Genomic DNA, 71118 nt, shown 5'->3' on the forward strand with positions numbered 1-71118 from the left:
GCTGGAGGTGGGTCATCACATCCTCTGCTGCCCCCTCTCTCACACCCACATCTGACGATGGCCAAATCCATTCTCAGCCTCTCCCCAGGTTTTTCTTCAAAGCCCTTCCCTCCATCCCGGCTGTTCCCGCCTCGGTCTAGGGGACCACTATGTCTGACCTGAATAAATGCAGCAGCCCCCTGCCTCCTACTGGCCCTGGCTCCGTGTCTCCTGCTCCAGCCCACCCTCCATGCAGCACCATCGTGATCTTTCCAGGATGCACATCCCACCGAGTCCCCAAGGCTTTCTGGCCCCCAGGGCTCCCCAGTGCACTCGAGATCAAGGTCAAACTCCTCCATGTAGCTCCCGAGGTCACTCGGGGTCCAGCCCCTGCTACCTCCCCTGTCTTTTCTTTCAATGGTCACCTCCCACCCCCCACTACCTGCCTGGGCCACACTGACGCTCCTGCCTACCCCACCACCTGCCTTTCACCTGACCGTGGTCTGTGTGGAAAAGCTGACAGTCGTGCCCCAGCCTCCAGCCCTGTCCCTCAGAGAGGAGTCTGCTCCTCTCCTCCGTGGAAGGACCAGCAGGCAAGCCCGTGACCCAAGGCCCTGGGAGCCATTCTGGGTCATGGTTCCTGCTCTTTCCTTGAATAACTTAAAATAATTATTACAAGGAAGCATTTGAACCCCCGGCCGTGGGGTGGGGAAGGATCACTGGTCCACAAATGAGAAGATGAGGCTCCAATCGCTGCTCTGCAGTGAGCTCTGTGTTCCCAGCTCTGGGCCTCTGTCTTCTCTTCTGTGACGGGGCCTTTGAGCTCAGTGACGCAGGAGTCCATCTAGCTCTAATGTTATGGATCCCACCCGGTGTTGGGGAGGCCTTATCGTCTCCTTGGACCACCATGAGGTCTCTGCTTGAAAGAGGATGGGCCTCACCATCTATTGAGTGTCTCCTGTCTGCCAGGACCGAAGCTTGGTGCTTACCAAATGCCGTCTCCATCAGCTCGCAGGAGAGTCCTGCCAGCATGTCACTATGACCTCATTTCCAGATGGGGGATGTGCGTCTCAGACAGAGACCTAGAGTCACCGGGCTGGTGTTTAAACAAGGTTGGAGTGCTCCGGAGCCCACACTTTGACCACATTCACCAGCTGTGAGGCTTTGAGTGGCCGCCCCTCCATGCCTCAGTTTCCCCATCTGTGAAATGGGGATGATGCAACAGCACTTACTTCCCTCAAGGGCTGATGTGAAGATCAAATGGGTTAATGTGTGTGATATCCAGGACTCAGCACTGGGCACCCAGCAAGAGCTCCATAAATGCTCACCAGTATCACACTCAGCTCTTCTGAGAAGCCCTGAGTGTGGCCAAGAGACGACACGTCGCAGCTGGAAGGAGGAGTCCTCCATGGCTCCTCCCCGCTCTCCAAGGACATGCTGCATGTTCCAAATCCTCTGTAATTTGCTTCCACTCACATGGAACACAGTCAGGATGCTCAAGTTTTGACTAGAGTTTGATTTCAGCAAGCGAGAAGAGGGCCCTTCTCCCAGAAACCACTTTGAGAAGTGTCTCAGCCGGCTGGGTTTGCACAGTTCACCCCTTCACCTGCTGTTGGCATTGGTGTGGACCCGGCCCGAGGAAGGTGCTCTCCATGTCGCCTGACACTCGCTCTGCTCTCCGTTTAGTTGTTCATTTAACAGCAGCTGCTGTGTGCTGGGCACGTGCTCAGTGGGGCTGATGGGCAAGGAAGACTAGACTTTGCCTTCTAGAACTCACACTCCATGCGCACGAACAAATGTGGGTTGGGAGGTGACACATTCCACGAAGGAGAGACCATGATGCTCTGGGGTCAAATGTGTGTGTGACAGTGATTCAGGCCAGCAGGTCAGGGTCCTCTCCCTCTCCCCCTCCCTCTCCCCCTCCCTCTCCCCCTCCCTCTCCCCCTCCTTCTCTCCCTCCTTCTCCCTCTCCCTCCATCTCCCTCTGTTGGAGGGCGCAGACCCATGCCGGCAGGTGAGATCAGAGAGAGTGAGATGGTGGTTGATTAAGGAAAGATCCTGTCCCCACTGGACAGGGGATGGGGTTGACTGTCTAGAAATACCCTTAACCTGCCACGACCATCCCTCCTGCTCCTCTCATCTCCTAGATCCTTCTGACTCCCCCTCAGGCCATCCGTAGGCGTGGAACGGACATTGAGGGTTTTGCTGTGTCCAGGTGGGGACGTGAGATGCCGATGGGTCAGTGCTCAGCCGCAGTGTACAGGGACGAGGCACGCGAGCAGGGGGTGGCCTCTCTTCCTTGTCCCTGGGGCCCCCAGCAGGCCTGCTCGGAGCCCAGGTTGTTTTCCTGTTCCAATTAACATCACTGAGAATTACACTCTGCACCCCTGACATGAGCTCGCTCCCCCGAGAGCGTTCAGGCTCAAATACTGATTAAATATGAAACGGTTCCATCTTCTGAGCTGAAGTCGGGAAGGCAGAAGCCAGAGATGGAAGCTGTAATTATCAGCTGATTATGTCGTGTGAGTTATTAAAAGATGAAATAAAATGAAAACCAACATCTTCCAAATAAAAACAATTAACAACACTCGCAGTTATTGCTGCTCTATTTAAAGGGATGTGGGCTTTTATTCCTTACTCCCTTCCAGATCTTAGAGTTACACATACCCATCCAAGTCATTGCCTAAGCACCTACTATGTGCCGGTAGATACTGGGGGCTGGGATGAGAAATAAACCAGTCAGGCCAGGTGCTATCCTCCTGGGGCTCACAGTCCAGAGGGGAACATGGCCTTTCAAGGAAAAGTTCTGACAGATACACAACTATACCTTGGGGTGTGGCCAAGCATGCTGTGTACAGGAGGAAACGTGGGGGGATAATGAGGGGGGCTCACTCAGACCAGGGAATCTTAGGAGCTGATATTTACGTTGAGACCTGCAGGAGCTGGTTACCTGAAGAGTGGGGGGCAGAGTGATTTAGGGAGCAAGAACAGCATGTGCAAAGGCCCTGGGGTGGGAGGGAGTGTTGGAGGAACTAAAGAAGGGCCCTGGGGCAGAGTGTGATGAGGAGGGAGCATGAGGAGGGGGCAGAGGCAGCAGCCAGACCTGTGGGGCCTTATGCCTTGGTCAGTAGGGCTGGGTTTTCTGAAGTTTCCCTGAGCAACACTGAAGGGTTTTAAGCAAGGGAGTGACCTTACCAGTTTGGGGATTTAAGAAGATCTCTGGCTCCTCCGTGGAGGCTGGAGTGGGAGCAGGGGTCCCAGCGAGGATGATGAAGGCGACATCCAGGCAGCTTGGATCCGACCGGTGCTGAGAGATTGGAGTGGACCCAGGAGGTATTCTGGAGGTAGAAACGCCCCACCTCGGGGCGGGGTGGGTGTGGGGGTGAGCGATTTGTTGAGACGACACCCATTCTCTGGCTGGGGGGCAGGTGGAAGGAGCTGCCATTTCCTGAGTGAGAAGGACCAGGGGTGGGCTGGGGGTGAGAGGCCGTGTGGGCCTGTGGAGTGTGTGGCTCCCAAGAGCTGCTTCCGGGGAGAAAGGGGTGGGAGGCAGCTGGGCGTCCAGGTGGGCGGGGGCTCAGGGGAGAGTCCTGCTGGAGACACTGTGGGGGCTCCATCAGGGGACAGCGGCAGGAGAGAGGGGCGGGGGGAGAGGCCAGGACAGAGACAGGAGGCCGTCCTCACCCCCGACCCCCCCAGTTATAGACTGAGCCCGCGGGCGGGAAGAGCCCCGGCTGCCCCAGAGGCCCCAGGAGGCTGTGGTGGGGCCCCGACTGTAGGGAGGACTTGGGGCAGCTGTGGTTTGTCTCCTGTTGGGTCCCCCCAGTCCTCCCACTTTGCAGACCAGCAGCCCACTGGCGGCTGTCCACAGCCCGGGCTCTGACGTCCACTCCTGCCCCTGCTTCCAGCGTGGCCGGGGCGGGCTGGCTCACACCCTCCCAGGCAGGTGGGGGAGGCGCAGAGCTACTGTGGAGGGGCCACCTGCTCCCGGCCACTCTGGGCAGAGATTCTCTGCCTCTCCTCACCGCCTTCCCCCAGGAGCAAAGCTGCCCTGAAACCTCCCTCCTGCCCCACGGTGTTGCTTCAATGTCATGAGCTTCTCCCGCAGGGCAGCGAGGGGCCTGGTCTATAGGTTCCACTTAATTTGTTATAATTGTTTATAAGCTTTCTATTTTTTTAATGTGAACGTTCCCCTCAAGTGGCTGGACTCCACTCTTCCTAGGGCTTTTAGGAGAAAAGAAAAGGCACGTGGCAAGGCTTGTTTCTACTTCTGGCCTGTCTGAGTCCCCGCTGCCACGGGTCCATCAGCTCCCTCACTCAGGCAGCACGCACTTGCTGGGTGTGCAGTGGGCTCAGACCTGCGCTGGGAGTTGGGGCGGAGACATGGCTGGCCTGGACCTCGTCCCCACACAGTGCACGGCCACAGTGTATCTGGGGAGGCTGGTGATGACAGCTCAATGTGATCAATGCTATTCAATCTTCATTCATTCTTCATTCAACAAACATGTTGATCACCTACTATGTGAAGGCGCTGTTCCAGGCACCAGGGATACAGCTGTGAACATAACAGACAAGACAATCGCTGCCCCCTGGAGCCCACAGTCTAGAGGGGAGACAGATGATCAACCAACAGACAAGACGGTCACCTGTCAGGTCGTGGTATGTGCTGTGAGGGAAAAGAAAGCAAGGGAAGGTGTGGAGAGGGATGGAGGGTCTGGAGGATCGCTCTGAGGAGGTGACATTTGAGCAGAGACATGAAGGAAGTGAGGACATGAGTCATGAGAATGTCAGAGACTTACAGGCAGAGGGAACAGCAAGTGCAAAGGCCCCGGGGTGGAAACATACTTGGGATGATCTGAGGGGCAGCAATTACCGGAGATTCTATGGTCTGCCTGACAGGAGGCTCAGGAGATCTGGGAGCACGGAGAAAGCTCCATCCCTGTCTGGGTGAGGGTGGAGGAGTGTGCAAGGAGGGCTCCCTGGAGGAGCACCCCTTGCCCTGAGACTTGCAGAATGAGTAGGAGTTGGCCACCAGGTACATCCCGCCACTTTACCGCCTGTTGCCCCCATTAGAAATTAAGCTCAATGAGGGCAGAGATTTCTGTCTCGTGCTCACTACCATTTCGCCACACCTACAATGACGTCTCACACTCAGTAGTGATGCAATAAATGTTTGTTAAATGAATGAATGAATGAATGAATGACCGAATGAACAAACAGCTTTGAAAGGTGTGCCAAGAGGCTTGGACTCTATCCTCAGGGCAGAAGGACTTTTGAAGAGGGAAGTGACAGGGCTCGATTTAGGAAGATCTTCTGTCCAAATTAAAGGAGACTAGAGGCTGGGGGGCAGAGAGGAGGCTGTCCTGCCCCTCGAGTGTGAGCTGACAGGTCGGGACCAGAGTGGGGGCCATGGAGAGACCAGAAGGAGACAGAATATGGCGACCTCGGGAGGTGCTGGCTTGGCTGTGGGCTGTGAGAGCTGGGGAGGGTGGAGGGCAAATGCCCGAGTTGCTGAGGTTGGGGGCTGATTGGGAGGCAGAGCAAACTCGAGGGGACAGAGGGGTCAGCGTTAGATGGGCTGTGCTGGAGGGGACAGCAGGCTTCCAGGTTCACACATGGGGACAGTCACACAGTGAAAGCTAAAGGAAGAGACTGAACTACAAAACGAAGCCGGGAATGAACGTGGGTGGTTGGACAGGGCTGTCTGCAGAGGGACGGTGGACGCAGGAGTGGTGCTGGTCCAGCTAACAAGCGGGGACAAGGGCTCTGACTCACGACATGCTGAGGGGTGAGTGCCACACTGGGTCCACCAGAGGAGGACAGGGTAGAGGTGCCAGAGGAGGGACAGGGGAACCCAAGGCCGTGTATGGGGGAACCGTGTCACTGGGAGGGGTCAAGGTGAAGGCTGGTAACAGGGTCCTATGCGGGGGTCCACACCCGAGCCCCAGACATGGTGGCTGGGCCAGGGCGGGTCGGTTTCTCCTACCCCTCCCTCTTCTAGTTGTGCCTTTGGTCACATCGGAGAGATCTGGGCGCAGGGGCTTCCCAGATGTTCTCAAGCCCTGCCAGGCTGGGGACCCACCTGTCCTCAGCAGGATGGGCCCTGCTCTCCCTTCCCCGTGGCCTGAGCAGGGAATGGCCCATAACCAGGTCCTCACCTGCCTTTTTGGGGCCTTCTCAGTCTCCGAGCTGCAGCCTGGTTTATTTCTGTGGCGCTTTCCCTCAGCTTACCAGGAGACTCCACTCTGAGGCTAGAAGTCCTCCGTGTCAAAGCAGACTTTCTGCCGTTGCTGCAGGAGCGGACCCACACAGAGAAGGCTGGAGACCTAGAGGAAATGGGCGAGAAGCTTCCCCACTTTGCTCAGCATCAGCCAGAGTGAGGCCCCTGAGGAGGACAGGGCTGAGCCCAGGACAGCGCTGTGAGCGGGGCACACGGCTCTTCTCAAGGGCTGAGCTTTGGGAGAGACAGGTGGCTCCTGCCTCTGCCCCTGCCTGCGCATCCTGGGGAGAAGCGCTGGCCCTCTCTGAGCCCCGGGTCCTCACCTGCACCACAGGATGCTAAGAGTGCGGGGTGATGCTGGGAAGCTCTGGGCACAGGGCCCGGTGCATTGTGGGAGCTCCACGAGTGGCAGCCCCTCCTGAGACGGGGCTGATTCTCCTGAGTCACTGCAGGCGCCCCGCCTCCCAGGCTGCTGCCCCAGGGTGGAGTTCCTTCCTGCAAAGAACTGAGGGCAGAGAGGGGCTCAGGACCCCTGGCCCAGGCCCGGGACCAGGACAGGGGCCTGGTGTCTGCCTGGCTGCCAGGTGGGGGACGGGGTGCGCAGTGGGGAGGCTGCTCCCGAGGGGGTATTTTCTGACACCTCCACAATGTGCATTTAGCCCTGCGACCTCCCTCCTGTCCCCATCACAGTGTCCCAGGCCATGTGTTCTGGGGGAGGGCTCCCCCTCAGACTCAGACACAGTGTCCTCATGTCCCCAGGACATGGGTGAGGTCACTGGTCTCACTCACAGATGAGGAAACAGAGAGGGGGAGTGACCTGCCTGAGGTCACACAGCAGGAAGGAGCAGCGCCAGGTGGCAGAGGCCCAGCAGCTATTGAGAGATGGTGTCCGGGGCGGGTCGTAGGGTCTGGCCCCAGAGCCTGTGCCTTGACTGTGTCCCCATCCTGCCCCTACAATGCTGTCCCCATGCCCTGTGTCACCCACTGTACCCACCGAGGCCCCACAGCCCCCCTGCAGTGTCAGCCTCATCATCCCCACTCTACAGATGAGGACACCAAGGCCGGAGGGAGGGGAAGAGGCTTGTGTAAGGTCTGGGCCTGGAACAGGGATCAAACCCATGTCTGCTGCCTCCACAGCCTGAGCCCCACCTGGGACCCTCTCAGGGACCCCCTGCCCCCTGGGAGGGGTCAGCAGGACACAGCGGGAGGAGCCAGGGCAGGGTCAGCCCGGAACGGAGTCAGGTTAGCCCAGGGAGGAGCCAGCCTCTGCCAGCTGCCCCGTCAGGTGCAGGACTCCCCTGGGGGCTCCCCTCTCAGGCCTCGTCCACCCCTCCAGCCTCCAGGCGCCCCCTGGTGCGCAGGCCTGACCCTGGAGCCCTGTTCTGACGTCCTGCGGGAGGACAGTGTGTTCACAGGCCAAGAAAGAGCAGGAGCATCTGCCTCCCTGTCCTGAAGCCTCGCTGATTTCTACCAAAACAAGCGGAGGCAGAGGTCGCCCAGATCTGTCATCCCCACAGGTCACCTGGCCGTGGATTTCACAGCCTGGCTGACATCCTCCTGGCCCGGCTCTAATGATCGTGTTCTCCCATAGGATCGTGTCCAATGACAGGGACACCTTCCCTTCCTGGTGGTGGCAGGGGTGGGGTGGGGCTGGGGCTCAGCCCCAGCCAGAGGGCTCTGGTTGCCATGGAAACGGGTGGCTGGGGAGGGCTGGCCCTGAGGCAGAGGCCCCTCAGCCGGGCTCCATCCTCCAGAGCCAGGTCCCCCTGAGCCCAGGCAGGGTCTGGGCCCTCGGTTCTGTCACAGTCCCTACTGTGCAGGTTGAAGCGACCCCTCCCACTTCAGAGGCCCAGGGGACATCACCCAGGCTCCTCCTGGAACAGCCTTCCCTGCCTCCAGGTCCTGCCATCGGAGATGGAACAAAGGCTGCGCTCAGCACCTCTGGGTCAAACCGCGGCTGCCGGGGCTGAAAACTGAGGCTGCGGTGAACCCGGGGAAGCAGGACTTCAGGCTTGGAGAGGCCCCTGGAGGCCTTTGGCTCAGTCTCCTCCTTTTCTGGATGGAGAGCTGAGGCCCTGGGGGTGCGCAGTCCTCACAACGCCCCAGCTCAGCACCCACCTCCCTGCAGACGCTCGTCCCTGACGTGCGCAGGTCTGAACCCCGGCCGCGCCTCCCGGGGCCTCGGCCATCTCCTGCCTCCTCCTCCACAGGGGGGCTCTGGGTTAGACATGTCACCATTGACACTGAGCAGCAGCTGAGAGGAGGCCCATCTGTCCTGCTGACCCACAGGGCACAACGGTGCTCAATCCCAGTTTCCGGAACCTCCTCCCACATGTCTGAAGCTGGTACTGGACCTTTACACCCACAGCCTCTAGCTGTTGGCCTGTTCTGTACAAGCTGATCTTCCAGAACCACGGTGCCCTGCCAACTTTCCCGGGCCATGTCTGGGGTCTGCAACCACTGACCTCAGATGACATGCCGAGGGCGTGGCTGTCCTCCTGCCCACCAACACCCATTCCTCCAAGGTGTCACGACCCCATCTTTCTTTGGGAACCATCTCTCCCAAACCCACTTAGCTCATGTGATGTTGTGGGGCCGCTCCAGGCACGGCCGGGCAGGGACCCCCATGCTCCTGATGCAGTGATTGGATCAGCGATGGGCACGTGACCCCAGCTCAATCAACGAAACTCATTTCTGAGACTTTTGCTGCAATGCTTAGGAACGAGGTCCTCTAAGTCTTTGAGGGGAGAGACACTGGTTAGGATGAGCTTGGAGGACCACAGCAGGGAGACTGGGGCGTCTGAGTCCTTGTGGGATCAATGGAGCACCGGGATCCAGCTGCAGCTGAAACTTCTTCTACCTCTAGAATTTTCCATTACAAGCCAGTAAGACAAGAATCAATCTCTTTCTCTCTCTTTCTCTGCCTCTCTCTCTCTCACACACACACACACACACACACACACACACACAGGCTCCTTTTAAGGAGCACTGGTTCTTAATAGGTGCTCAGCAAACACTTCCCAAGAGCCTGAATGGCACGTCCTGCTGGGAGCAGTGGGGGATTCAACAGTGAGTTCCTCACAGAGTCCCCTGAGCCAGCAGAGTGGGGGAGACACTGCTGACCCCCACACCGGCCTCACAAGTTATGCAGCCAAACGCTGGCCTTAGAGCAGTGACCTCGCCTGGCTGCACGTTAGAAGCACGTGGGAGATTTTGGATGGCACCAGTGGAGGGCCTGGCTCACACCAGGCTGGGATCACTTCGAAGCAGGACCACGTGTTTTTCTTTTTATTTTTTTTTACTCCAAATGTGATGGGTTTATTTTATTTCACTCTGATTCAAAACCAAAAATTCCACTCCAGCACAGAGACCAGGATATCAAAAGGTCTTGAAACAGTGGTGTGAGACATGCAGGACGTGATGTACGAACTGGAGGGTCGGGTCCTCTCCTTTACAACATGACACTACGTTGTCACCGAGGAACACGTTTAAAATAACACTGCAGAACTGAACTGAAACATGGTTCAAACATGACCACTTCCAGGTGTGCCTTCCAGCACCTCCGTTAGGGTGGTAGACTTCAGTGTGGGGATGATTATAATTCTTTAGATGAATGAAAAGTGCACACTTTTGAAATTTCACAGAAGAATTTTAAGGCCAAAACACAGTGGGTTCATTTCTCTTCACCTCCAGGGACAAATCCGATGCTTTACTCAAGATCACATTACGCTTTTAGTTCAAATCCCAACCCAACTTTGTGACCTGCTGTGTCGAAGTTCTTTCCGTGGATTAAATCTGAGAAGGTCAGTTTGACTGACAGGGCACTGGAGGCAGGGCCTATTTACAGGGTGTTGTGGGCACAGAGGGAAGCAGGGACAGGGGACCCGGTGCCTCCCCTCCTGCTCTGCTGGAAGATGGGAGCAGGCCCAGTCTCACACCTGGGGGCCAGCTGTGACGGGTCGTGGACACCTGGCTGCCCCTGGCCCCATTTGGGGGTCTGTTTAGGGGACACATGGGATCTCTAAACCTCCCGTGACCCCACGGGCTGCCTTCCGCTGCACCCCGCCCTCTCCCCCAGCACCCACAGCTTCTCAGGATGCTCCTCCCACTCCCGTCCCCAGAGCCGGGCCCACAGCCTCCGAGGCCGTCACAGCACAGGTGGGTCTTCTTCTCATTGGTCCATCTTTCTCATTACAGCAACATACACATGGCGGCATCAGAGATGAAGGCTTATATCTACTTTTGCCTCCTTAAAAGAGCTGTGTAGTATATAAACGCGCCCACACTGGATCCTCCCTCATGTCCCAGCGTGAGATAATCACAGACGCCGCCTCCCCAATAAACTACACACCGGCAGGGGACCTGAGCGGGATCTGGGTGCCATTAGACCAGCGGTTCTCACCCTGGAGGCACGCTGGAGTCACCCAGGAGCTTCTAAAACCCCCCATGCCCGCCCCTGCCCCACCAAGTTTGGATTTAATCCGTCTTGAGTGACACCAGGCCCCAACTCAGATGACTCAACGCCGAGACACGACTGAGAACCACAGGCTTGGACCGCAGCCCAGCCCCGGGAAAGCCTGGGTCTGAACTCCGCAGCTCCCGCTCCCAACCCTCTCCTCTCTCTCAGGGTCTCAGGGGAGCAGCTGTACCCCAAGGAGCAACTGCAGAGTGAAAATCAAGGACAACCCCGGGTGGCTTTGTGCTGTGTCCACCTAGTTACTTAGGGACCACGTTTCCCGAATTGTCTTCCCCGCGTGGCTGAGAGTCAGCACTGGCCACGAGAGACACACACGCAGTTTGGAAGGGGCAGAGAAGTGGCAGCCGTGCACTCACCCTCTGCTGGCTCACGGCGAGGGCGCGGGGCACCGCTGGATGTGCAGTTCCTCCGGTCCCGCCGGACCCCATCCTCCAGCGTCCCCGAGACCCAACTGAGTGCTCCCGGGGCTCCGAGGTGAGAGGCGCCAGCTTCTCTGCACGTTGTACCTCGGCAGCAAGGTTGGAGCCTGTGAGAGACAGACGGGGCCTCCAAGGTGTCCAGTTTGGGGGTTCCATTTCATCCTTGGGGTCCTGTTTGTCCTCACTCCCTCCGCAGTCTGCTTTCCCCTCTGACTTCCAGTCCAGCTGACCCGCAGCAGCTTCAGGCCTGGCACTAGATGGAGAGGCAGCAAACAGCCTTCCCGCACCGCTCCGCCAGCCCCGCGATCGCATGTGGTCTAACCCCTCCCAAAACAAAAAATGAGTAAAACCTATCTTTTTCTCTAGCACTTAGAGCGTTTCTGCTCCTTTGATTGAACCTTGACTGATAAAAATTTTATCAATAACTACACAAATACCTGGTGTGGCTGCCCCCCCTCTTCAGGAGCGTCTGGTAGAAGGGGGGCTGGAGAACGAAGCCCAGGCCTCGTGCGCATTAGTGGGCTGTTTGCTCTCAGACGTGTCTCTCTGCCTTTCCCTGCTCTGCATCTCCGGGAGCCACACTTCCCAGGTGCCCTGGGCCTCCGGCATCCTGTTGGGTTGCGTTACAGGAGATACGGGAGGAAGACTAGAGGTGGCAGAAGCCGGGGTATTTTGCTTCCTCGCTCTGCTTCCAGCGGCGTTCTCAGCAGCAGCTGCCTCCCCTCTGTGATTCCAGCTCCTGCTGGACAGCCCCTCACCCTGGTTCCAGAGCGTCGTGGGTGGCCTCCCCCATGGCTCTGACTCCCATCGGATAATCCCCGCTTCTGGGCTCCGGGAATGCCCCCTCGTCTCTGTGACCTTCCAGTCCTAGGGTGGCAGCTGCTTCCTGGGATTGCTGTGTTCTGGGCAGCCTCATCATCTCCCGTTTGTCTCCTCCGCTCTTCCAACACCCGCGTCACCAGGTCCCTGCACTGAGGTCATCGTCTGAATCTCTAGAGCGGATTGTTTGGCTGACCGCACCACGGCGGGCACAGGCCTGGAGGTCGAGGGGAGGCTTGAGTGAGACCTCCCTGCTTCCTCCCGCCCTGGCGTCCCGGTGGCTGGGTCTGCAGAGCTGACGGGCCTCCTGGCTGCAGGCAGCGGGACAGGAGGGGTGGACAGGAGAGAGCTGGTCCAACGCCATCGCCTTCCGTGCGCTGACCCTGCCCACTAGTGAGCATGGCCCGATCAGTGTCCCGCCTCTTACCTATCAGAGCCGCACAGCTTCCCTCCTTGGGGAGCTGGAGGGGCCTTGGAAGGACACCAGAGGCAGGTCTGCCATGGGGCGAAGGGGAGACGTTTCTCCTCAACAGTAACAATGAGTCAGACTGTGAGAGTTACCATATTAGTGATTTAAACAAAGTGCACGGGAAACACCAAGCAGGACATTGATGACTGATTTCAATTGGGAAGAGAACTAAGCCTCTGGGAAGTTCTACTTGCAACCTAGGCCCTGAAGGTGAGATTTCAATGGGCAGATATGGGGTTCAGTGTTTGGGGTGAGGAAGAGCAGGGGTGCAGGAGCGCTGACGGGTCTGGGGTGTCTGGGACAAAGGATCCAGCAGAGACTGAATTTAAGAAAATTGGACCCCACCAGAATAGAAAGGCTGGCGAGAATAAAGATGGGAGATTTGAAGTCAGGGAGAGACAAGGATGAACACTCCTTGTCCATCATACAGGCGTGGGGCTAAGAGAAGCATGGCTGATGGGGCGTGGGTTCAGAGTGTGATTCTCGGAAGCACACAGCCTCAGATTACAGTCATGCACCACATAACAATGTTTCCATCAACGACGGACCGCATATATGACGGTGGTCCCATAAGATTAGTACCATACAGCCTAGGTGTGTAATTGGCTGTACCATCTAGGTTGGTGTAAGTACACCCTATGATGTTTACACAACAACAAACTTGCCTAATGATGCATTTCTCAGAACGTATCCCCATCATTAAGCGACGCACGACTGTACTAATAAGCCTTAGATAAGTAAAATAGCAAAATCATAATTTCTTAAAGACTTAGAATCCTAGGGAGTCTTATAATCTTAGGATAATTGAGTTATTGACTCTCAGAATCTTAGATTTTTAAAACTACAGCAATTTGGACTTTTAGGTTGCTCAGGGTGTCACAACCCAGCCTCCACCTCCTTGTAGTGGTAATATGCACTCTGTGCTCAGCGCTCTGCACACATTATGTCATTTAATCCCCATGACAACCCTGGGAAGTGGGAACTACTATTTTTCCTGATTTTCCAGATGAAGAAACCGAGGCTCGATGAGTGTAAGTCATTGCTGAGGGTCAGACACCTTGTAGGCAGCATGGCCAGGAGCTGGCCCGGATCTCTCGGCCTCTGAAGCCCATGCTCTCAGCCTCTCTGCTATTTTGCCTCCTGCAAGCCTTCTCTGCTGAGTGCTCACCCGTCCTCTGTGTACACCTCCAGTGTCGGGGAGCTCATTACCCCTCCCCAGGGCCATCCATCCATCCCAACTGTGGACACATCTCTCCTTCTCAGGACATCCACCAAGCAGCCCCAGATCTGCCTTGGGAGACCCACAGAAGACAAACCTTCACCTGGGACTCCCACAGGGAGAGGGGGCAGCTACCGGAGGTGGGAAAGTGATGGCACAGGAGAGGAGGGTCTCGGGTAAGGAAAGCCCTGGTGAAAGAGAGGGGAGTTTATCCTGAGGGAGGGAGTCAGCGGAGACGTTGGGAGCAGGCCCACTGAGAGACAAATGAGAACAAGGCCCAGAACACTAGGCGTGAGGCGACGGATGAATTTATAACACAGAAGCACGTTCTCCAACGACCAGAGTCATGGGGCCTCATAAGATTGGATCCGAGATGCTGTGCCTTTAATTTCCTGGCTCTTCTGAAAACTTCTCCTGCAAAATGTGCCTTGTGCCATTTAAAAAGCCAGATGGCTTTTTAAGTGAAGCTGTTTGTTAAGTGGGAGAAGGAAAGGGAGAGGGAGGAGTGGGTGGAGCCACTGCAGCCCCCGGGAGGAGACGCAGCAGGAACAGCAGGGCACAGCTGGCTGAGGAGTGGGTTTTCCAGAACAAAGACCCCCAGGCCCAGCCAAGCCCACAATGGGCCAGAGTCCCAATTATAACTGCTGTTGTTTTTTGAGCTCTCATTCTCCTGTTCAAGGTACTTTGGATACATTCGCCCAATAAAGCCTTACAACAAACTTAAGACCAACCAATTTATTGTACAGATGGAGAAACTGAGGTCCTGAAGGGGCAGGAATTTGGACACGGTCACACAGCAAATTACTAGAGAGGGGTGAGAAAATGGCCATTGCTGTTCAGCGAGTCTGCGATGGGTTCCATTCCTGTCTCTGCGTTTCGTGGGCTCTTGTTTTCCTTCCCCCTCAGCAGCAGTCAAACACCCCCAGAACTCGGTGACTCTACCAGTCAGACCTACGGTCTGCTTTTCCGCCAAGCCTGGTCTTCCACTGCAGGAGATAAGGGTCTCTGTGAGCCACCGTGCTGGCTCTTTGGCTCTCACGTTTAGCCACGAAGGGCTTGTTAAGAGTCCCCGTCTCTCACTACCCCTCTGCAGTGCGTGGACGCCCTCAGTTCTCAACAAGGTGAAAACGTCTGTGCTGCCTGGATAGCTGGTGGAGGAAGTGCCCGGCCAACTCTGCTGTCTTTGTAGAGCTCTGGCCGCACTCACTAATGACTGGTCACCTACCTGGGCCCCTTTGTAGACACTCCCCCGCTCCCGGCACCTTTCAAATGCTGACACCATCACACCTGCCACAGGATGCTCCCGAACACCCAGGAGTCTGATTGGTTGACCGTGGAGCTGGGGAGCAGGCGCCGCAGACCAGGGCTCTGGGTGCTGAGACGGGGCCCTCATGGCTGCGGGGGGTTGTCCTTCAGGGGGGCTTCCAGGAAAGCGATCGGGTGGTGAAGACCCTGAGCCTGAGACGCGTCGCTGCTCCCGATGCGAGGACTCCACCTGCAGGGACCTGTCCTGAGGACAGTCAGGGACTCAGCACACGGTGCCCGAGACGTCCCCCACAGCCTGCTGTGTAGGAGAGACGGCCTGCGATGCTCTGGGTGCCTGGCGGTCGGGTGGTGAGGTAAACTATGGCGCATCCACATGAGGTACAGTTACGAAGCTGTTAATATCACGCTTTGGAGGAATGTTCAGCGATGTGGGAAAATGCTGATGATGTGTGGTGAGTAAAAAAAAAACCTGAATAGCTGAAAATTGTATGATCCCAATGACATAAAATTCAATACGTGCAGAGTGAAAGATAAGAAGGCTGGGGGAGGAGGAGAAGGAGAAAAAGGGGAAGGAAAGGAGGGAAGCGGGAGGGGAAGCTGGAGATGAAGTTGTTTTGGCTGAGCAGTTGCCAGGCTCCTGTGCTGTGCTTCCCAGCACCCCTGCAGGGCGGTGCCACTGTCTTCATTTTACAGATGAGGAAAGCGAGGCACAGAGAGGTGGAGTGATATGTCCAATGGCACAGAGCTAAGACCCTGAGCCAAGATTTGGACCCAGGTCTGGCTGACTCAAGCCCTTCATATTTGCCGAACTGGGGGAACTGAGGCAGAGCTGAAGTGCTGGGCACTTAGTCTCTGAGTCCAGGGTTATTCAGCTGGTTGTGAAAGGAGTCCCAAGAGCCTTACGGGGGATGTGGTAGTTAGAGATCATGTCACTTCTCTGAGGCTGGTATCACCATCGACCCCATTGTACAGACAAGAAGGTTGAGGCAATGTCTCGGTGTTCAAGGTAAACAGTGGAGGGGAGCTTGGGCCCAGGTCTGTCAGCTCTCTACCCCACACTCTGACCCCTACTGTGAGCTGCTGGATGGGGCTGGGGAGAGGAGCAGGCACAGACATAGGTCGTCGACAGCCGCCCTGGAAAATTCCTTTCCCAAGGCCCCTGGGGATTCCATACACCTGCTTCTGGGGAGGGGAATAGACTCCTCGCCCCATTGGAGGGCCCCAGGAGGTGTTTCCCACATTCATGGGGAAGCCCCAGGGACTCCAGTTGGCTGGGTCTGCCCCAGTGAGAATCCCCCCAGTTCATCCATGTGTCTCCCTAAAGCTGGGGCTGCTTACAGAGGGGAGGGATGGACAGTGAGTAGCTGCCTGGGTACCCAGGCTGCGGCTCATTTGAGTGCTCTGCATCCAGCATCTTCTGGGAACAGCAAACACCAGGCAGGAGGAACCGTTACTCAAGGGCCCCTCTCATGCAGGGCCTTCCCTGACTCACCCGGCCTCTCCTCTCACGCCGCCAGCCCCTCCCCCTGTCCTCCAGAGGCCCACCAGCCATGACCCGGGAGGAGTGTCCGTGCCCCCACTGCCCCCTGGGCTTCCTCCTCTCCCCTTCCTCCCCTCCAGGCTGGTGCTGATGGAGCAAGACGTTCTCAACTGAAACGTGTGGCAGCATCTCAAGCAGGGGAGTGAGGAAGGGGGGAATCCAACACTTGCCCCGCCCCACCCCACCCATCCCCTCCCCAGCCCCCCTCTGCCTCCTACTCGCCCCCTTGGGTGACTTGGGCGGGCAGCTTTTGAGGGGGCCGTGCTGTGCTTTGGCCATTGCAATCTGGCTGCCCAGCTCTTTCCCAGCAGAGTCTCTGATGCAGCCCATCCCACGTGTGTTCTGGAGGATGGGGAGCTGGGAGAATTTTACTTATCTGTGTGTGTGTGTGTGCGCGCGCACGCGTGTGCACGTGTGTATGTGTAATCCTTTACAACACACTTCTTCCTGTCCACGTTCCATGGCCCACAGAGGCTGAAGGGATTATGAGTCCCATTTCACAGATGAACAGATGACAGCTGAGACACAGAGAGGCAAGCAGTTTGCTCCCAGAGTTCCCAGCTAGTTAGTGGTGGCAGGTGGACTTGAACTCGGGTAAGACTGATAAAATAATCACTGCCTCCCTCAGAAAAAGGAGTCCAGGGTCTCTGGGGAAAGGAGGAGGAGAAGTGTCGTGAGCGGGGAAAGCCAAAGGTCATAAGTACAAACATATTCCCCCCATCAATGCCCAAATCTTTTCCCCCTAATCTCCTTGGATAGATCCCCCAGCGTCCTTCAAAACACTCCCAATGACAGAGCGAAGTCCCCCACCTCCTGAGGCTGCCTCCACCGAGATCAGCTTGGCTGCAAGAATTCTTCCTTCCAATACGCTGAAATCCCTTCCTCCACCCCTTCATTTATCCATCATTCATGTTGACGCCTATTACGTGCCAGGTGCCAGGCCCAGGGATACAGCAGTGGACAAGGCAGATACGCCTTAATGGAGCCAACTTTGTTCAAAGAAATATAGATAGAGTCAGACGAGGAAAGAGCCAGGGGTCTTAGGGACAAGGGAGTTGATGTTGGGCCACTTCTGGTCACTGCTGGGGCGTGTCTACTCCTTTGGCTGATCCACGGCTGCTCAGCCCACCGGCTCCAGCCCAGGCTTCCCTGCCAGCTCTGGGGGGTATGGCCCCACCCTAGGCTCCCCTGAGTCTCAGAGGGTCCTCCAGCCCTGTGGATGGGGGCTGCCGCCCTCCATGGCCATGAGCCTTAACCTCCTGCTGTGATCACCATAAAAGGCAGCGTTTGCAAAGCCAATCAGAGCTCTGCCTTGCCTTCCCTTTGCCAACAAGCTAATTGGTTTTACAATTAAAAAATGCAGAGAGCAGGCGATGCAATCAATTTTAGGAAAACTTGTTCAGTAATGAAGTGTTTACTTCTAACCGGGGCGCCTTCTCAGCACATCAATCTGGGCCTCTCACACAGTGTGACGTGATGAAGACAATCCTCTCCTGCCTTACTTCTCAGTCTCTGTCCTGAGTTTCACATGCTGGGTCCTGGAAGGACTTTGCGGCAGCATTTAGATCTGGCCCTCTGGTTCTCCTTCAGGGGCAAGTATAATATTCTCTGTTTTATAGACGAGGAGACAGAGGGTCAGAGAGGGGCAGTGACACACCTGAGGTGCACAGCGAGGCCGGGCAGAGGAGAGAGTCCAGTCACGGGCTCCCCTGTCTTCTGGCCTCACTGCCCTTTCTGTCCCACTGCACAACCAGAAGTCAGAAAAGTCTCTGGGCTCTAAGACAGAACAGCAGTCCTGCCTCCAAATAAAGCAGCTGGCGTATTTACTGTCCACTCTATGCCGGCTCCACACTTGGCCCTCGACTTAACATCACCGCATTCAACCCTCACGACAGCCTTCTAAGAGGGCATCACGTTCCTGTTCTACAGATGAGGAAACTCACCTGAGAAGCTCAGAGAAGCTCACTAGCCTGACTGAGCCTGCACAGCACGGGCCTCCCGGCCAGCCTCTTGGGGCAGATATGTTGCCATTTGGGTGGCGAGGGGTTCACGTATACTTGTGGGAAGAGAATAGGCTTTGGCTGAAGTGCTGGGCACTTAGTCTCTGAGTCCAGGGTTATTCAGCTGGTTGTGAAAGGAGTCCCAAGAGCCTTACGGGGGGTGTGGTAGTTAGAGATCACGTCACCTCTCTGAAGCTGGTATCGCCATCCATCTATCCGTCCATCTATCCATCTGCCCGTCCATCCGTTCACTCAAATCATTCATTAATTTAGTCATTCATTAGACAGATATTGATTGAGCATCTGCTATGTGCCAGGCCCTGTGTTAGGGATCCAGTGATGAGCAAATCAGACCAAACTCACCCCCATGGGGCTCACAGTCTGGGAAACAGGGGAGACAAACTCATATATAATCATGAACACAAATGTACAATGGTACCTATGGCTGGGCTGACAAGGCAACGCACTTGGAGCCATGTGAGCCTGTGATGGGGGCTCTGATCTGGTCAGGGAGAGCTTCCTGGAGGAGGTGACACTGGAGCAAAATCTGAGGCCTGAAGGATCCAGGAACAATGTTGGAATATCATGGAGGGAACTTGCCTAGGGATTGGGCATCTGAGCAAGCTGATGAGTACAGTCTTGGAAATCCTAAGATTCTGTGATCTGACATGAGGTTCAGATTCTATGATTCTGACCCAGTATTTTGTGGTTTTAAGATCTATTAAAGTAAAAAGTTTAAGATGAGAATCTAAGATCCTGGAATTCTGACACAAGCTTTTATAGTTTTAAGATTCTATTAAGTGAAGACCCGGGAATTCAAGACTCTGGGATTTGAAGGCTGTCAGTCAGGACCTCAGAGGCTGCGCTTCCAGTGCGGTGGCCTCTGCAGCTCGAGAAGCACCTGCCAGAACCTCCCATCCACTGGGTGTGAGGTTTCCCCAGCTTACAAACTGTTGTATATGCAGCTCCTGGTGTCACGGAGAATGCAAATGTACTCTGCAGCGGAGGCTGAGGTGGGACGAGGCAGGAGAGAGAGCAACCCCCAGCGGTCTGGGCCGTGTGTGCGGACGGGTTCCTTTTCCACCGAGCGTCTGGAGGTCTCTGTGTGAACCCCTGCATCTGGGCTCACACGGGGCCGGGGCTATAGGAGCCTCCCCAGAGGGGTGGGAGAGCAGGGCAGCCCCCACCACTGGTCAGACACAGCACTGGGCCCTGGGGGGGCTCCGAGGTCAGGCAGATGGGAGCAGATCTCAGCTCCCCCCGTCACCAGCTGAGTGCTGCAACCTTGAAGAAGCCATTTCAACCTCCCTGGGATTCAGTTTCTTCACTGGGACCCATGGTCCTATCCTCTCACCCCCCACCCACTTGGTGGTTTTGAGGATCAGAGGAAACCCCTGGGGTGGGGGAGGCGGCACATGATGAGCATCACTCCAGCAAACGCTCTCATAACGCCTGCTGGGGGCGAGGTACACAGGTTCAGTCCTCACCCCAGCCCAGTGAGGGGGCGCCGTCATTATCCCCACTCCACACATGAGGAAACTGAGGCACAGGGAGGTTAAGTAACTTGCCCAACGTCAGACAGTTGGCTCCAAAAACCTGTGAACAGGTTTACAAATATTTAAGTTCTTCCCACACCCCTCCCAGCTGGGTGCCCGGGATTTGGCCACATTTCAGCACGGGCACCCCAGGATCCGGCCCTCGCTCCTCTGCTGTGACGGACGCTCAGGTTACAGCCAGGCAACAGTGAAATGCGGTTGATGCCTCCAGGCCTTTGCTCACACTGTGCCCTCTCCCTGAAAGACCCTTCCCCGCCTCGTCTATCCAGGGAACTCCTACTCACGCTTCAAGGCCCAGGCCAGGCATGGTGTCCTCTGTGGGCAGCCCCCACCCCACCCACCCCACACCTCTGCATCCTCCTTTATCGCACGTAGTGGGCTGGGGTGCAGGTTCCGTCCTCAGGACCTGCCGCTCTCTCCGTTCACTCGTCCCTTCCTTGCAGCAACTTTCACTGAGTCCGACCCCTGTCCTAGGACTCACATTCCAGGAGGGAAGATCAACCCCGTGATGTGGGTGTTATTACCCCATTTTAGAAAAACTCCTGCTCACAACAGTTTTGTACTTTCCTGAGGCCACAGGCCCCCAGCAGGCAGCAGTCTGGGAACCCCGACCCCGCTCCAAGCTGCCGAGATCTCCTGGTGGGGTTAACGGAGAAGCTGTTCCCGTTCAGAGGCTGTACGGTGCCCCCTCCCCCATCCACATCAGTCTCTCCTTCCTACAGCCCCGAGTGCGGGAACCGCCTCCTGCACACCCCACACCCCTGCCATCGGGTCTTGGTGATTGACCGTGGATGGGCGGTAAGAGCGTCACTTGATGTTCACAGAGATGCATTCAGGCACCAGGAAATCAACTCAAGACAACAGGCGGTGAACGTGGCCCGTGTTAACACACTAACCCGCAGGCGTTTCAGCTCTTCTCACCCTCCGCTTTGAGATGCACCAGCAGCGGCTGCCCAGCTCCTATCAGTTAGCAAACCATGAAAAATTTATGAGAAGTTGAGGTTAATTGGCCGCAGCGAGGGGTGAGTTTGACCCAGGCCAATGTTCCGTGGCCCGGCCGAGTAAGACCGGAATGGGGAAAAGTCTGTAAAGGAAGCACCAGCCACAGGGCCACCTGGGGTCATTGTCCCTCCAGTGCTCTCACAGGGTCCATCCCGGCCGGGGTTCAGGCCGTCCTCACTCACCTGCACCGTGGCCCCGGCCTCCCATCTTGCTGGCTGCAACCCACCCTCCTCCCCTCAGTGGCAAACCTGGCTGGAAACCTGCTGTGGCTCCCTGTCTCCCCAGACGGACGGCCTTAGCCTGGCCTTCGAGGCCCTTCATGATGCATGCAGCCTCTCCATCCCGTCTCCCTCCACACACCGCCCAGTGCTGGGCCACGCTGCATTATTCCCGCATTTTCCTGAGCTGGGTTCTTTCGGGGCTCTGGGCCTTTGCACATGCTGGCTCTCTCGCCCTCCTCTCTTGTTCCTCTGGCCAGTTCTCACCACCCTTGACAGTCATCTTGCTTTGTCCCACCAAAGCGGGGCAACTCGCTGCCCCGGGTCTTCCCTGTTCCCCAACCCCACCCCCAGACGGCTCTGGGACTCTGAGCTGCTCCCCGGTCAGCAGTCCCCGAGGAACAGGAGCAGAGAGAGGCCCAGGCACTTGGCAAAGGCCAGAGGCCAGGCTGCCGGGCTGCAGGAAGGAAGCTCATGCGAGGCCTGCAGCCCTGACCCCAGGCCCTTCCAGTAACAACAACTGGGCTGCTGGATGCAGAGGACAGCCCTGCAGACCCGCAACCCTCCCGGCGCCCCCTCCTTCACTCAGAGAGACACAGAGACCAGGAGAGGCTGTGGCCTGGCCCGAGAGACAGCGTCAGACAGAAGAGCCAGGCAGGCTGAGGAGAGAGGGCTGGAGCAGAGCAGGGTGGTGGCGGAAAGTGAGGTTGGACCCTAGGGACAAGGGTTCCTGGGGCAGTTGTGCTTCCCCCTCCCGGTGACGTGGGCGGCCACAGGAACAGGCTTCAGTCAGACACACCGGGATTCAAGCCCTGTTTCTGCCCCTCACTCACTGGGTGATCTTGGGTAAGTCACTCAGCCTCTCTGTGCCTCAGTTTCCTCATCTGCTTGGAGATGGTGACCGCGCCTGCCTCTTAGCACTGTGGTGTGGATTAGTTAAGGGCTAGGCCAGGGCCTGACGCCCGTGTTAGCTCCATCTCTCAATGTGCACTTTCTCAGGGGTGACTAGAGTTGGGAGGGAGGGGCGGGGCCACCGAGGGGCTGACAACAGCAGCACGTGTGACATTCAGGGCCCACAGACACCTTCACAGACGTGTTCTTGTCTGATCCCCACCAAGCCCATTTTAAAGATTAGGAAAACCGAGGCTCGGGGAGATGAAGAGCTTTGTCCTGCAGCACGCACGTGGACCAGATTGAGGTGCTCTGGGCTCCCCCTCCAAGGCACCTTCTCAGATCCAGTAACAACAACAACTATTGTGTGTGTTTTACACACACCTTCCCCCGTGCATGACAGCCTATACAAGAGAAGCATTCTTAGTCACCTCTGTCGGATGAGAAACTGGGGCACAGAGTGTCAAGTGTCCTGTCCGTGGCAGGAGGAAGCCCCATCAGAGGGACTCTGGAGCCTGTGCTCCCAGCCCAGCAGGGAGGTTGTCCCGACACAGTAACTGACCCGGGGCTGTGCGCCCTCGCGCCCGGGCATTTGTGGGGGCCCTCCTCCTGGAGCGGCAGCTTGTCAGTGTTCCAGGAGCTGAGTTCATTGTCCTCCAGGGGAAACGGCCTGACCTCTGCTCAGCCTCAGACGACTTTCATGTCACATTGTCCCCATTGGTGACATTTCTTGTGTTTAGTTAAGTGTCCAAAGTGCAGACCCAGGCGGGGAACTAGGCGTTCCCGGGGTAGGAGGAGGCTCCTGCGGCGCCATTCCCCATGGTCAGAGGGAGGGACAGCGGCCAGGGGTGCCAGGACAGCTTCAGAGCATGGATCCCATGTGGGGTTGGAGGCCTGAGGAGAGAGAACTGAGGGACCAAAAGTGGCTCCCTGGAGACCCCCGGGTCGTAGGCGCTGAGGCAAGGCTCAGAGATGGGACGAGGAGCAGCTCCCCACTCATGCCCAGTCCCTGCCGCCACCCCACGGACATTGAGGGGTGCTCGGGGAGGGGCCAGATCGCCTCAGTCTTCCCCCTGCCTGAGCCCGGGCTCCTGGGGCCTCCTCTGACGGCAGCCCCCACAATCTCCACCCCCAGCACGGGGCCTGGCAAATTCTCAGTAATTATTTTTAAAAGAATATTCAAGAATGAATCCTTCCATGAAAAATCAGGTTAATAGTCACGCAGAGAAGGAATTCCTCTTTCCAGGAGGACTGTGTGTTCTCTCAGCCAGTGACTCCAGGTTTATGGCGCCAGCCCTGACTTCTCTGAGCCGCCTGGGGATCCAGCTGCCTGCTCCGCGTTTCCGCTCGGAGGCCTGACCCCCGTCTTCAACCTTAGCGGCCAAAACAGGACTCGGCGTTCCTCCCCCAGGCTGCTCCTCCCCAGCTGGCCCAGCTCAGCACAGGGCTCTCCCAGGCCCGCTGTGGACTCAGGGATCACCCCCCATCTGCTGCATCAGCAAGTCCCAGAGGTGTGGATGTGTATATACAGACCTCCGTCTCAAGTCCGCCGCTCCCCTTTATTCCCGTGGACACTGCTCTGGTCCAGGCCTCTCATCTGGCCTGGCCATTGCTACAGCCCCCTGCCCACCCCGCGCCTCCACCCCTGCCCGGTTCCAAGCCGTTCTCCGCACAGACAAGCCAGATCGCACCCATATGGACCGCCTCACCGGCTCCTTCACCATCCGGGTTCCAGAGGCTTTTGGTCAATAGGGAGCCCGGCAGGGGATGGAGAGGGAGGGGAGGGACACTAGGGTTTAGTCCCTCCCACTTCAATCCTTCTGAGTCTGAGTTGGGGCACACCCTGTGGCTCACTGCTGTGTCTCCAGCACCTAGAGGAGCCCCTGGCATAGCGCGGGTGCTCAGGTGACTTTGAAGAAGCCTTCAGTGAGCCTCTTGCAGTCCCCGCCCCTCTGCCTTCACTCCCGCTCTTCTCTCTGCCTGTACAATTCCATCCCAGGCCGCCATGACCCCAGGCTCAGGTCTGTCCGCTGGCTCCATCGGGACCGGGGAGACGCTCCTGCACTGTTCCCTCCAGAGCCCGAGGGGCCCCAGTGTCAGGCGTTCACCCCATGGGCTTAATTCCACACCTCCACCCAGGTCCACACTTCCTTGCCCTTCCCTCGTCTGTTCCAGGCCTGGGATTCCGGCCCAGCCAGCCCCAGGACTGGATCCATGTGGCTAAGGCAGAGCTGAGAGCATCAGCCACAGGTCAGGAGAGCAAGTCCTGGTCCCTGTTCTGCCACCTACTCACTGAGTGACCTCGGGCAGGTCGCATCTCCACTGTGGACCTCAGTTTCCCCAACTGTACCACGAAAGGTTGGACTGCATGATCTCCTTGTTCCCTCTGCTTCTGGTGGTCCAAGAATCTGTGATTCTGTGCAGGAAGGTCTTGCTCAGATATTTATGAGAAAATGGCCGAGTTCTGCTCCGAGAGTCTCTCCTCGGAAGGGGAGAAAGGAGGACAAACGCCGGCCTGACGATGAGCCGTGAACGCCACGACCAGAGACCAGAGACGCAGCCTCACGCCAGTCACTGTGGGCCTGGCTGCAGGGAGCGTTCGTTCCCAGAGTGAGCTGAGCAGGGTGAAGCCCTGAGCCCAAGACATGCGCCCTCCTCTGAGATGTGGGCTTGGGGATTAACTAAGCCAGCGAGAAGGAGTGAAGCCCCTCCCGGGAGACAGAGCCTCGGGGGAGATGGACCAGCGAGGAGGGGGCAGCCCCTGATGGCAGGAGAGGGGCATGGGAACAGGGGAGGGCGTGTCACCACCACCATCATCAGAATAACAGCTCAGGATTATCATGAGCCCACTATGTGCCAGCCCCCTCCTCAGTGCTCTGTAAAGGTGCAGGCCCAGGCCCAGCACACAGTAGGGGTCCATGCGGCTGGACTGGTTAACCCAGTGGCCCCCAGCTATGTCTATTTTTTTTTTTTTTTTTTGTGAGGAGATCAGCCCTGTGCTAACATCTGCCAATCCTCTTTTTTTGTTGAGGAAGACTGCCCTGGGCTAACATCTGTGCCCATCTTCCTCCACTTTATATGGGACGCCGCCACAGCATGGCTTGCCAAGCAGTGCGTCCGTGCGCGCCCGGGATCCGAACCAGCGAACCCTGGGCCGCCGCAGCGGAGCGCGCACACTTAACCGCTTGCGCCACCGGGCCTGCCCCCCAGCTATGTCTATTTTTGATCCTTTTGAAACCACATCTCCTCACAGTTCTGATGTCTCAGACCAGCTGTCGGGGGACGACTAAGACTGAGATTGAAAGGGAAAGTGGGCAGCTCTCTGAATTAGAAAGTGTTGGTTTGATCCAGGAAATGCAGTCCCCATCACGGAGCGCCTCACCATCCCATGAAGGAGGCTGACCTGGAAACAGAGGGGGCACAGCACGGCAGCTGTCCCTGTTATTACTGCCCCCGTTTTTCATGGAGGAGATGGAGTCCCAGAGAAGTCAAGTGATTCGCCCAAAGTCACACAGCTCAGGAGGGTAGAGCAGGTCCACAGCCCAGCCTTCTGCCGCCAAGGCCCGTGTTCCTTCCTCCATCCCACCATGCCCTGCAGAACATGGGGGAGGAGGTAGGGAAGGAAAAGGCTTACATGGGCTGGGGGCATCAGGAAGGGCTTCCTGGAGGAGGGGAGCCCAAGCTGGGCCCTGAAGGACAGACTAGAGGAGAAGAACATGCAAGGAGGGAGGAGTAGCCCGCAGCTCGCTGCTGCCACATCTTTAGGCCTCCGGGTCTGGAATTCTCCAGGAGGAGGTTCAAGGTCTTCCTCGGGCAGGTGCCCAGGAACCTCTCCCCAGAGCAGGTGGAGCTGGGCCCCATCCTGGGTGGAGGCGGCTCCCAGGGAGGGGGTGGTGGGCAGGGCGGGGCAGGAGCTCCCGGGACATTCTGTTCACCTGGTTTCTGTCCCGGGTGCTCCTGGCGGGAGCGAGGACGGCAGTGTCCTTGCCCGTCTGCCGGGAGGGGACAGTGGTCCCCCAGGCGCTCTGAGGAGGCCATTAGACCACATGCCATCAGCCAGTCGGCCCCACCGGACACCAGCCCGCAGAGTGTCCCGTCGGCCGAGAACTGCCCTGCCCGCGCCCTGTGAGCCCCTGCAGATCCCGGGGCAGCTCCCTGCGGAGGGAGACCCCATCACGTCCCACACGCTGGGACGCCCGCCCGCGCCTCCCGGCCCCTCCTGAGCCCGCGGCGGCACCTGAGCACCAGCGCGGGGCGAGAAAACACCCTCAGCTCAGCCGCGGGGGGCTCCCCGGGTGCGGGCGGGGCCGGCAAGGCCGCCACTGTCCCCTGAGCCAGACGCCCGCGAGGGCGGGGGACACGTCCCTCTCTCACAGGCCGGCTCTCCAGCCCGCCCGGAGCTGCGCCGGCGCCTCTTCTCGTCTCAGGTCCCCTTCGCCTCCGGGCCCCCGCCCCCCCTTCCTTCCACAGATACTGACTGACGCCACTTAGGGGCAGACCCCGAGGTGGGCACCAGGCTACGGGGACGGCTGAGGCAGATCCCGGCCCTTGGTGGACGGCCGTCTGGGCACCAGTGCAGGAACAGAGGGACACCCGCAGTGACCATGCTCAGTTATTTATTCAGCACGTTTGTTGAGCACCTGCCTGGTGACAGGCACTGTGTTAGGGGAGTGACAGGAAGGGAAACCGCCATGGGCCCTGCGCCGGGGAGCTCACATCTAGAGGGGGAGACAGAGACTAATCTAGAATCACACAATTAAACGTACAGTGATATGGGCTGTAAAGAAGAGGCTCTGGGGGCTATGAGAGCATATAATGGGGGGTGGTGGCAAGGGAGAGTGGAGAATGCTTTCCTGAGGATGAGATAAGCTGGTGTCTGAGGGATGAACAGGAATGATCTGTCACAGAAACAGCATGTGCAAAGGCCCTGTGGCTGGAGGGTTCTTGGTGACCATGAAGGTCTCCAAGACCTGTGTGGTTGAAGGGCAGGGTGTGGGTGGGAGCCTGGAGAAGTGGGCACAGGCCAGACCATGTGTGGCCTCAAATTCCACATTAAGGATTTGAGTCTTTACCCCAAGAATAGTGAAGGCATTTGGAGTGTCTTAGGTGGTGGTGCCAAAAAGGAGAATTTGGGTTAGGTTCATTCATTCACTCACTCATCCGTTGAACAAATATGACCTTGGAACGAGTCCTTTGACAATGAGTACCTCTGCCCTGGGATCTGTCCACTTTCTTCCCAGTGGTCACATCCATTGGTCCTTTAACGCTCAGCTCGATGTGTTCTCCCCCAGGAAGTCTCTCTGATCCCCAGGAAGAGTCACCCCTATTTTGTGCTTGCACAGTACCCTGGGAGCATCCCTGGACTGTCATTGATGATTCAGGTACCAGGCCTCCAGCACCCCGTCCTGGGGCCCCACGAGGAAGACAGAGTCAGGAGGGCGGGGAGGGGTATCTCATTGTATTTCCTTCCTGTCATTCTCCACCCAGACTGGAAGCTCCAGGAGGATAGGCCTCTGTCCATCTCACACACTGTTGTCTCCTGGGGCCTGGGGGGCTTTGGGACACATGGCAGGACCAAAAATACTGGATGGAGGGAGGAGGGAGGAGGGGGGAAGACACAAAGGGATTTGCTTCGCAAGCAGAGGGAGGACAGGAGGCCAAGAAGAAAACTGGAAATTAATAGGTTGTGAGAAGTAAGGGAGGCAGAAAAGACGAAAGACTCAGAATGGTCACTCTGTGGCCTGTAGTGTTTTGCTTAATCGAGTACGAATCGCTCTGTGTCTGGGTAGATGTGAGAACTAGTCAGAGTTTGCGTCTCAGAAGAGTCTCCTGGAGTCACACGCTCCTCATGGGGGTCGTTTCGCACTCAGCGGGGTACGTCCCCGACGCCAGGGGCAGGAAAGAGCGGAAGCCCTGACCGAGGCTGGGTTCCGGTGTCTGGTCCAGCCCTGCTGAGGCAGCAGGCTTGGGCTGAGGTCCCAGAAGCAGAGGGACCCCCGGCCATGCCCTCCTCATCACCCTGTCCTCAGGGCCAGGGTCTCCCGGGACCCCCAAGTGACCTCTGCTTGTCCCTCCCAGACCCACTTTGCCCATCTGAGGGTGAGCGCCGAGCCAGGGCTGGCAGCGAAGTCCCAGGAAATGCCGCCCAGAGGTTTCCCCAGCATGTGACACCCAAGCCTCACCTGAGGGTCCCTTCCAAAGCACCCGAGAAACACTCGCCGAGGCGTCGTGGTGGATTTGTAGCCCTCCGTACGTGGATAAATCTTCGCTGCCCTGACTGCCAGCTGTCGGCTTCCTTGTCTATAAAACAGGAATATTTCATTCATTCAACAAACATGTATCGGGAGCCTGGAGCATCCCAGACAGTGTCCTAGGTGCCAGGGACAGAGTGATGGGGACAGACGGGGTCCCTGCTTCCATGGGGTTCCATTTAGTGGACAGTCCTCCTGTGTCCCAGGCTTGGGGACCAGGGTGATGGACGCAGGGGCTGGTGGGACACGGCCTGTGTGCTGTGGGAGCTTGGGAAACCTCTGTGGGACGAAGGACAACAGAGAGACAGCTCTGGGCTCTGAGGTTTTGGAGGCGCTGCCTCCCCTCCCCTCCCCACTCCTCACCCCAGCCCTGAGGGTTGGTGCTGCTCCCCGCAGACATGAGGCAACTGGCTCAGAGAGGTCAAGTGCGTGGCCCAAGGGCACACAGCTAGCCCGAAGGGCCCTGGGTCAGATCCCAGCCATGCTCTTCCCCTGACCCCAGGCTGCGTTTCTGGCCCCACAGACGCCATATGTCATATCCTCGGGGGTCAGAGGGGACTCCCAGGCCATTCCACAGGACCTTGGAGCTCGAACCAGCCGGGCCCCCAAGCTCTTCTTCCTCCCCGGCCCTGACCCATCCCTGCTCCATGAGAGCAGATTGATCCCTGCCAGGCCCTTCCTGGCTGTGTGACTTGGCCCCTTCCCTCCACCTCCCTGGGGCTGCAGGCCCCTCCCCTGTAAAATGGGACAGTAACAGCCCCCCCCAGGGTTGTTGTGAGGAGGGAGGGAAGTGATTTGCATAAAACTGGGGGGCACGTGGCCACATGGGGGGGGCTGCACCTGCTGCTCTCTCTGCAGGGAGCTCCTCCCACCCTGCCCCCCGCCCTCAGGCACTTCCCAACCTCCCTCCCGAGGTCCTCCACGGCCTCCCCAAGTCTGGCATTTGATGTCTTACCACCCTATATTTTTCCTTCACAACAGTTTTCAGTCTAGGTGACAATTTTATGTATTTATTCTTTTATTTAATCTTTTTTTGGCTGCTTCACCAGCTGCTTCTGAGACCTCCTGTCGGTCTCATTCACGGCTGTTCCGATGCTCAGCTCTGAGCCTGGCACAGAGGAGCCCGGTAAACACTTGCTGGTGAAGGTTGGACGAGGAGTGGGACTAGGTTGTATGATTCAGAACAGGTCACGTAACAAATAGCCCCACATCCGGTGGCCTCACTCAATAAGAGTTGTTTTCTCTCCTGTGCAAAGTCCCTGCAGAGGTTCCTGGTCGGGTTCTCCTGGTAGACACATCTCCCACCAGTGATGGAGGACCCCGGCTCCTTCCATCCGGGTTGTCGCCACCTTCTTTCATGGCCTCTGAGCTCATGGAGAGGAAGGCTCCCTGAGCACCCAGAGTCTCTCTGGGCTCCCGGGACCCCTTCTCCAAGTCTGCTGCAGAGACTGACCCCTCCACCGCTGGCTGCACTGAGAGCTCCTGGCTTACAGCAGCTCAGCCTGGGACAGGATCCTGGCTCTGCCCTTCTGGCCGTGCGGCCTTGGGAAGTTCCGGTAATCTGTCTTCTGTCCACTGAACTGTTATGATTTCTCTTGCTGTCCGCTCTGCCTGGAGCACCCTTTCCACCTTTCTTTGCCTGGCTAGATCCTGCTCCTCAGATCTCAGCTTAGAAGGTCCTCAGGGAAAACTTCGCAGACCCCCTCCCCGGGTTATGCTCACCTTCCCTCGTCCCTGTGCCTGTTAGCAAGAATCGTCCCATGTCGTCTTCGTCCATAGGCGTCCGCCTCCCGCCTCTGGCTTCCCCAGTGCGGGGCTAACTGTACGTGGGTCACAACCACATGCCCAGTGCCAGTCAGGGCCCAGCATACCATGGTGCCCAATCGAGAGGGAAGGAACAAAAGAATGAGCAAATGGAATTCTCTCAGCCTCAGTTTCCCCATCTGACAAATGGAGTTAATGACTCCTCCCTCACAGAATGGCTTCGCGGATTCGATGCTATAATAGGAGTGAGGTAGGTTATTTGCAAAGGGGTCTGCAATTTCCTGCCCCCCGCCCCCAATCTGGCCCTTTGCAATGTGACCGCATCTCCTCCCATGGAGACGTGGCGTCTTTTTCCATCCCTTAAGTCTGGCCTGGTCTTGTGACTTGCTCTGGCCAAGAGAATGTGCAAAAAGAGCATTGTGCCAATTCTGCACCTGGATCTCACATCTCCCCTCCCCTCATTCTCCCTGTCTCCCCTGGACCCCACGAGCTCCGTGTGGGTAAGGCCAGCCCGGCCACGTGGACCAGAGCCGCATCAGCCGGTCAGCAGCAGTGGAGGCCCTGGGCTCAGGAGAGAGCCCAGCCGAGCCAGGGAAGCCGCCTGTGCTGAGCGCCCGCTGACTGCGGACACAAGAGCTGGGCGGTCCTGGGCCGGCAGCCCCATCTGGTCCCCAGGCTCGTGAGCCGTTTCAGTGCTTCCTGTGTGAGGTGTCTACACCGTGTGGCGGGGGTTAACTGATAGAACAGTTAACTGATCGAAGAGGCAAAATGCCTGGATGTCATTAGCTTTCAGCAGTGTCCTTCCTTCACTCTTTCCCACGAGAGGCCACAAGAAACAATCCATCGCGAGCATTCCAGGGCATTGCCCCTAATAGAGCAGGACAGGTGTCCCGAGTCCTGTTTGTGTGGAATCGCTGCCATCTCAGGATGGATGAGGGGTTGGAGACTGTCTTGCAATCTGAATAGCAGGGAGTCGGAGCGGGTAGGAACGAAGCCCTCTTTCTGCGCAGAGACACTTCGGGAAGATAAAGGAATCTCAACCCATCAGCTGCATTCGCGACGTTGGCGGCAAGCGAAGATGAATTTTTAACAATTCAGCCTTGCAGACGCTCACAATTCATCTCAATAAATGCCAGGGTGACTTTTTTCTTTCCCTTTCCGCTTGCTATAAAATGCTCAGGGAGTAGCACAGTGAGAAGATGAAGGGTTGATGTGCAGGAAAAACTCATGTTTAGATGTTTTGATAAAGTTCCGTCAGCCGTGTTCCACGCTGAGCAGAGCCGAGCCGACCGCTGGGCTGAGACGAGTCGAGCTGAGCGAGGCAGGGTGGGTGGAGATGGGTGACCCTCGAAGCCCTGGGATGAGGCGGACGGCGAACGGGAGAGGGAGGGGACGACTATTTAAGGCAGCCCACCCTCAGCCCGGTGCAAGGGGCCCCTGCCCCGGGTCCCCATGTTGGTGGGCCCTGCTCTGGCCATCCTCTGGCTGCTTACGGCCCCACAGATCCACAGCCAGGTACAGATCCTCCAGAGCCCAGAGGACGGGCCCACTGGAGCCTGCACCTCCCCTCCTACACCGTCTCTGCCTGTCCAGGCCCCTGGAATTCCTGTCCTGAGTGCCCCAAGCCCACTTTGGATCCTGAGGAGGCCTCTTCCCCTGGTCCCCTAGCAAAAGCAGCCCACGCTGCCTATGTGAGGACCCCTCAGCCCACGGGGGCCAGAGGGCAGCTGTCGGGAGAGGGTGGAAGGGACAGGCGGCTCTTGGATTTGCAGGTTATGGCGTCCCACGCAAGTCAGGCCTCAGGGGGTGGGCGGAGGAGGGGGACAGGGATGAGGTCCCCATACATACCGTTACCCTACAAGTGACAGGGTGAGGTGCAACTCCAGGGTCCCCACCATGCATCGGCCCTCTCTCACCCTCCCCGACCGAGTCCTCCTGCAGCCATGGGTGGGCAGCGTTACTCCCGCCTTGTCGATGGAGAAAGTGGGGCTCAATCGACGAAGTGCCGGCCGGAGAGCACACTCAGCTGGCGAGGGGCAGAGCCGGGATTGGAACCCCATCTGTCTACACCCGGACCTAGTGGGTGCTAGGGAGGGAGTTCAGCACAGGGTTTGGAACGTGGACGTGCACCAGGCTGCTTGATGAGGACCCCGTCTCTCCTCACCAGCTGGGCGGCCTCAGTCGGTTACTTACCCTCGTGGTGCCTCAGCCTCCTTGGTGGCACGATGGCCAATGATTCAGATTCACAATCTGCCTTAGTCGGCTTGGCTGTTATAACAAAATACTGTCACCTGGGTGGCTTAGACAACAGACAATTATTTCTCACAGTTCTGGAGGCTGGAAGCTCAAGGTCAAGGTGCTGGCAGATTGGTTCTTGGTGAAAGCTCGCTTCCTGGTTGTAGACGGCACCATCTCGCTGTGTGCCCACGTGACCTCTTATTTATGTGAGCAGGAGAGTGAGCTCTGGCCTCTTGTAAGGACACTAATCCCATTATGGGGGCTCTACCCCACGGCCTCACCTCAACCTAATCACCTCCCAGAGGCCCCACCTCCTAATGCCATCACACTGGGGGTCGGGCTTCAACAGATGAATTTGGGGGGGTACACATTCAGTCCGTCACATAGCCCCTTACCCGAAATACCCAAATGCCCAAAGGTCCCAAAAGAGAAAGTTTTTTTTTTTAAATTTGATGTCAAAACTAAATTTATGGCAAAACCTGATGGACACCACCGTGAGGTTATTTATAGCCTAAATTGTAAGCCCTTGATAGAGAGGAAGTGTCTCTGGGTTTGATGACTGGGGTCTGCCCCAGGGCGGGGGGATTGCGGGCCCACAGTAGCTGCCCCAGAGGTTCTGGGGATGACAGGACAAACAGCACAGCTTCTTCAACAAGCAAAGTGTAAGAACGCTGAGGAGAAACTATTGATTGAAAGAGACATAAAAGGCGTACACCAATCACAATGTATCAGCTTTATTTGAATCCTGAGTCAAACAAACAAACTATGAAACAAAGACCAAAAAAAACCATCTATGAGGCCATCAGAAAAATTCAATATTGTCTGGATATTTGATGAAATTAAGGGCTTACTGTTAATTTGGGAGGGTTTGGTAATGGTATAGCAGTTACGTTAAAAAAATTAATAAATAAAACAGGCTTGGGAGGAAAAATAGCTTTGTGTCCCTAAGATAACAAGTGAATTGAAGCCATCTCTTTCTGCGTGGATTTTTGGCACTCAAGGACCATGATTTTGTTTTTCTTTCCCTCTGTGACAAATAGGGTGTCTGGAACCAGGTAAGAATTCAATGAGTGTTTGCTCAAAGGTGATTCAGTGAGAGCCGGCGACAGCCGGAGGAGTACACATCCACACAGTGGGGGACCGGGGGCTGGGACCCGGTGTCCAGATCTGCCGGCTCAGTGCTCCAGCCACAGGTGGCTCCATCATCAAAGAACCTCTAGTGGCTCAGGAGCTGGGAGAGACACACTGGTGTCATCAACAGTCGATCCATTAAAAAAAAAGGATCTATGGGGCTGGCCCTGTGGCGTAGTGGTTAAGTGCGCGTGCTCCGATGCTGGTGGCCCGGGTTCCGATCCCGGGCGCGCACCGACGCACCGCTTGTCAGGCCAGGCTGTGGCGGTGTCCCACATAAAGTGGAGGAAGATGGGCACAGATGTTAGTCCAGGCCTGGTGTTCCCCAGCAAAAAGAGGAGGATTGGCATGGATGTTAGCTCAGGGCTGATCTTCCTCACACACACAAAAAAAGGCTCTAAACAGTGTTGCCAGTGGACTCCTTGGGTGTGACAAGGACAAAACTGACCATCATAGCTGGAGTTCCCCCATCAACAGGCAGAGGCCATCCCTCCGACCCGGAGTACAGGCTGGCCTGGTTGCTTGCTTTGGTCAATAGAATGCAGTGAATCTCACATCATACAGGCGTGGAAAAGGGCCAAGAAATCTGTGAGCAAAGTCTAGAAAAAATAGCAAGCAAATTGTGAGAGGAGGTGAGAAAGACAGAGCGGAAACTGCTGCAGCAGGTTTGAAAAATGACAACTCTTGTTATGTCGTCGCAGATCAACTGACAGTAACTTGGAAGATGGCGAAGGTACCTAAGGAACCCTCGGCAAAATGTTTTCCAGGCAGAATGGGGAAAGCGTCTGTTGGTTCTTGATGATAAAGCATGGGAAGACAGAGAGGAGCTGAAGAAAGACGGTTCAATTCGCAAGCCAAAGTTAGGGAAAATAAAGCTGATTTTTATCCTCAGTCTCCCCAACCTATAAAAAATTTTCAATGAAACAAGGCCTGTTGGCAAAGACTAAATTTAGGCTGAGGCTATAAGATCGTTAAGACCAAAGACTTAAGGCAGTAACTCAGAGAGCCTCTCAGCTGGAGAAAAGACTTTCTAAGACTCTCAAGGACGTGAACCCGAGGCAGCCAGAAACGGCAAGTGCAGAGGCTCGTCTTGAGACAATGTTGTCTGGGCCTCTTGTCCGATGGAGTGGAGTACAATCAGATGCATAGAAAGCCCACACAGTGACAAAATGTGTTGTACCAGCAAAAGGGACTCCACCTTGGACTGAAAGGCCTGGGCCTCTGATGCCCCAAGGGTGGGAAGCGGGCTGAGAAAGACCCCCAGCTGCAAACCCAGGCTGCTTCTTACAGAACAGGAGGACTCAGAGGGTGGAGCCAGGAGCCCAAGGGTGAGTCAGGACCTTGGAGGACAATGTCCTGGGAAGCCACTCCCAGGGGCAGAAGTCCAGGACCATCTCTGGCTCTGCGGGGGCAGCAGCTGACAGCATGCGCCCACCAGGACGTCAGGATTGTATGGACCAGTGCCTGCTGTGTCCCTCTGATCTTCCGCTCTATTGAGGGGAGGGGTTATTACAGTTGTCCTGTCTGTGCCTGGCAGTTTTGTGATGGGTGTGTGCAGGGGGGAGAAGGTGAAATAAGTCATCATTTTAGCTTCAGGGTCTTTTGATCGAGAGCGCTGTACTCAGAGAGCGTCAGCCACATCTGATTTGATCGCGAGATCCAGGACGTCCTTACTTATGCTGAATTGGATGAGATTTGGGGCATCCCAGGATAGGGGGAGAATGTTTCCCACGTGAGACTAATGTAAGTAATCATGGCCAGAGGGAGGGTGGTGGGAGACAGCAAAAATGGCCACAGTGTTCTGCACACCATTAGACCAAGTTCATTACCGCACCCCCTCCATCAGCATGAACAAGTTTGTCTCATCATTTTCCTTCCCAGCCTCTTACCTGAAGGGATGGCTGGTGTCAACCCATTTGACCTTCACAGCATCCCATGACAGTGGGGACCGTTATTGCTCCCATTTCACAGATGGTGACACTGAAGGCTGAGAGGTGGAGTTACTGCCCCAAGGCCACACAACTGGTAAATAAACGTCAGGCCAGGATCCACACCCGACAGGCTGCCCATAGCCTGCCCCCTCTGCCCCGCCCAGCACTTCCAGGCCCTGGTGCCCTCACGTGTCCTCACACGTGGACAGAGATATCACTCCGCTTGGCCCTGGGCTTGGAGCAGCCAGACACCCAGCTCAGAGTTCCAGCACAGGGAGCATGTTGTTCCCCCCTCCACGGAGCTGGGCAAATGTGTCATCTTCCAGGCGGGCCCTGATGATGGAGAAAAGGCTGCCCAGCGTGGCTCTGCTCTGTGCTGTGCATCCTCTCACAGCCGGCATTTAAAGAAGGCAGTCATCGCTGTCAGTGTGGCTGGTGTTGTCACAGTCACTGGTCCACGTGGCTCCTCAGTACGTCTGTGCACACGGCAATTCCAGGGAAACGCTCATCTTCTAGGAGGACGCCGCCACGGGCCTGTTGGGCCTCCTGCTCTGGAGAAGTGGGCCAGGCCGTCTGAGCCTCTGGCCTCTTATGCTTTAGTCCAGACCAGAGGGGTCCTACAGCCTGCTGCATGCCCAGGGCTCCCCTGGGCCCTCAAGGGATGAGTCTTCCTTCTTGTTGTCACCACAAGCCTGGCTCCGACTCCCAGTAAGACCAAATGTATGAGAGAAGGGGCATCAGTTATAAAGACTCGATAAGGAGAGGTCATCACAGCCCCTGATTCCCACTTCACTCACCTCAGCCCCTCCTAGGGACACTCACTCCCCCACATCGGCGGCAGAAGTCCAGGACCTTTCTTAGGTCCCTAAGACAGGCCACCCCCAGGCCCACCATCCTGGGAGGATCCGGGCGAAGATGAAGGGTCCCCACGCCCCTGTCTCAGAGCAGACCAGGCGGCCCAGTACTGGAGTTGGCTCGGAGCTTTACGACCTTCTCATAGAGCCACACGCTGTCGTAGAGACACTGGTGTCGTCTCTAATTTCTCTGGTGCTCCGTTTAAACGCAGCCGTTACCCAAAGGTTCCAGGTGTTTAGAGAAACAGCTAACAATATGGCTCCTGCCTCGTGTGCACGTGGAATTATGCTCTCCCTGGAGCCTGTGCGTGCTGCACATGTTTATTTGTAAACCAGGGGCGTCTCAGCTCTACGAGGGAGAGGACACTGCCCTCTGCGGACAGTTGGATGGGCCTGGGTGGGCTGAGGGGCCAGGATCATGAATTTCTTTAGACCCACAGGGTTGCCTGCCAGGTAGGGCGACCAGCGGTCCCAGTTTATCTGGGGCTACTGAGGGGTCTCCTGGGCCATGGGACTTTGAGTGCAAAAATCAAGACAGTCCCAGGCACACTGGGATGGCTGGTCACCCTACGGGCCAGGTCAGGGTCTCCTCAGTGAAGACTGGGGGCTGAGTCAGCTGACGGGGGCCCGAGCTCCAGGGTGCAAGTCACACTACGAGCTTGATGATGAGGAGCCAGCCCGTCCTGGGCACTCTCGATGTGCCAGGAAATGTCCCCGCACACGGTCTTATTTAGGCGTGCAGTCCTCTCACTGTGCTTTGAAGTGTCATCGTCCCCATGCAGCGTCTGAGGACACGGAGGCACAGAAAGGTGAAGGGCACTGCCCAGGGTCCCACAGAGGATAGATGGCACAGCCAGGACCTGACTGTGTCTCAGGGTTGACCCTCCCAGTCCCGGCGATAAACCCCAGACTCCCCAGCCAGACGCAGAGGCCCTCCTTCCTCTCGTGTACCAGCTAGCATTCACCGCCTGACAAACCATCCCCAAACGCAGCCGCTTAGAACAGCAAACGTGTTATTTCTCACGATCCTGTGGGTTGGTCGATCGGTTCTTCCCGTCTGGACAGTCTCCGACGGTGGCCTCGCTCGCCTGTCCGGGTTCCAGCTGGCACAGCTGGGATGACTTGGGTGTCTGGGGCCTCTCTCCACATGGTCTCTCGCCCTCCGAGAGGCCAGCTCCGGCTCACCCATGTGGTGGCGCCTCCAGGGTTCCCAGCAGGAGGAAGGGGCCAGCTGTGTGCACAGGGCTTTCAAGCCTCTGCTTGTGTTTGTTGATGCCCCCGAGCCCACCTTAGGGTTCAGAGAACCAGACCAAGAGCAGCCACGTCACTGACAAAGGGTACACGTTCAGGGGGAGGAATGTGTGGGCCCGTCACAGTCCACCACACCGCATCTCCACTTCACCTCCCTCTACCCTCTCTCCACCCACTTGCTGCTGTGGCTCCCAGAATGTACCCACTTCTCTCTCACTCCCGGCGCACACTGCACGTGCTGCTCCCCTGCCAGGAATGCCTCTCCCTGACTTCCCTGGGCAGCTCTTTTATATACTTCGAAACTCAGCTTGGGGACACCTCCCCCAGGAAGCCTTCCCTGACTACTGCCCCAGACACCCAGCAGGCTGGTTGGGGCCTCCCCTGCTTCCCCTTGCACCCCCTCTCTCCCTCTCACAGCTTATCACCCCGTGGTGTGAGTCCCCTCTGGGAAGCTCGGACCCCGGAGGTCAGGGGCAGTGTCTTGAACCCCAGTGCCCGGCCAGAGGAGCAGCTCAGTATGTGTTCCAGGGAAGGAGGAAGGGAGGGGCTGAGCCTTGGGAGGAAAGGCCAGGGGATGGACGCCAGGCCCCAGCCCAGGCTGGGTTACCAGTTGTGAGGAAGCACCTTGACCCTGAGCCAGAGGTCTCCTGAGAGGCCTCTGCCCAGAGACCTTGACGCCCACTCGCGGACGGGCCTGACCCGCCGGGATAGCCGAACCTACACACCTGGCTGCGGGGAGCGAGGGGCATGGAGGCACTCGTGGGGTGGGGGTTCCACTATTTATCAAACATCAAAACAAACTAGACACTGGGAATATGATAGAGAATTAGACACATCGATCCTGGCAGGCAAGTGAACATTTTCTGGTTAATCACAGTAAAATGAGTTCCCCAGCAGGGAGTGCTGCCTCAGGGAGGGGATAACAGGGCTTGACCTGGGCCCAGTGAAATCAGGGAGGCTTCCTGGAGGAGGTGCTGTTTGCGCTGAGAAGGCATCCGTAGATGAGGAGAGAGGAGGGAAGCGCTGGCAGGAACGGTGTGTGCTCCCCTCTGAGGCAGGAGAGGGCAGGGCACATCCGAAGGGCTGAAGGAGGGAAGACTGCCAGGGCTGGTGTGCGAGGAAGGGGTCTGCTAGGGAGCCCGGGCTCGGGAGAGAAGCGGCTGCTCAGCCACCAGGGAGCAAAGCAGGGAGCAGCTCCCGGGGGCTCGGTGCTCCCTGAAATCAACAACAAGGGGAGTAGGAAACGCTCTTCAGTGCCTGCCGTGAGCCGGTGTGGAAACGGCTCACCAGGGTGTTCTCACTTCACTCGCAGACAGCCCCCTGTGGGAGGTGGTTCTCGGCCCCATTTAACAGAAGAGGACGCTGAGGCCCGCAGAGGCTGAGTCAGCTGCCCATGAAGCTCCGTGACGCTGGCCTTCGTCCTCAGATGGTGCTGCTGCAGAGGCTGGGCTCCTAACCATGACACTCGCTGCCGTGGGATCAGACAGTCATTCCACAAACACTAAATAAACAGCTATGTGTGCTCTTGGTGCTGAGGGCACTGCAGGGAATAATCAAGACACAGTCCCCCCCCGGGAGTGGGGGGAGGCTAATGTTCCAACCTGGACAAAGAAGGAAACAGCGCACGTCAATGATGTGAGCTACGATGACAGTAAAGCAAGGTAAAGTGACAGAAAGTGATAGTGGGGTAGAGCGTGGGGACAAAATTGGGTGGGTATTTCCATGGTCCCTAGGAGGAGGTGACACTTGTGCTGAGACCTCAATGCCATGAAAGGATTAGAAGGAAGAGCCCCCATGCCAAATACACAGGGGGTGCAAAGGCCCTGAGGCAGGAATAAGTTTGTGTATTTGAGAAACTGAACAAGGGTCAGTGTGGTGGAAACAGAGTGAGTGAGGGGCAAAGGGCAGGGGATGACATCTGAGGGGCAAATCTGGTTGAGCCTTGGAGGCCAGATGTGCTGTCGTCTCCCTGTGCCCTCTAGACCCACCCTCCCTGTCTTCCCTGCTCTCTGCCTGGGAGATGGACCTGCAGGGGCGACATTGACAGGCCCTGTGCCCTCCTGGGACCCCGGCTTCTGTTGGGACCTGGAGGCAACAGACGAGACCCAGGGGGGTGTGGAGAGGTCACGTGTTCATTCCCCAGCTCCTCTCGCTGAGCCACGGGCGGCAATGGCTACATCTCCCTCCCGTGGCCCCAGCAGGTGGCCCCTCTCCCGTGACTGCAGCTCTCTCCGGGGTCTGGTAACCGCTCCCTCCTTTGGCCCCTGCAGGACTCAGGCCATGATGGACACGGCTCCCCACTGTTGCTCGCCCCCAGTGCCCCTCCGTCCCCTGTGCGTCCCTCATCCCTCCACACCTTGGCGATGGTTCCTCCACTAAAAGCTTCTCAAATACTCCCTCTTCTGACGGTCTGTTCCTGCCAGCACGTTTACTGTCATTCTGTGATGAGGAGTTTGGGGTTTATTTTAAGATGTTCTAAGCATGGGCAGAACTTCATTTTTGATTCAACATTTTGCTAAGATCAACCAGCCTGCCGTGGGGGAGGATGTGAAGAGGGGCGAGAATGGATGGGGACACGCTGGTGCTCACTGCAGGTCGAGTGCGATGGGGTTTGGTGCAAGGTGGAGGCAGCGGGGACGGGGCCCAGGTCGGGCAAGACAGCTCTGCAGGGTCCTGAAGCCCCAGACGAGGGCGACTGGAAGACGAGGGGCAGGCCCCGGGCTGGGCCAGGGAGGGGATTACAGGAGACCAGCTGCGGAGGGAGGGCTGCACTGGGCAGAACCTTCCAGGGTGTGGGGAGGAAGGACAGGGGTGAGGTCACGAGTGGGAGCCAGGAGCCCCGTCCTTTAGCCCGGACGTTGGGAAGCCGCACAGTCCCGCAGGTCCCCCAGCCTGCAGCTCTAAAAGGAGCCAGTAAGGAAATAACTGAGCCCCATAATCGCCCTTTCCAGCCTTCCAATTGCTTTGTTGCCTCTCCCCTATTAGTGTGGGGCAGGGGACAGGGCAGTGAGGTCGCTGGTCCTCTGTCACCTCCTAATGAGCAAGGTCTGGACACCCAAGCCTGTCAGACCCCACAGCTCGCACTCTCTCCTCCGCGCCCGCCCCAGACCAGCGCTGGGTGACCAGGGGCGAGTGGGAGGGGGAGATCCCGCAGGCGTGGCAGGGACCTCATGGTGGAGAAGAGGCACGTCAGCGGGAGGGAGGCAGGAACCACGAGGACGGGCACTGGACACGCCAGGCTGCCCCGGGAGCAGGACGCTGACCTGGGAGACCCAGGTATAGACACCATGGGTGCACATGTGAGCTCTGAGTGGGTGGCAGGTCTCGGCTCTTCAGCCTGTCAGCACCGGGGAATAACTAGAATCCTAAAAAAGCCCTCGTTACTTCTCCCAGGACCGTGGTGCCCTTTGGAAAAAGGACGTTTCTTGCCAGATCGTCCCCTGAAGATGCGTTTGTCACAGGCTGTTGTGTAAATCCATGTTTGGCCCATTTTAAAAGATGTGATTTATCCACTCGACTGGCCTTAACGCTCCTTCTCCAAACTCTCAAACGTGGCTGTTATTAGGAGCCTGAGAGGAGCCATGAAACATGCAGGGCGAGGCCTGGCTGGTTCACGCCTGAGGCTCTGAGCTCCCTCTGCTGCAGGGGAGTCAGAGGGGAGGGGCCGGGGGGCACGCTGCCCAGGAGCTGCAGACGCTTCGGGATACTGGTCAGTCCTCAAGGAGAAAACGTGCGATGGCAGAGGAAGGCCAACGTCGGGTTCGCCCATCCCCCAGGCTCACTGAGGCCCTACCATGCGCCGGCCCGTGGGGCCTGGGGGTGCAGCAGTGAGCAGAGGTGGTCCCTGCCCCAGAGCCCACGTCTGGAGGGGGCGGCAGGAGGAACAGGAGGACACGGCATCGACAAGAGCAACCCAGTGGGAGAGGGGCTGGGGGGAAAGTGAAACAGGGGATGTCACAGTCTGGCTCTGGGCAGTGTCGGGCAGTGACAACCCTCGACTGTGGGACAGGATGGTCTCTCCGAGAAGGGGACCTTTGAGCTGATACCTGAAGGATGAGGAGGAGCAGATATTTGAATAGCAGAGGGATGACCCGCCAGGCGGAGGGCATGGGCCCTGGGCCAGGAGCCCAGCAGACATGGGGTGAGGGGCAGGGAGGAGTAGGGACACAGACCACCCCCCAGGCCCCCTCACCTGGCTCTCCTCCTCATCCCTCAGGGCTCAGTTGAAACATCCCTTCCCCAGAGGCCTTCCCTGACCCCTAGACTGGTTTGGCGGGGTGAGAGGTGTATTCACAGTCTAGCATCTTGCCCTTTTCTGAGACATTCAAGATAAATGTCTCCATCGACTTTGCTTCCTGCGAGACACTAATATTCATGAGGTGAGACAAGGGTCTGTCTTTGGCACAGCAGCAGCCCCAGCACCCAGAACGGTGCCAGCCCACAATGGGCACTTGGTAAATGTTTGTTGAATGAATAAATGAATCCCTCCAGCCCCACAGGATTTCCTCCTGCAAACTCCTAAATCCTCCGTTGCTAATCTTTGTTCTTTGAGGCTGCAGAAGATGCAGTGTCACTGCTCTGTGACGTTGAGCTGTTGGTAAATCCTTGCACCAGGCAGCCTTTTAGATGGCCCCTGAGGACCCTCATGTCTCAGTATTCACACTTTTGTGTCATTCACTGCCCTCGAGTCTGGGCTGAACTTACTGCCTCACTTCTGTCAGATAGAACATGCCAGAAGGATGGGATTCATTTCTAATTCTAGGTTTGGGGGCTCTCTCTCACTCTCTCTTGGGTTGCTGGTCTCGGGGGAGCCAGCTGCCATGTCGTAGGGCAGCCCAGGGGAGAGGTGTGTATAAGTGAGCACGAAGCCAGTCTGCCGAGGCTGCCGAGAGCCACGTGAGTGGGTTTGGAATCAGATCCTCGCTGGCTGTGGGCTGACCGCAGGCCTGGCCGATGCCGTGACTACAGCCATGGGAGGGGCCTGGAGCTGGAGGCCTCCAGCTGAGCAGAGCCCAGATCGTGGAACCACAGAAACCATGAGATAATAAATGTTTGCTGTTTTCACTTGATAAGTTTGGGGTCATTTGTTACACAGCAAAAGATAACCAATACAGTCATTCACCTGCTTAAGATTCCCTTCTGGCTCCTCGCTGCCGTCAGGGTAATTTTCAAAGTCTCTTTAAGTGGGATTGTCAACAGCTTGAGGTCACAATCTCGCCCTAATCTTATATGTGCCTTCAACACCTAGCACAGACCCTGACTTAGAACAGCTGTGTATTATTTGTTTGTGGGACGAAGGGAGGAAAGATGGAAAACTGAATTTCATGTTTTAAAATACCCCATCTTGTACGGCCGTGTAGACTATGTGAGGCTGACTCTCCTGAGAAACTGAGGTGGGGCATGATTGGTCTAAGCCACTCAGGAATCACATTCACTTTGCCACAGCAGTTGGTTCAGGGGTAGTTAAATCAGTGCAAATCTTAGTTTTGCTGAGAATTATGGGACATGGATAGTCTGTCTTTTTTAATGGTTTGTGTGAGGACATGAAACTGAAACCAGATATAGCCACTTTGTCACCATGAACAAAGCCAGGCCAAGGCCAAAATCAATAAATGAAGGTGGATACAGTAGAGAAAAATGTAAAGTAATGAACCTGACACCCTGATCAAACAGCTCCTGAAGCCCACATCTGGAAATTTTTAGTTTGATGAGCCATTAAACTCTGTTTATTGTTTTAGGAAGTTTGTGTTACGTTTTCTGTTTCTAGAAACTAGAAAGATCTCATATGATACAAATTTCTATCTTCAAAGTCTTTTTTCTCTTGTTCCCTATTCAGCTCAGCTGTATAAGCCTGTTACTCAATGCTTCCATATGCTAGGCCCTTCTACTTATCCTACTACAGAGACTTATGCTCAGAACACAAAAATAAAAACCAAGTCCCCAGCTTAAAGGAGCTCGCCATCTCTGTGGAAAGAGATGTGCTGTGGACTGAATTGTGTCCCCTCAAAATTTGTCTGTTGGAGCCCTAACCCCCAAAGTGATTATATTTGGAGACAGGCTTTTAGGAGGTAGTTAAGGTTATGTGTTTTCCTAAAAGTGGAGCCATAATCCAATAGGATGGGTGCCCTTATAAGAAGAGCATGCACACACCAAGGAAAGGCTACGAGGGAGACAGAGAGAAGGCAGCCATCTGCAGCCCAAGGAGAGTCCTCTCACCAGACACTGACACTGGTGACATCTTGATCTTGGACTTTCCAGCCCCCGGAACTAAGAAAATAATTTTCTGTTGTTTACAGAGTCTGTAAACAATACACCGGTCTGTGGTATTTTGTTATGACAGCCTGAGCTAAGACAAGTGGCAAAAGAAATGACAAGTCAATTTCTGACAAAGGCGTTTGAAGCATGAAAGACAGAGCAATTAGTTCTTCCTGGAGAGACCGGGGAAGGCTTCAGGGAGGAGGTGACACCTGAGCTAGTCTTTGATGAGCGCTGAGAATGTCACCAGGTGGGAGAGAGGACAGGTATGGCAGACAGGGGAGACACAGGTACAAAGGCCCAGACCAGGGGAGGCGCCTAATGTGTTGGGACAGTTTATATTGTGATTAGGGGTGAGGGTCCATGCAGGGCAGAGCCCAGAGGCAAGGCTGGGAGTGCCCTGGAGGTCAGCGTGGGACAGACCTCGAACGCCGTGCTAAGGCTCCATTTGAACAGAAGGCGGGCCAGTTAGAAGTGGTGAGCAGTCAACAGTCACAGTCTTTGAAGGTCCAGAGTCCCTCCCTCCCCGCTCTAAAATGCTGTGAGCTGGCACAGCCAGCTCTGGCTGTTGACTTTAATGTGACAGTTAACAGACTTGTTGGAATTGAAGTTACTCAAATAGGTTCCTGAAGTCCTGGGGGGAAGTAGGGGGGCAGGTCACAGAGACCAGAGCTGGTGCAGGAGACCCAAGCCTCAGTCTCCAAGGCCCCCTCCTGGGTGGCCCTCACGTAGAAGACTCAGGATAATCCTCCTGGGACAGTCTTCACTCAGCTCTCTTTACCCACCAGATGGCCCAGCAACACCCAACCTCCCACTGCTTCCGCTGGGGATTCTCACAGGGACCCTAAGGAGCAGCGCCCCAAAACCAGCCCCGAGCGAAATCACACCTTTCTCCTTCTATTCGCCATGGCTGACAGTCAGATTTCCCTTTTGGGAGGGAGCAGATTCTCATCTCATCAAATTGGTAGAAACCAGCACAGTTGATGGGAGCCTTTGAAGAAAATAACTCAGGCCAATAAAACGTCAAAGGCAGCTTGGCTTCCTAAGCAACCATGAATAATGGGGATGGTGTCCCAATTCCCCCAGCAAAGCAGAGCTGTGCAGATCTCCAGTGGAGGTGAAGAAAACGCTTTCCTTGAATACAATCAGGAAAAGCATCCTCCAATGACCCCACGTGGTGGATCCTCTCAAGGCAGCCCTGTTTGACAGATGAGGAAACTGAGGCATAGGTAAGCAAAGCTCTAACCTGAGGCCTCCATTGGTGAGGGCCTGGACGCTGGCCTGTCAACCCCAGCCTGCACTCTCTTCACCTCTCTGCTCACCTGCTGGGAATCAGACACCAGCGGGATCCTGGAGTGTCAAGTCCTCCAGAACCTTAAAGTTGTGCCAGCCAAGGGACCAGGATTCAGAAGACCATGCAGGTCACCAGTTTGAAATCCCCCTGGTCAGACAGATGAGGACAATGTCACCCAGAGATGGAACACTTGGTAAATACATATAACCCCAGTCCAGAAATCCACCACTAGGAATTTAACCCTTAGAAACAAGCAGAGCTGCACACAGCAATCTAATACATAGGAAGTTGCTTATAATAGCTAAAAACTGGATATGATTTACACGTTACCATAGGAGTTAGGTAAAGTTAATCATGGTACATCCATTCAATGGAAAACTAGGCAAGAATTCCTAGTTTCAAAATGATTCAGCAGAAGATGTAAAATAGCATGGGAAAAGGTTTATGAAATGTAAATAGAAAATTATAGAACAGGATGTACAGTACACTCGCCTTTTTGTAGGAAAAATACAAACGTGTAAAAACACGCATATATGTGTATACACCAATGTTGGACAGAGGTTATAGTTTGGTGATGGGATTAAGAGTGATTTTTCTTTTCTTTTCCTTTCTTTGTTTGTTTGTATTTTCTATAATGAACATGCTTAATTTTTCTAGGAGGAAAAAAATGTATTTTTAAATTGAGAGGTTTGGAGGTTTTCATTTAGGCATGCCTGGGAATCAGTAATACCTAAGAACAAGGAAATTCTGTCCTTCTGTGACTTTAGGTCTTAGTAACCACGAGTGTCTGAAATGGGGCCGAGGTTCCTGGCCGTATGGTCTGGGCTTCTTTTGCCTTAAAGATCCTTGGGAATTGTATTTTTGAATTTTTAAAAGTGTTCTTGATTTCAGCTTTCTAACTTATAATTCCAATCAAGTTTTGCCTTCCTGGTTAGACTTGAGTGCCTGTAAAATGGTTCAGCAGCACTGTAGGAGTCAGCTAGAACTTCGTAACAAACAGCCACAAACATCTGTGTGCCACACCACAACAAGTGTGCGTTTCCCACACTCTACAGGTTGATGGCTCTAAGCTGCAGGTTGGATGCAGGTCTGCTCCATGTGTCTCTTGCTCTCCTGGGACCAGTGGGCTGGACGGGGCATCTTTTCATGGCAATGGCAGAGGCACAAGAGGTCACACGGGAACGTGTGGTGCCCCTTAAGGCCTAGACTCAGAACTGACAACTGCTGCTTCCAGCCACATTCCATTGACCACAAGAGGCCGCAGACAGAACCCAGCATCGGAGGGGAAGGCTCACTCTGCCTTCTGCGGAAGGGACATCAGTCACACAGCAAGTGCACAGGTGTGGGGAAGGGGAAGAAGTTGGGGCCAGTTCTTTAATCCAGCACCACACATCCACAATCGATTGCCGTGGTCAGGTCACGGCGTGAGATGGCTGAACATGCTGTGAACACTTCAAAAATAACATTATTCCTCCACAGACTCTAGAAGTAACATAGGCTTATAGTGAAAAAGCAGGGAGGTCGGCCCCGTGGCTTAGCAGTTAAGTGCGCGGGCTCCGCTGCTGGCGGCCCGCGTTCGGATCCCAGGCGCGCACCAACACACCGCTTCTCAGGCCATGCTGAGGCCGCGTCCCACATACAGCAACTAGAAGGATGTGCAACTATGACATACAACTATCTACTGGGGCTTTGGGGGGAAAAAGGGAAAAAAAACGAGGAGGATTGGCATGGATGTTAGCTCAGGGTGATCTGAGCTAACCAAAAAAAGAAAAGAAAAAGCAGGGAGGGCAAAATTCAGGCCGCCATAACTCTGCTTCCTCAGATGGCCCCTGTTAGGATTTTGCTGCATTTCCTTGCAGTACGCACATCAATTTACATACTCAAATAAACATAAGCATAGTTTTATATATAACAAAAATGAGATCATACTTTATTCAATTTTGCATTTTAATTTTATCTTTTTCACTTAATCTCATTTCATGAGCTTTTTCTTGCGTGAATAAATATTATTTTTGAAACACACTTTTCCATGGATGTACATATTTTAAATTTGTATGGCACATTATCCAGACCTGCACTCTCCAAGGTGATAACCACCAGCCACGGGTGATTACTAAGCATCTGAATGTGGCTGGCCTAAACTGAAATGTGTGTGAGCGTAAAATACACACCAGACCAGATTTTGAAGACTTGGTACCAAAAAAAGAATGTAAAATATTTCACTAATTATTTTTGTATTGATTACATGTGAAATAATATTTTGGATATGTTGGGTTAAACAAAATATGTTATTAAAATTAATTTCACCTTTCTTTTTACTTTTTTATGTACCTACCAGAAAATTAAAAATTACACACGTGCCTTCCTCTTATGGCTTGTGTTACTTTATATTTCAGCTGGATGGCACTGATCTAGACAATCCCCTGTGGTTAGATATTTAGGATCTTCCAGATTTTATTGCATTACAATCAACAGTATCATGAACATCCTGAAATAGAGTAAGAGCCCTCATTTATCAAGCTTTCTCATACACCTGGCTCTGTGCTAAGCGCCTTCCATGCACAACCTCATGGGAGCCCCAAGCTTTCCTCTCCTGAAGGTACTATTTCTATCCCCATTTAAAGATGAGGAAACCAGGGCTCAGAGATGTCAAGAACTTGCTCAGGGTCACACAGAAGCTATTTACTTGGTGGAGCCAAGACAAAAACCCAGCCCTGATTGAGTTCCATGGTTTTTACCAGTGGCTAACCTCCCTTTTTGTGTGTCTTTCTGATGATTGCCTTGGGGTTCATTTCTAGGAGTGGGAATCGTGGGTCAAAGGGTTTGCACATTTTAAGGCTCTTGGGGCAGACTGCCAACACACCTTCCAGAAAGAAGGTGTCACTTCAAACTACAGACAACAGTCTATTAACTCTGCACATATCCATGGAGTGTTTACGGAGAGCTGAGCACTGTTCCATGTGCTGGAGGCCACATCAACAGGACAGACATGACCCTGCCCTCCCGGGGTCACGTGGCCCCTGCTCCGAGGGTGTGGGAAGGGCACAGGCACTGAAGAGGGGCATTAGACTTTCAGGTAGACAGAAATGTGCTTGTGAGGTGAACAAAGCAGAAGGTAGAGCAGTGACTGGGGTGGGGCGGGATGGGCAGGGGCTCCACTTTAAGTGGGGTTGTCCCCGAGGGCTTCTCAGAGGAGGTGGCCTTGAGCTGAGCCCTGAATAACCAGAAGGGGAAATTGGGGGAAGAGGTTCCAGGCAGGAGATACAGCAGATGCAGAGTCACCAAGGTGGGAGCGAGCCCAGCAGTTAGAGGAACAGGGAGAATGTGGGCAGGTCTGCATCGTGGTGAGTGGCGGGGGGAGGGCTGGGATGGGGGCTCAGAATGGGCAGGGAAGGATCAGACACCGGGAGGAGGTTAAGTTTTATTCTAAGTGCTGTAGGAAGCCGTGGAAGGCAGTGGATCCATGTTTTGTGGGACCTGAAACATACAATTTGGGATATTCTCTTTAGAAGAACCCAGAATTAGGAATCAAAATTAGCTACATAATTTGACATTTATTTAGAATGAGAAAAGACATCACAATAAATTACTGGTTTTAAAAAGCTCAAAATTACCAAAAACATCACAGAACTGAGAAAAATAACACTGTGTTTTTGAATTAGCATCCTGCCACACCTCCAGAACACTTTTTCCCTTACATTCTTGGGCTGCATCCTCTCAGATGGCATCTTCTATGGCAATAATTTGTGATGTCATTTTCTGTAGAGAGACTAGAAAGATAATTTAGTCTTTCCTCTGGCAGAGTTTGATGGAAATTGTTTTTTTTTATTATTGATGGTTTAGGAACGTTTTATTTTCATTACTGATGAATCGTCCTGTAAATTTTCAGCATTGTCAAACCTGGAAAAACCTCTATCAAGCTGTTTCATATAGGAGCAGTGAGATTTCAGGACCTTTTAAAGCTTCTTGAGCAACCATGGACCCCAATTAATCCTTGAATTGATGATGCCCGCTGACCACATGGCTGGGCCCTCCCGGGGCCTTGGAAGGGGCCCAGGGCGTGGCAGGCTCTGAAGCTAAAGCCACATGTAAACCCACTTCTAACTGAAAGGGATTCAGCAGGGGAGGGAAGGGTCCCACCACCCTGGCTGCTGTGCAGAGAATGGACAACAGGGGACAGGGGAGGCAGCTGGACCACAGCTGGGCTGTCCAGGAAAAAGATGGTGACACATGGACCAGGTGAGACCAGGATGATGGTCATGCAGATGGGAGAGGTGGACACATTCCAGATGTTTTGTATGTGCTGACCTGGGGGAGGGGAGGAGAGGCCTCAGGGATGACCAGAGCATACTGGAGTATCAGCCACACCACAACCCAAACTAGACTGGTTGCTTGAGTCTTGTCTTTTTTCCTTGTATTTTGGGGTCCACAGCCTGGCTTGCTCCCCAATCTCCCCCTTTGCTGCCTGGGACCATCATGCATAGCTGGAACCAGAGCCTCAACCCGCAGAGAAGAGCAAGAACCAAGGTGGGTAACAGGCCCTGTGACGTCCTTCAGACTCAAGGGATTTAATTAGGTGGCCAGCATCAACAGCGGGTTGGATCCCATACTGAGCAGGAATGAAGACTCAAGGAGGAGCCAGGCCTGGGCGGCTGCAGAGGAGATAAGCTCATGCCGCCAGGGAGGGAGGGGAGACACGGCTGCCTCGGAGAGATGAGGAGAGATGGGCAAACCCACGGCCAGCAGTCATGGCTCCCACCAGCGCAGAGCAGCAGCTGGAGGCCTGAGTAGTTGGGACTGGGCCTTCTGGTGGCAGAGAAACTCCCTCTCTTGCTGCACGGGGAATAGAGACATGTGCACGAGGCTGACGGGTCCCATTGTCTGCAGGAGGGACAGAACTTTGCAAAGCTGACCAAGTGGATGTGCTGACCTCCTAGAGCTGCGACTCAAGTCAGGGGTGGCAGTTTCTGATGGAGGCCCCTGCCAGCTTTGATACAACTGCCCTTCCCTCCTTGGGCCCCCAGGCTGGAGCTCCTGGTACCTGTGCCCATCTGCAGGGTCCTCGTCAGCTGGGTGGGATGAATGCAGACACAGGCCCTGTGACGAGAGGGGCTCTGGGCTGGGGACAATTGTCCTGAGCTATCTGGACAATTAACTTTGGTCTGGTTAATGACAGAGTGTGGTCACTGCAAACAGCAATAAACAAGGAAAAATTGGGACAATATGGTCTCCCTTCTCCATCAGGCAAGAAAATGCTACGGCACCAACGTCGTCGCTCTGCTGAGAGCCTGAAGTGCTGTGAAGACAGAATGACGGTGGGCCCTGAGCACAGGCTCTGACTTGGAGCATGGATGTCTCTGCATTCATGCATTCCCTCGTTCATTCCTTCACTCATTCCACAAATGTTTACTGAGACCCTACTGTCAGGCGCGGTACTACGCCCTAGTGATACCACAGGACAAAATAATTCTCCAGTCTTTAGGGAGCTTATGTTCTGAGAGGGAGGGACAGATCATAAACAAACATAGGAAAGAAGTCAATTTTATACAAGCACCAGGGAAAAAGAAAAAGTAAAGCCACGTCAGGGGGTTGAGAATACAGAGCGTGAGGGCAAGATGCTGTGTTAAATAATGGCCAAGGTTGGCCTGATGAGAAGGTGTTCTTGAAGAAAGACTGAAAAGATAAGGAAGTTAGCCGTGCAGATGGGAGAAGTGGAGACAGCTGGGCCAAGGCCATGGCAGGGGTGTTCTTGGAGCATCAGGGAAGGGCAAGGAGGCTGTGGGGATGAAGTGGAGGGGGTGATGGGACAGGAGGGCAGAGACACACTGATGGTCCACAGCGGCCAGGGCTTCACAGGCCTGAGTGGGATCTGGAGCCCTCGCAGGGCTCTGGTGCAGAGGCATGACGTGAGGCGCCTTGCATTTGGCAGGACCACCCTGCCTACTGCGTTGAGTGTGGGGGCAAAGGAGGAAAGAGTGAGACCAGTTTGGAGGTCCTTGCTATTATCTAGGCGAGAGATGGTGGTGGTGTGGACCAGGGTGGTCACAATGCAGGTGGTAAGAAGGGGACAGACTCTGGACATGTTGAAATGGAGCCAACGAGATCTGTCGGTGGATTCATTGTGGGATGTGAGAGAAATATAGGAGTTGGGGGTGACTTTCAAGTACTGGAAGGCTTAAATTGTTGTTCAATGAGCCGTGGAGGCTAACTTCTGCATGTAAACGTCCTTGAAAGGCTGGGCAGGGAACTTCTAATGGGCTGAGGAGGGGTGAAGGTGTGGATTGGCTACAAGAGACCCAGTGCCTCAATTCAGCGTGGCAGGGGTAATGGGCTGAGGAGACCTGAGGCTGGTGAGCCATGCTGCTGGATACAACCAAGATGAGGAGAGCAGGGTGGGCCCCTGGGGCACAGCACACGGAGAGCCTGTGACTGGTTTGCTGAGGGCCGTGCTCAATTCTTCACCACTGAAAACTGAGGGGACATTACTGCTGCCTTTGACACAGGAAATGACATATCTGGGGTGAGGATTTTTGAGATGACAAACCCAAACTGAAGCTAAGGACCACCCTGCTCCCCACCCCTTCTGCTCCAATCAGTGATCAGCCTCATTCAGAAATGAACAATCACCAGCAAGGAATGAACACAAGAGCTTGCACAGAGAAACAGCCTCTCACAAAGGAAAAAAAATGAGAAGAAAGGAACATAACTAAAAGTTAAATGAAGGACTTACTTCATAAGAAGGATTACCCCGTGCCCCCCAAAAATAGAATTACCCGAGAACCATGGGAAAAGTTTAGGTAAGCTAGCAGGACTGCCAAACATGAAACAAAATGAAAAACTCAAAGAACCAAGGGATCAGAGAAGAGGTATTGATGAGAGTTATAAAAAGAAAGCATTGGGGGCAGGCCTGGTGGTGTAGTGGTTAAGTTTGCACGCTCTGCTTTGGAGACCTGGGGTTCACAGGTTCAGATCCCCAGCATGGACCTACACACGGCTCATCACGCCATGCTGTGGCAGCATCCCACGTACAAAATAGAGGAAGAAGGTCACAGATGTTAGCTCAGAGACAATCTTCCTCAGCAAAAAAAAAAGAGAAAGAAAAAAGAGAGTTGAAAAATGAGCTGGTGTATCTTAAGACAGAAAAGGAGGAAATTAATGAACCGTTCCAGAGACGAATGCCATAAAAGTCAATAAAAATGAGGAAGCATGAACAGAAATTCCACCAGGGGCACAGAAAATCAGTTTCAGGATATCATTTAAATAAAAATGGGACAGAAGGAAGTTGGAGAGATGAATACAGAGGTTCCTGGGCCCGCCCTGCGTGTCCGGGCCCAGCGTGATTTCCAACAGGTCTGTGGGAGGCTTCGGCTGGGCGCCGGGGGTGACGGTGGCGGTAGCGTGTTGACCACCCCCAGGGCCCTCACCTGCGGTGACCTGTTCCACTCCAACAGCATCAGCGTGGTCCCTCACAGATGCTTTTCACGTGCAGTCCCCGCCCACTGGCCGGAGCATTTCATGGCTACAGAGGGACTTGGCGGAGGGTAATGAGTTACGTGATGGGTCAAAGAGTCTCCACAGCTAGCGGGGAATGACACAAGCTTTGCTGTTCTGGAATTTCCATGCCTTGGTTTGGCTGCTAATGGAGTTATTAGAGGGCATTTCGAAAGGAAAGGGTGACTTTTTTTAATTGATCTGTCTGTCAATCAAGTTGCAGTCGACATGTACAAGCAGTTGTGCTAAGCGGGTACAAGACCATCACAGAGGCCCACTCGGCCTGCGGTGAAGACGCCTGGGATGTGAGGAAAGCGTCCTCCAGGGATGCGGAGAAGAAATCTGTTGTCCCACCGCCTCATCCTGGGAGGCCTGAAGATGCTGAGTCTCTGCTGGCGGCGGTTCTCAGGCAGATGCGCCCGGTGGTTTACGGACAGTCTTATTTTCTTTGGACAATTTTTGGAGTTTTATTAGGATAAAAATAATCCTTAGATCTCAAAGATGGCAAAAAATACAGGTTATAAAGTCATTCTCATTGTTTCCAATTAGCAATATTGTATCTACTGAAGCCGTTGCTGTAATCAAATGCAATAATAAAAGCGGTTAGATCCAAAGAGGACATTGCCTCTCATGGTTCATAGTGTTAACTACATGCCAGGTAAAAAAGTTAATATATATATTAACCTATATATACATATACTTTTTTAGGTTATATAATAATAGGTTAATATATATATTAACCTATTATTATATATAATATGTATAATTAATATATATTATATATACACACACGTACTATATATATACTATATACTATGTATAGTCTATATACTATATATTATGTACTATATATTATATACTATATATATACCATGTTCTCTCTATATATACTATATATATAAAATTTCTTCATTGAATTATTAATTGAAGCTTTAAAGTCATATGAAATGTATAAGTCTAAGATGTATAATAAAACACATTGTTGACTCTAAGAAAAAAATGGATATGGAGAGGGTGACAGACATGGAGGACAGACCAAGGCGCTCTGGTCCACACACAGTGCCTTGAGGAAGAGACCATGATGCTGGGCAAAGCAGTGTCAGAGACCCTGCCGTGTTCCATGAAATCAGGCTGCACATACCGGTACCTGCTGTGTGGCAGACACTGGGCTTGAAGCTAAGAGCACAAGAAGTGACTCCTGCCCTCAGGGAGCTCCCGAGCCTGTGAGGGCGACAGGCAAATAGACAGATGATTAAAATACGACGGGAGAAATTCTAGAAGAGAGATTAACATCAGTACTGCAGGGGTAGCAGTGGACTGTGGCTTGTCGTGCGTGTGTCAGACAGTGGGCCTGGTCTCGCAGGAACCCTGTCAGGTCGCCGCTGTGGAGAAATGTGTGATCAGGGGGTGGAGAGTGACTTGCCCAAGGTCATGTGACCAGCAAAGGATGGAACCAGGATCTGAAGCCAGGCGTGTCTGCTTCCAAATTCACCCTGTTTCCCCCTGAACGTGCTGCCTCCAATCTCACATCAGCTGGAAGACGCCCATCACTTCTGTCAGGAAAGCACCAGGACGACGAATCCTGTGGATCTTGTCCTAGGGTTCATTCCAGGGGTCTGGGTCTCACTGGGGCTGGGGAGGAGGACAGGGCTGGTCCCGCGGGAGGAGCACAGGTGTGTAAAGACTTCATCTAGGGAGGGTTTCCATCTCCGGGTGGGTGGGGCTTAGAATAACAAGCGCACTCACCCAGCAAAACCACGCTCCGAGGCAAAGGCTCTTTGCAAGACGAACAATGGAGGCTCTCAAACCACAGGCTGCAGTCCAGGATGTGCTGAGAATGCAGGACCACAGGACAGTGGAGAGGCCAGCAGTGAGAGGGGACAAGTGCCAGAGAAAAAGGGGGGAATAGGTCCACTGAAGAGAGAGCATTTGAAGACCGTCCTGTGCTGGACAGAAGGGAGACGCAGGCCGCCTGCCTCCCCTTCAGGCTGGCCCGAGGGGTTTGGGCCACCTCTGCTCAGAGGTCTCTTGTGGCCACAAGCACAGAACATGTGATGCAAGAATGATCGTGCGGGAGACATAACACCTAACAGTTCTTTGAGTCTGACACTGTGACCCTGGGAGCTTGCCTAAGTCTATCTCTAAGGCCTTGTATTATTTTTAAAAAAAGAGAAAAAAAAAAAAAAACAGAAAAAAAGAGCATTTGTCTGTTGGCATTATCATGGTCTTACTTGCTTCTAGTTCCCGTTGCTATCGCTGTAATTCTGACCTACACGTCCCTAAGTCTCTTTGCTCACGTCCTTGATTCCCAGACCTGTTAGTAGGTCAAGGAGAAGGTTCTACGGAACACAGCTCAGGGGCATCTTCAGAGAAGAAGCAGTGAAGGGCATGAAGGAGCAGAAACAGAGTGGACAGAAGGGGAATGATCAGCGAGCACAGGGTCAGGGATGACCGGGAAGAGGGCTGGGAGTGGGGAGAGGGCAGGAGCTGAGGGCCAAGGCAAGGACCAGCCGGTGAGGCGTTACCATGGGAGAGCTTCAACAGCAAGGTCGGCCAGGAGCCCGTTGGCAAAGGGTTAGGAAGCAGGTGGCGGTTAGCGAGTGCAGAGTCCGGGGGAGCCTGGGCTCCTGAGTTCTGGGCTCAGCCTCCCACGGCCTGTCTCAGACCTCCTGCTCCAGCCGACCAACCTGCCCTGCTCCCTTCTCCCCCGCCTTCTTTCTAGCTCAGAGCTGGGCTTTCCTCCTGGAATATTCTCCTCTGCTCTTGTAACCAAATTCTGATATGGTTTTACTTTTCAAGACATTAAAGAGATGTTTGACTACGAGTTCATGGAAATTTCTCCATTGTCAGTTTACACTGGATATTACATGTCTCATCTTCTCCTGATTTTTTTCCTCCTAAAATGTCAAGATGCTCTTTTCAGAAGTGCTGCACAGAGATAAAGGAGATTAGAGGGTAATTTTTTCCCATTTAAAGGTAACCTGGAGCAAATGGGAGTCAACAGACCCGCTTGGAGTCCATCATCTGGTCTCCCTTCTCCCTGCTGGCTCCTGCCCTCCTGCCCCTCCTGCCCACCCCCCACAGGCTGCCCTGGGAGCTCCTGAAGTCAGGGGAGGAAGTAGGCCAGGGTCTGCCTTCCAGGAATCCTGTGAGCAAGTCTAGAATGGCCGGGGAGGAGGGCGGGGCTGGGGACGGGCTGGCGCCAAGAGGTGGGCAGAACTCCAGAGAAGGGGCAGGGAGGGGCTGAGAACCCGGCCTGCTGCCCTCCTGAGGCCCAGGGTCCTGGAGGTGTGTGGCCTCTGCTTCCCTGCTCTTGGCTCAGGGGCTGAGGGAAGGTGCAGGTCACTGGGGGAGGCTGGGTCGGCCACGCCCCCTCCCCTGAATGGGGTGAGAAGGCCCCACCCCATGAGCCCTCACCTGTGCACCTGGGTCAGGCAGAGGAATTCACGCTTCTCCTGCCAGATCCAGGGCTAGAAGGCCCCCAGGGGTCATCTAATCCCACCGCTCATTGTCCAGGCAGGAAACTGAGGCCAGAGAGGGGCAGGACCTCCCTGGGTTGCTTGGCCAGTTGGTAGCAGAATAGAAGTCTGTTCACGGGAACAGCGCTGCTCCTGTTCGCCGTCTTTGGCAGTTACTGGGAGCATTTCCAGGAATCTGAAACCCAGAAACAGCCTTTTGATATTAATATTGCACTCTTCCATTCCGGGACACACATTTAATCAACTGTCCAAAAGAAGACACTGCTTTCAGTTGATCCAGACATTTAATTTCATCTTTCTTATTGTTTTTTTTCTCCCTCAAAAGCTGTTCTTAAATTGCCAGTGTTTCTTCTGATAGATGCATCTTAGAACAAAGCAAATAGGTTAACGGTGAAAAATAATACGAGTCCCAATAACTATTATTTCCGTTGGTTTCTGTGTTTCCAGCACTGTGCTGAATCCTGAACTTGCTTATTCTCAGTTAATCCTCATAATCCTAGGAGGTGGGTACAAGCAGAACCCTATTTCACAGCCAAGGAAACTAAATCTCAGAGAGGACTGGTTACTTGCCCGTGGTCACATAATAAGTGGTGGAGTTCTTATTCTTTCTTTTCTTTTCTTTTTTTTTTGTTGAGGAAGATCGGCCCTGTGCTAACATCTGTTGCCAATCTTCTTCTTTTTCTTTTTTCTCCCCAAAGCCCCAGTACATAGTTGTATATCCTAGTTGTAGGTCCTCCTAGTTCCTTTATATGGGACGCCACCTCAGCATGGCTTGATGAGCCACTGGCGAGTAGGTCCATGCCCAGGATCCAAACCAGCGAACCCCGGGCCGCCAAAGCGAAATGTGTGAACTTAACCACTATGCCAGCAGCCTGGCCCCGTGGAGTTGCCATTCTATTTAAACCCAGGCCACGTGGTTCTAGAGCCTGCACTGGACACATGACGCCACCGTCTACGTTTACAGCATATTTACCGCCTCATTCATTCACTCATTCACTAATCCTCCCTGGACACTGGTGTCACCAAGCTGACGGTCTAGTGAAGGACATCAGTGGCCACTTCCTGCCACCAACTTGCTGTGTGTTCTTGGAAAAAGTCACCTTTCCCCCTCTGAGGCTCAGGGCCCCATCTGTGGAATGAGGGGCTAGACCCTCACAGCCTTCCCCGCTCAGATCTCCTGTCCAGCCGGCCGGAGAAGCACCTGTCCCCAAAGCAGCCAGTGCTCTTCTCCCCCTGGTTTCCAGGAAAGCCCCCCGCCCAGGGACAGGCTGTGAGACAACACACTTCACTCCTTCCGCCCACTGTGCCCAGTAGAGGCCGTTCCTATTCAAGGACAATGTTTCCATTCTCTGGGGCCCCAGGCCCTCCCCTGCCGCCTGCTTAGGAGATGGAGCGCCCCGGGACAGGAGCACTGAGTCACCTCCCAGCAACCCCCCTCCTGCAAATGAAGAGGTGCTGACTCCCCGCGGGGGGCCAAGGGCCCTCGTGACGGGGAGCGAGCACGTAACTGGAAGTGTCTTTAACACCCTGTTGATGGCTTTCCCCCATCCCCCATCGCTCTGTGACAAAGTTGAGACAGTAAAAGGCATCAGTTTTCCAGAACTGCGCTGTGAGCCCAAGATCAAGGTGCGTGTTGGGTGAGGGGTGGGCACAGTGCAAGAGGGCGGGCTTTACGATGAAAAGACGGCTCTTGCCCTCCTGGTAGCTTTTCTTCTGTGCCGCCACGGCGGAGAGCTCTCTGAGGCACAGCAGATTTGTACTTCATGGGGACACTCGAGTCAAAAGATCAATGATGCTCTCAGAACCGCTCTGCTCATCCACGGGGGCGGATGAACCTGGGGAGAAGCCTGCAGAGATCCAGCTAAAATCAGGCAGCGGCCAACAGACACTGGATCGGCAATCACAGCAAGTCGATTTCCAAAGTGATGCTGAAACGGAGGGAGTGTCGTGGGTCTCCGTGTTTTGTCTTTGTGGAAAGGGGCCTTCATAATGAAGTGTTTCCCTCTCTGGGTAAACGGAGCTGTTTGAAGGCAGCCTCTGGATTTGCCAAAGTGTGGGGTGGGAGTGGGTGGTCCAGCAGAGCACTGGAGAGTCTGCTTTGCCATTAGTCAGCTTTGTAAACTTGGGCATGTTATTTCACCTCTGGGAGCCTCGATTTCCTCATTTGTGAGCAATAACAGAAATAGGATTATTTCTGCTTTTACATATGTGTATAATTAAACAACATCAAGCTTCTAAGCGTTTAGTGTGATGCCTGGGACGTGGTAAGTAATCAACATATTTTTGAGTTATTTTTATTAACAGGACACGGAACCCTAGAGTGAAAGGGAGCATAATGCCAGCCTTTCTCTTAACAGGGAGGAAACTGAGGCCCGGAGAGGTTAAGTGGCTTGACCAAGGTCACACAGCTCAGCTGGACTCAGGGCCTGGCAGGTCGAGGCCAGTTCAGGTTCCCCCTCCCCAACTAGGCCAGGAGGGCCTATGGGGCCGCATCCACATCTAAAATGCCTGTGGTGTGACAGGAACCTGGCTGGGCATTAGGACTCTCGGGTTTTAGACTCAATTCTGCCAAGAATTTGCCGTGTGACTTGGTCAAGCCAAGTGTTCAATGCCCAGCCCAGTCTTCAGAGTGCGAAGGTGTTAGTCTGCCAGCCGGGCAGGGCCTGCGCAGTTCACCGCGTGCTGCTCAGAGCAGCTTCCTTAGTGGTGTGTCCAGGCACTGGCTGAGCCTGTGGGAGAGGAAGGACCAGACAGCCTCCCCCTCCAGCCCCGGGTGTCTCCTGTGGGGGCCGGGGGTCTGAAGATCACGGGCTGTCTGTCAGAGCAGGGACCCCTGAGTGGCTGGGTGGAGGCTGGCTGGAGCTGGTGTGGAGGTTCGGAACTAACACGGGGAGCGGGTTCGTGGCGATGGACGGGGGAGCAGGAGTGAAAACATGCAGACAGGGTTGTCAGACGCTCCTGTCCCATTTCCACACCAGGGAACTGGACCCAGAGAGGTCAAGCGTCCTGCCCGAGGACAGAGCGATTCACCAGAGCCAGTCAGGACTTGATGTCCCAGCCAGCGTCCTTCCCACCACAGCTGCCTGTGAGGTGACAAATATCAAGACACAGGGGACCAGGGACATCAGGGCATAGCAGGTGTTCAGTGAACATGAGTAAGGGAAGGCATGAATGAGTGGACCCCAGGTCCTCGACGACGAGGCCCCGGGGCTGAGGTCCACGGCGCCCTGGGCCGGGCAGCGTTTCCCGCCATGAGCAGCATGTGACCACGAAACACCGACACAGGGAACGAGCGTCTTTTCCAGCTGTGACAAGGCCCATGGGTGGGCATGGACCACCTGCGGCATTTCTGGACGGCCTGGGGGGCCGGCCAAGCCCCAGGACCAATCTCAACAGGCCTGGGTTGAATCTGGCTCTGCCATCTCCAGTGGGGTGGCGTTGGTGAGTTTCGTCGCCTCTCTGACCTCAGTGTCAACCCCTAGGCGGGTGGAGGGGACAGGTGGGGCCTCGCGGGGCCTTGACAGCTGCACTCAGGGTTCAGGGCTTTGCTCCAGGAGCAGAGGGGCCTCTGATGCGTCACCAGCTGGGGGACAGGAGGGTTCACACTTCAGACGGACCACTCAGGACCTTGATCTCGGCCCCTGTGGCCATGAGGACAAAATGGTGAAATGCGGCTGAAAGGCTTAGATAGAGAACGTCGAATACTGTATGATTTCACTCATATGTGGAAGATAAACAAACACATAGACAAGGAGAACAGATTGGTGGTAACTAGAGGGGAAGGGAGCAAGGGGAGGGTGAAAGGGGTAAAGGGGCACATGTGTACAATGACGGATGGAAATTAGACTTTTGGTGGTAAACACAATGCAGTCTACACAGAAGCCAAAATATAATAACGTACACCTGAAATTCACACAGTGTTATAAACCAATGTGACCTCAATAGAGTAATTAAAAAGAAAAGAAACATTTTGATGTTCATGTACAAAGACTGACGCATAATTTTCGACACAATCATTTACTGTAAATTTTGTCCCTTAAGTTTAAATATTCTTGTCAGTTGGTGACATTCTTACTTTATGGCATAAAATAAAGGCCCTGGAGATTTGCTAATGTCAAAAAAAAATGCTTAGACCAGCGACGGCTTAGCAGCGTCCCAGGAAATGGCAGCAATGTCATCAGGGTGGAGGCGGGTGGAGGGAGGACTGACCAGCAGCTCTGGACGAGGCCTGTCCGCCCCGCCCATCAGGGCAGAGCCCCACCGAGTGCGAGTGCTGCCCCCACACCTCACACCCTCCCCTCACTGCATCCTCACAGCTCCCCACTTCACAGAAGGAGAAACTGAGGCCTGGAGAAGGGCAGAGGCTGATTCACAGTGAACTGTCCAGTTTGGTTCCGCTCAAGTACACTTAATGAGGGCCAGGCCAACCTCGGGGGCAGGGGACACAGAAATGAATCAGACACGGCTCCCGCCCTGAAGAAGCTCTTGGTTATGGGGGAAGGGGTCTAGTATAAATTGTATTTTGACACTTGCCATGAAATGAGCAAGAAGGGAAGTGTGTGGAAGGTGCAGACACAACGCAGAGGAGGAAGGGGTGAACTCCACAGAGGTGGGGGTGATCAGGGAAGGCTCCTGGGAGGAGGTGGCAGTGTCAGGAAGGCGGTGGGATGCCCTCTCTGCCCACTCAGGGCTCTTTCTGCTTCTCTCCAGCCATCTCTCATTTGGCTGGCGGTGGTGTTGGTAAACTCAGTGGTGCTTTCTCTCGAGCGCAGGGGTCGGGTTTGCTGGCTGGGCTGAAGGAGCAGAGCCACTGCTGTCCCCGTCCTTGTCCTCTGCCAGGTCCCTCATCCCCCTGGCCTGCCCTCACTCATGCACTCATTTATTCATTGCATGTGTGTGTACTGTGCCAGGCCCCATGCTGGACACGGGAAGGGGCAGTGAGGACAGATTCAGCCCTGCCCTCGTGTTGCTTACAACTGAGTGAGGGGAACGAGTCACACAGAGTTGTGCTAACATATGTGCAATTGCAGCTATGACCCAGAATGCTAAGGAGAGCTCCATGGAGCCACGAGACTCCCCTCTCCATAGACGCTGGGAGTTGAGATAGAGAAGTCCCAGAGAGCTTCCCTGGGGACAAGATGATGGGGTGAAGACCTGCAGGATGAGTAGGCACTGACTAGGTGAGGGGAGAGTCCAGGGCAGAGAGGGAGCATGTGCAAAGGTCCTGAGGAAGCAGAAGCAGGGAAAGGACAGAGAGCTGGAAAATAGACAGGGGGCTGGAGCTCAGAGTGCAAGGGGAAGCATGGGGGCAGGGGAGGGACAGGTCTCGAGGGCCACAGCCAGGCTAGCTGTGTTTATCCCAAGAGTAATCAGGAGCCATGGAAGGGTTTTAAGTAGGGCATAGTGTGGTCAGATCTGCCCTTCAAATAGATCACATGGGAACTGGATCTCCCCAAATCTGTCGCCTGCCCCAGGTCGGGTCTTTCCCCTGTACCTGGGAACATAGCAGAGGTCGAAGCTAAGTGAGCCCCAGTTGCTGCCAGGGCACGCCCCAGGCTGTGCCTGGGGGCAACAATCTGCAAATAAACAAATATGAACTATGTCAGGTGAAAGGTGCCATGAAGGAAGGTAAACCAGGTAAGAGGGACAGAGAGGGACCTGGCACTGCCATGTTAGACGTGGGGGTCAGGAAAGGGGCCCGGCAAGTGGCATCTGAGCAGAAACCTGGATGAAGTCAGGAGCGAGTCTAGTCACTTAGGTTGAATGAACTCAGAGGCGTTTAGTCAGAGAAGGGAAGATTGAAGAGGAGCAGGGGCCACAGAAGGAACCTCAAGGAGCCGCCACCAGTGGGCCCTGGGGCCACGCCAGAACTCAGAGGAGGACAGGCCGGAGACCTGAGGTTTTGTAGGGTTTCTGACCCCCTGAGACAGCATGCGCAGCCTGCGGGGTCACGGCACCAAGTGTTCATAAGACATTTGCTCTTGGCACAAGAGCATTTTGCTCTGTGGCACCAGAGTCCCTCGAGAATGCACAGGGGCTGCCTGGACCCCCACCCAAGGTCCCTTGCAGAACAGCCCCACACTCTGCCTCTCCCGGTCGTGGCACCTCATCTCTGCCCCTCCCCCGGGCCCTCCTCCGCCTCCTGCTCCTTTCTCTCCCGCCTTCCCTCCTTCCCTTCCATGCCACGTGTTTATTTTCAGAACCTCAGAATCCTTCCCAAGCCTCTGACATTTGCTCTTTGGAATTAGAATGTTTTCTATTTCTCTCTCCCAGAGCAAGGCTGCTGGGTGGGCGTTCCTGGGGTTCCTTCCTGCCGTTCCGGGGATGAAGCACCAGAGCAGAACCAGCTTTTGTCAGCCCAGCACCGACTGTGTCAACCAGCGACTCGTAGGCACCCGCTGCGCACCAGGCCCTTCTCATGAGTTACTGTGTTCAGTGCACTGAAGAACCCTGTGGGGTTGGCGTTACCATCTGCACACGACAGATGAGGGAACTGAGGCGGGGAGCAGTTAAATACCAAGTCTAAGGTCACTGACAAGTGAGAGGTGGAGGGGGAGAAACCACACCTCTCCGGCCTCAAAGTCCATTTCCCTCCTCTGTGCTCGGCCTTCAAGGCCCACTGGTGCAGGTACACTGAGGACACACAGCATCTGGGGAGACCAAGATATTAGGGGACACGGCATCCAGGCAGAGGAACAGCAAGAGCAAAGGGCAGGAACATGCCGAGCATGTTGAGGGGCCAGGCAACGGGGTTGGGGTAGGGGGTGCAGGTCAGGGAGCAGGAAGAGACGAGGACACTGCAGTGGAGACTCGGCCTGTGTGGTTTCAAGCGACAGAAACCCAGCTCATCCTGGCTGATCTTAAAAGGAATCACATCGGCTCATCTGAGTGGGCAGTCCAAGGATGAGGTGGGCAGGAGTGAGAAGGGCCTGATCCCAAAGGAAAAATGCTGACCAGACCAGAAGAGACGGCAGATCCCAAGAGTCAGCACACACCAAGGGCTTATATGCATCAGACTCTGTTCTGAGCATCTACAGGTGTATTATTGTTTCCAGTTTATTGATGAGGAAACCCAGGCTCAGAGAGGTTAAGTAATGAGCTCAGGCTCACACAGATAATAGATGGCAGAGACCTGATTTGGTCTTCAGCTCCAGAGTTTAGGTCTTACCCACTCACTGCCCCACCCCCCTGCATAGCTGATCATGGTGGCCTGCCCGTAAGCTGAGTGGCTTCCTCCAGTGGGAAATGAGGAGTCGTCATATACAGCAGAGGTGACACCGTCAGAGCTCTGCTTCAGGAACACACTCAGAGGCGGTGTGGGGGCAGGTCTGGGGGACAGGGGCAGGGTCCAGGCAGGAGCTGGGGTGGGTGTGACTTGGCTCAGCAGTGGGGAAAGAGAGGGGGGACCCACGTGAGGTGCTCACTAAAATCCCGTCGGCCACTTGGCCTGTGTTGGGGGAACAAGCAGTGAATACGGGGCGGGGGCCGGTGGATGACTGATGACCTGGTTCTGGGGTGCCTCTGGGTTTGCGTCATTTTCCGATCCATCCCCCTCTGGCAGGAGGCGGCAGCCAGGGCCCGGCCAGGCACGCTCTGCCCACCGTCAGCCTCGGGGAGCAGGTCCGCCTGCAGGCTAGTGTCCCAGCGGGCTAGCACCGATGGGTTTGGAACACCTGAGCTGTCCACAGCCCAGACCTGGAGGCGCAGCCAACCCGTGTCCTCCCTCTAGAGAGGGACAGGGGAGGGTGTAGGTGAGACCTGGGGTTCCCTGAGGGTCCGGCAGGTGTCAGGGACAGAGCTTACCTCCTCTGGGCTCAGACCAGGAAGACCAGCTGGCCCCTCGGCTGGATGGGCGGAGCTGCTCTTCACAGGGTGTCAGCCGATGGGATAATGGACATCGCCAGAGAAGGAATCCGGGCATGCAAGGCACCAGCTCCTCCTGCCCAGTGTCTTGTGGGGGAAGGGCAGGGCCTGGCTCCAGAGAGGGCAGAGGAGGCTAGTTCCAGGGCCAGTTTGGAGTGCAGTGGTGCAGGCCCACCATCGTGGTTCCCCGTCTCTGTCCCCCAGAGATTCCGTGTCCAGGAAATCCAGGAGGCTCTGACCCTCAGAGGCCAACAAGGCCCCTTTCCTCAGTCCACGGAGGCTCTAAGTAACTGTTTCAGCTGCACTTCAGGGTTCGGCTGCCTCTTCCCATCATGCCTTGCCTCAGGTCAAACCCACCAATGGCTCTTGTCACCTCTAAGGCTGCCGGCCAGCAGGCAGCTTTCCTCCATGCAGTGATTCGGGGCCCGGGCTCCTCCCATCCTGTGGCTCCTCCTCCCTCCAAGGCCTCAGAGCCCCGCCTCCGGCTGGCGGGGGAAGAGAGAGTGGAGAAGGCACCTGCTTCTCATCGCCTTGCCCGGAAGTGACACTCACATCACTTCTCCCATCACTGCTGAGAGCTGGTCACATGGCCCCACCTGGATGTGAGGGGGGCTGGGCCTGGGCGGCCCCTTCCTGGAACAACCCTGCACAGCCTCACCTTCATCACCACCTCGTCATCATCATCATCCCCACATCCCCAGAGACACCAGGGCCGCATTTCCCACTGTCATCACCTGGTCACTTTGTTGTGGGTCCTGGAGGGGCGGATGGTGGTTAGAGTCCGGGCAGGTGTGGGTTCAAATCCCGGCTCTGCCCCTCAGCAGCCTGTGGACTGTGACCTCGGGGTCTGCATCTGTAAATGGGGCCTGATGCCCATCTCACATGGCTGCCGTGCGGCTGTGACACGGCCCCTCCTGGACGGTGGTCAGCGCGGGGCCGGGCCCTCGGTGACCCTGCACTCGGTGATAGTGACTCTTGTGGGGGAGACGGGCCCACTGCAGGGGGGGAAGAAAGGGGCTGAGGAAGGGCGTCAGCTCAAAATATGGCCTTTCCAGCTGGTCTTTCATGTTGCAGGTTTTGAGATTTTATTAGAAAACAAGAAGCAAGACTCCATTGAGAGGGGAATGCGTTATGACCGGTGACACAGGGAGAGGACGGAAACTGCGTTCCTTCAAGACACGGTTTGTCTCTCCCGAAAGGAAATCTCCTAATTGAGACGACGGAGGTAAGAGAGCACGAGCTCGCGGGGGGAAGATGCCAACAGGAACTGTGGCCGGTCGCTGTAAATCTCGGCCACTGGGGGACGCAGCCCAGAGACGAGGGTCTCACGGTGACGAAGGGGAGCCTGGAAGGAGCCAGGAGCCCCTCTGGCACCGACTTGCTGAGTGACCCTGGGGAGGTCACTTAAGGACTCTGAGCCTCCCTCTCCTCACCTGCCTCCAGCAGCCACAGTCACCCTGACCTCCCTCCCGGGTCAAAGGTAAAGGCCACGGGGCAGGCCACGTGACACGCAGGGGAAGAAGAGGCACCGGGATTTAGCGACACTGCAGGAACCTGGGAGACGGTCAGATGTTTCACGTCCACAGGCGTCCGTTACAGGCTCACCGTGTCCCTGCTGGGGGCCCCAGGACCCAGTGCTCACCTCTGATGTTGCCCCCCAGCGGGCAGCTTTCCTCCAGGCGGTGACTCAGGGCCCAGGGACAAGGGCGGCCCCTTCCCGCCTCTCAGGAGCTGACCATCCACATACAGGACAAACGTGGAGTCTGTGGGGTCGTTCAGTGGGCGGAGACTCACGGTTCTGCAGGAATCCCCCCGGGCCAGGCTCTCTGCCCCACGCCTCACATAGACACTCATTTTTCTCTCTGGCAAACTCACACGGAGGTGTCGTCATCTGAGAGAATGAGCGTCCTGCCCGAGATCACACAGCTGGAGAGTGGCCCCGGGCTCAGCTGGCGAAGCTTCCCCGCCCGGGGCCGTGGCGTCTCCATCCTGTCCTCACCCAGCGTGGCTGAGACACCGCGGGGGGGTCGCCCCCGGGCGCTCAGAGCTGAGTAGCTCTTCCTTCTCCAGAGGGCCCCGAGCATCCCAGCTCTGTGCTCAGGGGCCACACAGAAGCGGAATCCCCACCCAACGGCCTGCAGGCGACACCAGCCCAGCCACAGCGGCAGCTTTCCTCTGTGCCCGAACAGCTGGTGGAGGGGCCTCGCCCGAGGTAGGAAGCAGGCTCTTCGCTCCCTGGGCTCCCACGGGTTGGAGGGCGTAGAGGTAGGAGCCCAGGTCTGCTTCTGGGAGAAGTTTGGTTTTGAATCCTGACCCTGGGGCTTACTAACTGTGTGACCTCCAGCAAGTTACCTAACCTCTCTGTGCCTAGGGACTGTGGACTTGAGCAAGACCCCTCCTTGCTGCTGCTTCGTTGGGTCCATTGCTCAGACCCTTGGCCTAGCTCCCGACCTGGGGGATCAGGCCTTTGATCCCTAGGGGCCCCGTCTAGGGTCCTGGACCCTGTCTCAGCTGATCTTTCTCACCAAACCTGGTGGCACTGGAGAGCTCACCTGCCCCCGGACTGTAAGCCGTCGTGGGCAGATGAGGTGGACAGAGGTGTGTGCAAACCATGACGGGCCGCAGCTCCCGCTCACCCCCACCCGGGGACGTGAGAGAGGAGGTGAGGGGGACTGTGCGTCCCGCCCCGGGAGAACCCTCCCCAGGCCTTCCAGAAGCTGGAACGGGGATAGACAGATGCCCAACGGAGAAAATACTTCTGACTCTACTTCCTGAAAGAAATGATCTTTCTTATTTCTAAAGTCGAGGCTTCTAGGGCTAAGTTTAATCCAGAGAAGGTTTACATGTGGTTCTGAGAGAAGAGGAGGGGTCACAGGGCTGATGGGGATGACCCCCATCCTCTGCAAATGCACAGCAGGGGCCCGGGGAAGCCCAGCAGATGCCCGGGCCCCGTGCAGAGGGTCAGATGTGAGGTCTCCGCTGCAGCCACACCCTACCCTGGTTTCTCATCCCCCACGGGATGCTCTGAACCCACCCATGACCTCCCTAAGCACAAGCACGCAGAGAATAGATGGCCCAGGCGCCAAAGCCCCATGGGACACAGACACATCTTCAATGGGGGTCTCAGCTCCGTCTGTATTTAGAGTCCAAGGGGACCTGCCTCATTCAGTGGGCGGAGGACCAAACTACCCTGCTCAAAACCCTTAAAATCTTCCTGTGCCCTTACTAGAGCGATGGAACTTTCCAACATGGCCTATGAGGCCTTTTCTGGCCTGGTCCCAGCCTCTGCCCCAGCCTCACCTCACTCATCTCCCTTGCCTTATCTGATCCACCCACACTTGCTCCTGATCATGCTGACCTCCCACCCCAGGGCCTTTGCACACACGGTTTCCTACATCTGGAATGCTCTCCCCTCCTCCTTTTTGCCTGGAAAACGCCTGTCCATCTTCCAGTGATCAGCTCAAATATCACCTCTTTGGGGAAGCCTTCTCTGACCTCCCTACCTACTACACCATGCACCCCCACTCTGCAGCACTAGGCTGCAGTTTCCCATATATTTGTATGATTTGGGGATACAACGTCTCTCTCCTACTGTGGCCCAGTCTTTGGGAGGCCCAGACCACCTCTGTTTTTACTCACTATTGTATCCTTAGTACCCACCATAGCACCAACCCAGAGCAGGGGCCCAGGACAGACTGGGTGAACATACGAATACTCAAGGAGTTTCCACAGTGGTCATTGGAAACAGACAAGGCTCAAGCAGGGGAACGTGGCACCCTTGTTAACTAAACTCTAGACTCTCAGGTGGCCTCAGTAGCTTGGGGGATCCCAGCGTTAAGAGGTGGTTCAGAGGGCACTTTGGGAGATCCAGATTAAGGCAAGAAAAGAACCACATGTCAGTGTCAAGGTCGAGAAAGCAGAAAGGAGGCCCTGAGGAGGGAGGGAAAATGGAGGTGTCACAATGGACCCCTCCCTCCCCCTCCCACGGCCAGTCCCACCCTCATTCCCAGAAACATCACCCTAATGTGCATTTTGCATTGTAGCGGAGCCTACCAGTCGCTCCAACATACTCTTCTCTATTTCTTTTGGTAGTAGAACCTCCCTTGTGTTCTATGGCTGCTCAGAACAATTACATTTCCCAGCTGCCCCTGCAGCAAGATGTGGTCATGTGACTACGTTCTGCCAACGGCATGTGAGCAGAAGCTGTGTGTGTGTGTGTGTGTGCGCGTGTGCGTGTGCATGTAGGCAAGTATGTACAACCTCTGGATGCCAAAGGAAAAGACCCTGCCTTCCACATTTTCACATCTTCCCTTCCTTCTGGCTGGAATGTGGCCATGGAGAGAGCTGTCTTTAACCAGAGGACAGGGCGATAGCTTAGGAATGGCAGAGCAACGAGATGGAGGGAGGCTGGGTCTCTAACACCTTAGCTCGGGGCACTGACACTAGGATTATTCCATGAGAAGTCAATGTTGTGTTCTGCTTAGCCACTGTTTGTTATGCTGGTTCTTATTTCCTGAACTTAATAATACACAGATCAAGGCAACTGGCAGCTTCATGGTAGTTGAAGTCTCTGAAGCAAGTCAATGCAAATAGCCTGTGGATCAGTCATCTATTACGTGTAACAAACCGCCCTAACTGTAGTGACTGAAAACAACAACCATTTACTTAGTTCCCAATTCTGGGGTTCAAAACTTTCAGCCGGGCTCACCTGACAGTTCTTCTGGCTGAGCTCCTTCATGTCTCTGTGGTCAGCTGCAGGTCAGCTGAGGAACTCTCCTTCTGCAGGATGGCTGGGGGGTGGCTGGCTGTGGGCTGGGATGACTGGGCGCGTGGTCTCTCATCCTCCAGTGGGCTAGCCCGGGCTTATTCTCAGCATGGAGGCAGGGCTCCAAGAGATGGTAAACAGGCACGAGGGCACACAGGCTCCGGCACAGCACTATTTCCCCAGCATTCTCTCGGCCACAGGAGGTCAAGGGCTGGGGAAGAGACCCCACCTTTGATGGGAGGAGCTGTAAAGAATACGGATGCAAGGAATGGGGAGACATTGGGGTCATTTTTGCAGTCAATCTGGAAGGGATCAATGTCTAACTCCGTCATGGAGTTTAGGGCTCTGGAAGGGCAGGGGTGGGAAACATGCACTTGGGAAATCGTCTCCAGTCTCATTCCTATGTGTGTTCTGGGCTGCAGCAGACAAGGCCCAAGGCTGTGAAGAGGAAGTTAAAGTGGGTCATGGGAGATGGCTTTGCCGGCCACTGCCCCATTTCCTCTCTCTCCAGGGGTAGAATTCCGGAATCCCAGCCTCGGAGAGAACATCAGAGGTTGTCCAGTCCCTCCCCAGACCTCTCCTCCACCGACAGCTGGAGATGCCCATACAGCCTTCCTGCCAGTGATGGCCCACTCTCTACTTGGCTCCTCCCTTTATTGGAATGCTGCCCTCTGGGGCAGCTCTGCCCACTGGCATGGCTGGTGGCCCTGAACCTGACTCCCTGGAGGTAAGTTTTGGTGGTACTGGCTCTGCCACCCACTGGCTGAGCAATCCCGTGTGTGTTACTTCACCTCTCTGAGCCTCGGTGCCCCTGTTTGTAAAATAAGGAGGATAATACTAGCATTTCTCTTATGAACTCAGCATTTCGGGCAACCTCTGACCAGCCCAGAATACGCCGACAGGCTCTCGCCTCCCACATCCTAGATATCAGACTCATTAATCCAGCCTCAGAGTTTGTTGTGGGTGCATCACACTCTTGACTCATGCTCAGTTTTCGTCCACCAGAACCACTTAGCTTCTTAATTATGACTCACTCTCCAGATCCCAGGTTACACATCACCTCCTTTGAGAGTCCTTCTATGATCTGACCTAATCCCCTCTTGGACGTTCTCAGAGCTCCTGCACAGCCCCTCTCACAACGTCCTTTACATTTTGCCACTATTGCTTCTCCAGGGCTGTCTTCCTTGCTGCCTCCATGAGCACAGTATCCCTGTCTTCTCACCCCTGGTCTCCCCCAAGGACTTGCCCGGAGCTGGACTTGTAACAGGCCCTCAGCATAAGCTTGTGAATGAATGAATGAATGAATGAATGAATCAGGTGCTGATGCCAGGCCACCCTCCCCAACTGTGGCCTAGACAGTAGGCTTTGTGGGCCAATACTCAGGAGCTTCCCGTCACACGCTTGTTCTTCTGCTCTCCTGCAATCGTTTGTTGAGCACCTACTGTGTGCTGGCCCTTCGCTAGGACTGGGGAATGGTGGGAAGCAGGTGGTCGCTGCTGCAGGAGCTCACAGTCGGGTGGGAACACGGCCTGTAGCACAGAGAGTTAGTCAACCAGCCACAGCTGCAGTGAGTCCGCGAAGGGTCAGACGACAGCCCCACTCGGCAGGCCTTGGTTGCAGGGGAACCGGAGACAGTTGATTGCATTTGATAAAAGTATGTCGAGTCCTTTGCCTGAGCTCAACTCCAGGGAGGCCACTTCCTGTCTCTGTGCCCTCAGGCGTGTGCTCCCCTTCTCTATGCCTTGGTTCCTCATCTGCAAAACGGCGGCTCTCATGAGGAGAGGTAACTTTCGTGAAGCATGTGGCACCTGCATGGGACGCGGGGAGCACCGTCGTCTTAGTGATCATTAGTGTGAAGAAGGACTCAGAGCCCCGGCTCGTCCTCCTCCAGTCAGGAGTGTCACTGGGCAGCAGGGAAATATTCACCTCTCAGGGAATTTGGGGTGTTCTGTGGATTTGCCCCTCCTAGACAACAACCCGACGGGTTCCCCACCTCAGCCCATTCACAGCTGCCCCAGGCTTCCATCCACAGAGCAGGGGAAGGGGAGGAAGGGAAACTCACGGCACCCGCGATGGGGATGGCGGTTATGAACACTGGCTGTCCAGCCACCCGCCAATCAGACCCCCGCGAGAACCCTCCAGGCGGGCTCAGGGACCGAGGCCCCTTGACTGCAGGGCACGCTCTGGCCCTCACCACCAGGCCGAGGGGAGCCAGCAAATAAATCGAACATTTAGAAGAGGGGTGGGGGACTCAGCAGACACTGTCCTGAATTCAGTGGTGATGAAAGAAAAAAATGGACTGGCTCATTCCAGATGACCAGCGCCAGATAAGTAATTACACCACTTCTTGTCCTCAGCGAGGACGCCGGTGGCAGAGGTACTCCATCAGCCTCAGATTTACGGACTCCTCGGGAGCCGCCTGCACATGGCTCCGTCCATGGTTCTCAGGAAGCCTCTGTTTAGACTTCATCAAGAC

The sequence above is a fragment of the Ceratotherium simum genome, chromosome 22 (genome assembly GCF_057802395.1).
Source record: "Ceratotherium simum simum isolate JZ-2026a chromosome 22, ASM5780239v1, whole genome shotgun sequence".
Lineage (NCBI taxonomy): Eukaryota > Metazoa > Chordata > Mammalia > Perissodactyla > Rhinocerotidae > Ceratotherium > Ceratotherium simum.